The sequence below is a fragment of the Malania oleifera genome, chromosome 3 (assembly GCF_029873635.1).
Source record: "Malania oleifera isolate guangnan ecotype guangnan chromosome 3, ASM2987363v1, whole genome shotgun sequence".
In the NCBI taxonomy this organism is placed as follows: Eukaryota; Viridiplantae; Streptophyta; class Magnoliopsida; order Santalales; family Ximeniaceae; genus Malania; species Malania oleifera.
Genome location: NC_080419.1, coordinates 37,268,810 through 37,340,898, shown reverse-complemented (window position 1 = coordinate 37,340,898; position 72,089 = coordinate 37,268,810). Strand labels below are relative to the sequence as shown.

At 36.0% G+C, this 72,089-nt stretch overlaps 3 protein-coding genes across 4 annotated transcripts in view; 1 reads left to right on the top strand and 2 right to left on the bottom strand.

Annotated features, from left to right (window-relative positions):
• The first annotated feature begins 37,607 nt into the window (after positions 1–37,607).
• On the top strand, positions 37,608–48,649 carry LOC131150258 (eukaryotic translation initiation factor). Its single transcript, XM_058100865.1, has 5 exons — positions 37,608–37,952; positions 38,431–38,599; positions 38,723–38,848; positions 48,283–48,348; positions 48,425–48,649. Exons 1-5 carry the CDS (start codon positions 37,741–37,743, stop codon positions 48,470–48,472), a joined length of 621 nt encoding a protein of 206 aa, XP_057956848.1. The 5' UTR covers positions 37,608–37,740; the 3' UTR covers positions 48,473–48,649.
• Positions 48,650–49,321: 672 nt separating this feature from the next.
• Positions 49,322–50,428, bottom strand: LOC131150257 (protein PROTON GRADIENT REGULATION 5, chloroplastic). Its single transcript, XM_058100864.1, has 2 exons — positions 49,791–50,428; positions 49,322–49,645 (listed from the first exon to the last, which is right to left on the bottom strand). The coding sequence occupies exons 1-2, from the start codon at positions 50,079–50,081 to the stop codon at positions 49,541–49,543; spliced, it is 396 nt and encodes a 131-aa protein (XP_057956847.1). The 5' UTR covers positions 50,082–50,428; the 3' UTR covers positions 49,322–49,540.
• Positions 50,429–70,145: 19,717 nt separating this feature from the next.
• LOC131152345 (uncharacterized) overlaps positions 70,146–72,089 on the bottom strand; it is a 2,526-nt gene continuing 582 nt past the window's right edge. The window contains exons 1-2 of one of the 2 annotated variants that reach the window (XM_058104183.1): positions 70,907–72,089; positions 70,146–70,830 (exon numbers count right to left, since the gene is read on the bottom strand). The exon at positions 70,907–72,089 is cut by the window's right edge and continues 582 nt beyond it. In XM_058104183.1, the coding sequence (XP_057960166.1) occupies positions 70,769–70,830; positions 70,907–71,993 (1,149 nt within the window). In that variant the 5' untranslated portion in view covers positions 71,994–72,089 and the 3' untranslated portion in view covers positions 70,146–70,768. The other variant, XM_058104182.1, reaches the window with a different exon arrangement.

Here is a 72,089-nt window from a genome sequence, read left to right as displayed (position 1 = left end):
ATTCTTTTGATTAGGGTTGCCCCTATTCATTTTGTGAGGTCTATTGTGTTATTTTTCATATTTCTCCTCTTAGGCTTTAATTAAGGGTTTTTAGGAAAAAGACCTTTGGGCAAAGTATTATGTTTAGACGCAATTAAATTTACCTTTGTGGTATTACCGTTATTGATTTTACCATTTTCCTACAGCATTGCATCTTGCCCTCTTGCCTCCTCGGTATCACACTTATTTTGTAAAGCTTTCGAAATTTTCTATGCGGAGGAGTAATTAGTATCATAATAATCATTAAAATGATCAGCTAAACAATTTAAAATACAGTACCGACATTTATACTCATTTTTTCATATTGTTCCAACTTCTCGTGATGATCGACCAACTCATCTTCATTCATTATTTCGGTATCGGATTTATTTTGGATCATTCTCGGTGAGAACATAAGCAACCTTGAGGAGACTAAGGTGAAAAAGTACCTTGCCTTTCCAATTCTTGAAGTAGGTTCCTTAAAACCGAAAAGGCTTGTTAAGATCTCCAACATTTTCACTCGGTTTCTCAATTTTAAAAAAAAAAAAAAAAAAAACACCTTTCTTTGCTTGTCAAACTCTCTAAACTCAAAAAAGAAAAGAAAAGAAAAGATGATGATATGATGAGAATAAAGAGAAGAGATTGATATGTTGTGCTAATGCCTTAAGGGTTTATTTATAGGCACAAAATGACCCTTCATTCTCTATATATGTCATCCTTTTTTTGAGTTTAGAGAGTTTGACAAGCAAAAAAAGGTGTTTTTTTTTTTGTGAAGTTTTGGACTCTTTCGTTTGTGCGGAATTGGAGAAAGTCATACGATTCAAATCGGGTTGTTGTATCCTGGAGGAGAGAAGTCTTTAGGAGTTCTGCTGCACCGGTTCGTGGGTTTAGCCAATAAACCACAAAAGTACTTGAACCTTCTTAAAAAGAACGAGATATCCGCGCCTCGGCCTATTTTTGAATCGTGGCTATATTTTTTTTATTTTATTTGTATCTAAGTTTTATCATTTTATATTATTAGTTTTCTAACACTAAATAGATACACTTCAGAATTAACATCCTCATTTTTATATTTTAGAACCACTTCTTGTGATTAACTTCATGCCTATACTTACAATACATCCCTCTTGATGTATAGGACTAAGTAATTTTCCATCTAATCATCCCAATTTCAATTTTTTGTTTTATATTTTAAAACTTTTATTGTGTAAATTGTAGTTTATGCTTTTTGTAACAACAAATGAGTGATGATTTCACAATTAAATTAATTAACCACTAATAAACCCTTGCATATCAATTCCTATTGAGTTTAAAATTTTATTATTAATGACCTTACTAATAATGTAAGTTATTTGGTAGATTGAGTTAATAAAATTTATAAGTAGAACTTTGCAAAATAAAGAAGTTTTGTTTACTAAGAATAGGGAGAAAGGTATTGACTTTCTAATATTTAACCTTGATCACTAGAACCGTATATAGGTGCAAATTCAAATATTTGTTGAAGACACATTTGCACATATAATATTACGGGCTATTTTTCAGAATTCATGAAATATTTCAATAACTACTTATATTTTTTAAAACAAAGAAATTTTGAGGTCATAGAGAGTATTCATTCTACATGATCTTGACTAATCTCTATTAGTAATTAAGGGAAGAAGAGTACTGTGATGTCTTCATGAAAAGGTATCAGTAAAATATATATTTTTACCTTTATGATTCAAACTTATATTTTAGAGTGATTTTATTATTTAATCAAATGCATAATCGTTATTATTGAATGTGAATTCATGGGCATAAGTGCTTGTGTTCATGTGCCTTGCCAAAATGATGTGTTTTGCACATGATGCCCACGCACAAGCACATGTAGGCACATGCCTAGCTAGGAAGTGCCAAAATGAAATCATTCTATTAAGACTCTTTTTCAATGTTTTTTTAAAAGGTTTTATTGATTTTTTTTTTTTTTAAGAAACCTCAAAGTAGTGTCATTTTCTTAAGGGTTGTTTTGCAATTTCCTATTGTATAAGTTTATTTTACAAATTCTTTTAAGGGAAGGGCAAAATGATGTCGTTTTGGGCCCTTCCCTTGTTTCTTCTTCCTTTTTTCTTCTTTTCCAGGTGCACGCCCCTCCCACTTTTCTAACAGTTGCCTACCGCTATTGCTGGCGAGAGAGCTGTTCCAAGCACCTTTGACCTTGATCCCATTCCTATATCACCCATAAATGAGTATGAACCTCCTCCTCTCATTTTTGAAAAGAAAGGTGTCGGTAGTCATTTTTTGCCCAAAATAATTAGATAACTAAAAATATATGTAAGTTAAGTTAACAAAGAATGAAAGAATTTTGCATGGGATAGTCGACCAGCCTTTTAATGGCACTGACCCCTTCTCCCTCTTAGTTTATGCCAAAAAGGAATTTCGTACCACCCTATAGAGACCAATCCCCATGGTGTGGTCGATTTGTCTAGTGACAATTTGAATTTTTTTAGTTATTTGCATTTGTTTGATCGATGGTGGATCTCGCATGCCAAGTGTCTTGATTATTTCCACATGTCAAGCAATGACCATTGCAGTTGGTAGTTATTGGTCAGTAACTTTTAATTTGAATTTAAAATTTCAAAATTCAAAGGTTGTTTCCCTCTATTTTAATTTGAGTGGTCTAACAATTGATCATGTGGGGGATATTTCTTGGTACGTCCAAGTAAGGGTAAGGGAGAAAATTACAAGAAAATTCTAGCATCCTCAAGCTTAGAAAAAAAAAAAAAGATTTGTGTTTATGAAACCTTTGAAAATAACTTCCTTTTTTCTTTTCTTTTCTTTTCTTACTTTTGGGTTCTTTGGAGTGTGTACATTCTAGAGAGCGCATCCCCACTTGATCTATCTTTGGTCGGTTCTATCATCATGTGCTTAATTTGCATAGAACCATGTACATTATTATGTGAGTTGTCTGTGTTGTTATTTGATCTTGCATGAAATCATGTATCTTGGAAAAATCAAAATTTTCAAGTAAATGCAGATTTTTCAAACAAAAGGCTTAAAGTGTTTTCAAGGGTTTCCAAAATCAAATGTTTTTTGAATCTTTATTTGGAAGTGTTTTGATAAATAAAAAATGACTTGATTCATCTTTAGAGGGTATTTAGGTGATCTATAATGGCAAACTCAGCCATACCAATTTTTTGTTTTTTTAAAAACCTTCTTTTTTCATCTTCTTTTTCTTTTTAAGTTTGTGCATGAATGTACGCTTGTTTTGGAGAGGCACTAAGTAGTAGGTCTCCATGAGGTCAAGTTCTCTCTATGGACTTTATGAAATCCTTTTCAAATGGGGTTTAGGATATGGAATGTTTTCTGTTAAAAAAAAAAAACGGAGAGCTTGTAGCAACAATTGATTGGCCTCTACACATAGTTGACTGACCCATTACTACAATTTATTTTTCATATTTTAAAATGCCTATTTATTATAATATGACTAAAAAAAAGAAAAAAAGGAAGACACACAAACACACACACACACACAAGGTAAGTATGATAACTTTTCATGAAATGAGTGTTATAGGGTGCTAGTTTCTTGAATTTCATCAAAAAGGAATTGAAAAAGCTACCTTCCTTATTCAAAGTTAAACTCCCAAACCTTAATCTCTTTCAAAAAGGATTTCCTTTATTTTACCTTTTCAAAACTAAAATAAAGTGGTGAATCCTTTCTCTAAACTAAAAATGATAAATTAAATAACCAATGGTTTGGTTGTCTACACTTACGTGTTTGTGTGTTTGTTTATGTGCATGTTGTATGATTATATATTGTTTTATGTTTGTGTTATGTATGTATGTCATGCCATGCCTTGTGTGTTTGCCATGTTCATGCATATTGTATCTCATTATGCTCTAATCACACACATTACACTATATTGCATGAGTCCTATACCCAAACTTCTATTCCTTTATATAGGAGAGGGAAGAAGTAGTAAGACCTTGGTAGAGATTTGTCCTTGATATAGGTCTCATAAAAATTTCTTCACTCAATTTGTTCTCTTTGAAGACAATTCGGGAGCCTTTAGATGTGGTATGGCAAATAAAGTCTAACCATACACTAGAGAACTTTTATCCTATACCATTAGGATAAAGCTTTACCCGATGTTTGGAGATGAACAACATGCTAAGACATAAGAAGTTGTAGATACGCTCCTTAGGAACATGTTAGAGAAACATCATACAGATGAAAGAGATGTTATCCTATCAGATTATTAGAGCACTTTAGATAGGATAAAAAATTGGGTAAAGAAATAAGACATTATCGAGGTTTGAATTGTTGGAACTATTGGTTATGGTTACATTATGGACGTGCTTCAAGTTGATGTTGATTGGAGGGTCCTTGATTTCACAATCTAACATTGGGATCTTATATATAAATGCTTTACCTTTGGAATAATTAATATGGTTCCAATTATTGAGGAGTATGAGGAGCTGCTACAAATATAGAAGTCTGCTCATGAATGAGTCTTCACCTTTGATCTAGATGCTAATCCTACTTGAGCCTTGATTAGAGCCATGAGAGGTCATGAGAGGTAGGGCTAAGGAGTTAGCTAGTAGAGTTCAGAAGAAAGGAGTATTGTGCAAATCAATGCGCAGCGGAAAATCGAATCACACAATGCAGCAACAAACGATGAATAATTCAAAAACACAATCGCACATATTATTTGAAAGCAATAAAGCAATAACACAAAAGATTTACGTGGTTCGGCAATGCCTACGTCCACGGGAGCAAATGACCATAACTTTCATTATCTTTTTTCCAAAGAGATAGAGTTCCAACATACAATATTGTATATATAATAACCCTTTTCAACCCCCGGAGTTTTTCCTCCCGAAACCCAACCTATTCAACATCTCATATCAAAATTTAAAAAAAACGGCGCTGAGTAACTGTGCAAAACCTTTGATGGTTTTAGACAAACCGTTGATGGTTTAGTCCCGAGACCAAACCGTCGATAGAACTTTACAAAGTCATCGACTGATTTCTTTGTATATGTGTTTCACTCAAAATATGAGCCACATAATACAACAATCTCTACCTTGGAAAATATATACCCCTTAGGAGAAAACCGAAAACATAATCTACAGCTTCCCCTAGGACAATAGGTTGGAATGCCTCCTGTCTAATACCTGGAGACGTTGAGTAAGTTCAAGCAATGCTTGAACTTCTTCATGGTAACATGCTTTGTCAATACATCTACTGCATTCTCATAAGTGTGAACTTTCTCAAGCAAGGGTTCACCAGAAGAAACCAATTCCTAGATCTTGTGAAACCTCACATGTATATGCTTGGTCCTCACAAGATACACCTGATTTTTTTCCAAATAAATGACACCCTAACTATCACAATGTAACTGAACTTCACCTTGCTGGTGTTGGCTTTTTGAGTCCAATCCTTATTTTTTGATTCTTACAAACTACACACTACAAAAAAACTAGTTTTTAGTGACGAGCGTATTAGTGACTGATTCAATTTTGTCACTAAAAGTGGGTATTAGAAAAATTTTTAAGAACCATCACTAATAATTTCATCACTAAAAACCGATTTTCCCGTTCAAACTATCGCGGGAAACCATATTTCGTTTAGAAATTATCCCAGGAAAATATTAGCAACGATTCTTGGGGTATTAGTGACGAATTGAATCCGTCACTAAAAGTGACTTATTAGTGACAATTGAGTAACCGTTCCTATATTATTGTATTAATATATAAAAATAATTTATTTAACACTATTAGTGACGGTTTTGAAAATTCGTCACTAATAATAGGGTATTAGTGATGGATTAGATTTGTCACTAATAGTCTTTTTATTTAAAATATAAAAAAATAATTTATTTAATACTATTAGTAATGGTTTTGAAAATTCGTCATTAATAATAGGGTATTAGTGACTGTTTAGATTCGTGACTAATAGTCTTTTTATTAAAAATATATATATAAAAATAATTTAATTAACAATATTAGTGATAGTTTGGGAAAATTCGTCACTAATAATAGGGTATTAGTGACGGTTTAGATTCGTCAGTAATAGTCTTTTTATTTTAAACATATAAAAATAATTTAGTTAACAATATTAGTGACGATTTGAGAAAATTTGTCACTAATAATAGGGTATTAGTGACAAGATAGATTCGTCACTAATAGTGTTTTTATTTAAAAAATATAAAAATAATTTAGTTAACAATATTAGTAACGATTTGGGAAAATTCATCACTAATAATAGGGTATTAGTGATAGTTTAGATTCATCACTAATAGTCTTTTTATTTAAAAAAATATAAAATAATTTTGTTAAGAATATTAGTGATGGTTTAGATTCGTCACTAATAATCTTTTTATTTAAAAAATATAAAAATAATTTAGTTAACAATATTAATGACGGTTGGCCTTGGCTCGTACCCACCTAAAAACTAGGAGGCGCCAGCCTCTTCCTATGACTTTGTCCTCTTACACCCCTTTGTCAATTGGCCTCAGCTACGGTGGCTTTATCCACCAACTCAGGAAAATCCCGTATTTGCAACAATTCCACCTGTTCATAAAGCTCCTGCCTCAGCCCTCTCTTAAATCTTTGAGCCTTCCTGAATTCATCTGGTATAATGAAAGGGGCAAAACGTGACAGCTCTACAAATCTAGCAGCGTATTGTGGAACTGTCAAATGACCCTGAATCAGATTCAAGAACTCCTCCATTTTGGCATCTCTAACAGAGGAGGGGAAATAGTGGTCAAAAAAGATCTCTTTAAATCTTTCCCAAGTCAGGGGCTACTGGTACCGACCTCTGCTCCTCCAGGAGCCTCACAGATGACCACCAATGCTCAGCCTCCCCAGTCAGTTTGAAAGTGGCATATAAAATCCTCTGTTCGTCGGTGTAGCACAGTACAGTTAGGATCTTTTCAATCTCTTGTATCCAATTCTCTGCCAATTGGGTCTGTACTCCTTAAAAAGGCCGGAGGATTCATCCTGCTAAACTACTCTATAGTGTAGCCCTGGTCCACTGATGGGCATCCCCACTCCTTAGAATTTCGTGCTATCTCAGACATGACCTACTAAGCAACACTGCGTAGGACTACATCAAAATCACTACCACCCATACTAGAAGGTCCTACTTCATCACCACCTCCAACATGAGCATTGCCATTTCCAAGACTGTTGATGATGCAGCATGGTAGGGTGATAGCATATGCGTCTAGGTAGTTGAAAGAATATGAAAAGAACTACCCTACTCACGATCTAGAATTGGCTGCGGTTGTACACATACTGAAGATCTGGAGGCATTACCTTTATGGTGAGAGGTGTGAGATATTCTCTGATCATAAGAGTCTCAAGTACTTCTTTACACAGAAAGAGTTGAATATGTGACAGAGGAGGTGGTTGGAACTCATTAAGGATTACAACTACACCATCATTTACCTTCCAGGTAAAGCAAATGTGGTAGCTGATGCACTGAGTCGTAAATCAGGAGACACAGCACAGCTAGCAGCGGTAATTCAGCATCCGATTCGTATGGACTTAGAAAGATTCAGTGTGGAATTAGTGGAAGATGATCCTCAGGCGCTTATTGCCAGTTTGGTTGTACAACCCACATTGTATGAAAAGATTAAAGCTGCTCAGAGAGATGATCCAGAGTTAGTGGAGATGATAGCCAGAGCACAGGATGGTCAGGGAGAGGAATTCAGTATTTTTGATTATGGGGCTCTGAGATTTCGCACCAAATTGTGTGTGCCTGCAAATGACAGCATCAGTAGGGTGATTTTAGAGGAGGCACACAGATCTCTATACACTGTTCATCCTGGCAGTACATAAATGTATAGGGATCTACGAGATTATTTACTGGTGGAGTGGTATAAAGAAAGAAATTGTAAAATTTATGCAGCAGTGTTTGACGTGCCAGTAGGTTAAGGTTGAGCACCAGAGATCGGCTAGTCAGTTGCAGCCATTATTCATTCTTGAGTGGAAGTGGGACCACATATCCATGGATTTTGTTACTGGGCTGCCACCAGCATCGCATGGTCAGAATGCCATCTGGGTGATAGTTAATAGGTTGATGAAGACAACGCACTTTCTGCCTATTAAGATTAGCTACCTTATGAACTGGTTAGCAGAGATATATATACAGGAGATTGTTCGACCCCATGGAGTGCCGGTATCCATAGTTTCGAACCATGATCCATGTTTCACATCGTGGTTCTGGAGGAGTTTAGAGGAGGCACTAGGGACTCAACTAGCATTCAACACTGCTTTCTATCCTCAGACTGATGGTCAGACTGAGAGAACAATCCAGGTATTAGAAGATATGCTTCGTGCCTGTGTGTTCAACTTTGGAGGTAACTAGATCCAGTTTTTGCCACTAGTTGAATTTTCTTATAATAACAGTTATCAGACTAGCATCGGCATGGCACCCTACAAGGCATTGTATGGTAGGAGATGTTGATCTCCTATTTTCTGGGATGAAGTAGGCGAAAGGCAAGTTTTGGGTCCAGAGATAATTTAGCAAGCATGTGATAAAGTCTGACTTATTCGAGATAGGATAAGTACAGTGCAGAGTCGGCAGAAAAGCTACGCGGATACTCGCCGCTGAGAACTGGAATTTGAAGTGAGTGATTATGTATTTCTGAGAATAACTCTATTGAAGGGGATATTGAGATTTGGGAAGAAGGGTAAGTTGAGCCCTAGGTTTATTGGCCCTTTTAAGATACTTGAGAAGATTGGGTCAGTAGCTTATCGGCTAGCTTTACCGCCATCTCTATTTTGAGTTCATGATGTATTTCATATTTTTATGTTAAGGAAATACATCCCAGATCCTTCCCATATCATCAGCCATGTAGAATTGGAAGTCAGTGAGGCTCTAACATATGAAGAAACTCCAGTACATATTTTGGATAGAAAGGAACAAGAATTACGCAGCAAAGGGATACCACTAGTGAAAATTCTATGGAGAAACCACGCGATTGAAGAAGCCTCATGGGAGCTTGAAGATGAAATTAGACGGAATTATCCCTATTTATTTGATGAATTATAGTATTAATGTATATGCTAAGATGGTAATTTTATTTTTGTTAAGTTCAGTGTAATTGTACTGTAGTGTATAGGATAAGTAGTATTTTGGTTTTGGGAGAATTTTTTTTTATGGTTGTAATCTTCCAGAACTACCCATGTAACCACTGTATTCCTCCGCCATAAGTAAGGGCAAGTAATAAAATAAGTAGACCATTTTCCTTTAAGGGATGATGAATTATATGAACAGTAAATTTCGAGGGCGAAATTTTATAAGGAGGGGAGAATGTAGTGACCCGAAGAATAAAAGTATTTATATATATTGAGGGAGAGAAATGGAATTAGTAACAGAAGGAGGTAGCGTTCGTCGATGACATTGCATTTTGGAGAATATAAAAATTTCAAGAAATTGCCAGGCTTCGTCGATGAATACAGGGATTCGTCGATGAAGGTCTTCAGGATCTCGTCGATGAGGTCCTGTCTCGTCGACAAGAAAATACTGAGCTAAGGTTTTGGGCTACTCTAAAATTCATCGACGAAGGGTAAGGTTCGTCGACGAATTTAATGAAGGACTCATCGGCGAGGTGATGTGTCTCGTCTACGAATCTAGCCCTATAAATAGGGAAAACTCAGATTTTTATCACAAATTTCAGTGCTCTCTCTCTTCTCTCCTACGGTCCCTCTCCTTTCTCTCTTCGATTTCGGCTCCGCCAGTCGCCGGATCGACGATCCGAAGCCACCATGACGCTCCTGGTGAAATTCTCTACAAGTCTGCCGGAATGGATTGTTAGTGAAACGAAGTTGGATTTCATCCCAAATTTAAGGTAAGACCTTTTAGTTCATTTTTTGCCTTATGAAAGTTATAGGAAATGATGTAGGTGAAGAAATACTGATATTCTGTTCTGGCACATGTTGTTTTTAGGATGGTGCGTAGGAGGCCCTGCGGGTGTTAGGCCAGTATGCCATATGAGCTTTTTAGTAGTCAGGTAAGGGAAATATGCTATGCTAGGAAATTTTGAAATATTATACAGTTTATTAAATTATGAAAATTATGTATTAAAGTATGGTGTGACTTGAGAATAAGAATATAGTACGGAGATATGTTTTATGAATTTCAATATCATGATTTTATGAATTTCAGTACCATGATTATACGAATTCTACTACCATGATTATACGAATCTCAGTACCATGATTATACGAATTATAGTACTATGATTATGCGATTATCAATGTTATGATTATACAATTCTCAGTATTATGACGTATGAATTATAGATACAGTTTATGCAGCATCATGATTATTACATTTATTTCAGAATCATGGTAAATCAGATAGTGGTATATAGAGATATATTATATAATATTAGACCCTGTTGGACTATGCAGTTACAGAGCACGGTACCGTTGCTACAAATATTATGTTATGTTATGAGTGCAACCACCTATTTAAATAGTATGTGGTAGTAGGTCGATCACCCAGGCCCTTGACGTGGACAGGCTCCCCATCAGATATGGGTTGAGGTGGGCAGATCAGACCGATGGAGTATACTGATTTACTCTGGCCAGCCAGTGTAGATCCCGCCTACAGGCCGCACAACCCTGTCATGAGGGGTTAAATCATGACACACAGTTATCCACAGGGAAAGTTTTCAGTTACTATTACGTATATACAGATTTACAGAATAGGGAACATACGCATCTACACTAGAAGTATTTTGGATAGTAACCTACGCTACTGTTATGTTAAGCAACGTGGAAAGGGTGGTGGATTTTATTACTTAAACTATATTTACATATTCAATTATACATGATTATATGAAAACATATTTTCATAATATTGTAACTCATTTGCCACACACTAGTGATAGCATATTTCGTCTTACTGAGCGTTGGCTCATCCCAGCGTTGACTCATTTTTCAGGTGATCTAGGTAGGCGAGCGGACCAAGCTCGTAGATAGAGGGGCTTTAGTAGTGCCCTGTCAGTAGAGAGTGAGTTTATTTTTGGGAATGTTTTTGTATATCCCAGCATAGTTGAGGGTATTTTGGGAAACATGTAGTACTCTGGTATTGTATGGTATTGTATTGTATATATTTTCATATGGTTATGTTAATGTGATTTCTGTTTCTCACTGCTTAGGTTAATGATTGGGTTTACCCCCAGTATGGTATCAGAGCATGTAGATTATCATAGTATAAATATAAAAAAAACCCAATTTATTAAGCAGGTCATTACATCTATAACCATATATTATTCTCAAAATATAATCATGCTCAACAAATATTTCTGTGTACAAAGTAACATATCTATCAAAGTACAATCATATGAGTGTAACGTGTCTATAATAAGGAAATCCATTCATATCATCGTCATGTAATAACCCTACATGACCAGGTTGTGCAGCTCAAAGGCGGGACTCAACCCTGGTAGGCCTACTAGGCTAAGTCAAAATACCTCATCTGTAGTACGATTGGTCCACCACAGCCTGGTCCAAGCCTAGAGGCAGTCAACATCTCTCTGAAGGCTCAATTGAGTTCCATTACCAACATGCTCCCCGAGTTGTGTGGTTGCACTAACTCAATCACTAGCAATGATACCATGCTCTCATATCACTAAACAACCGGGTTCTCATTTCCATTACTTGTTATACATATAAGTTTATTTCCAAAAATTTCAATTTCTCATAATTATGCTCAAGCTCATGAGTATCCATGTGTATATATCACATCTTGTCTGTAACTCATGACTCATTTCTCATAAATATGCACAAGCTCATGAGTATCCATGTGTATGTATCACATCTCATTTGTAACTCATGGTTGTACATCATATCTAATAAAAACATGTCTGTATAAAATCTCATTTCATCATATCGGTGTATAACATATCTATACATATCTCATATCAACATAGCTGTTTGAATCATTTCTGTTTATATCTCAACATAAACCCCATTTCATCATATAAAATATTCACAGATTTATTTCTCAGTAATCGCAATCGTTTCTCATGCCACACATATTTTCAATAATATTTAATCATATAATAATTATCCAGTAAAACATTGGATATTTCCAAAACTACCATTTCATACACACACACACACATACACACACACAGACACACACATATATATATATATATACCTAGGGGTGTACACGGTTCGGTTTTGGGATTTTCAAACCGAAATCGAAACCGAACCGAAATTACGCTTTAATTGAAAACCAAAAATTTGGCTGTTCGGTTGCGGTTTTTCGGTTTTAAATCGATTTTTTTTTACAAAAAAAAAAAAAAAAAACCTTTATTTTTCATAAAGTTGTTGAAAATTTATTGAGCATTTTAATTTTTTATAAGGACTCATAATTTTAACAAAATAAAATATGTTGGATACTTTTAACAAAAATAACCTTTATTTTTCATAAAATTCTTAAAAATTTATTGAGGATTTTTTTTTCTATAGTGGATATATGGCTATGTTGCATGCTATATTTTTACTAGCCATATTATATATATTTTATATAAATCGGTTTTTATTTGGTTTTTTTCGGTTCGGTTTCAACATAAAATAGAAATCGAACCTTTTTATTTTTGAAAACTGCAATCGAAATTGAAGACCAAAAAACCGAACCGTTTATGGTTTCAGTTCGGTTTTGGTCCGATTTTCGGTAATTTTTGTACACCCCTATATATACCTGATAAGTTAGAAAATTCACATATAATATTTTCATATCATAATTCAATTTAATCAGTTAAATTTCCTAAAAGTCCTGATATAATTTATTCTCCTTACATATTTCCCGAGAAAATGCTCACAGGGATCCAAAATCAATGCTTGCAGCGTTCGCACAAAACCCTATATTCCACAAATCCTAATTTAGTCAGCTCAACCCCGGCATGCATACCATTCTAGTATTCCTAAGTCCACACAAATCAAATAACTAATTAAGCTTAAAACAACTCCCACACCCTAGTTTGGAGTGGGGTCTGGGATCCTCAAAACACGAATTTGTCCCAGTTATCTTGACGAGGATCGCCGCTAGGCCTTAAAAACAGTATTTGATTATCAATCTAGGCCTTTTTGGGGTGAGAATGAGAGAGTTTTAAAATTTACAAAGAAAAAAATGACATGCAGCCTTATATAGCTTTCTGTCTCAGAGCAAAACCGTCGACGGTTTTCTTAGGCTCTCTGAAACCGTCAACGGTTTGGTCTTTAACCCAACTGAATTTTAACCATTTTACCTTTACCTGGCTGCGGTAACATGAAATTGTCGACGATTTTCTGAGCTCCCATCAAACTGTCGACGGTTTGGTCTACACCAAACCATTTTCCCTCTTTTCCTTATTTATATTTATTCTTATTATTTTCTGGGTCACTGTTCCACGTGCTATACATGGAAAACCTATGCCATATCCCAATGAGTTGGATAACTATTGTAAGAATTTTTTAGTTAGATAACAATTATATCATCAAGAGTGGAAAGGAAAGGTAACTAGGTTGAAGGATTCAATAAGAAAGCTAGCCAATATGTTGATGAAGGAAGTGCAAGAAGGGTAGAAAATGAGAGTTCGAGTATTTGAGTTAGACATGCTTACTAATAACTTAAAGAAGGATTGGGAAAAGCTGTGGGGATGAAGTTGAAATACAATGCAGCTAAAAGGAGACTTTAGGTTGAGGTGGATGATGCAAACTAGTAGCTAAAGGGGTAAAAGACTAAGTTGGAAGTAGATAGGGCTGAATTGGTAAAGAAGGCATCATTGGTAGAGAATTTGGAGAGACAAGTGTCGCGAATTTTAACTATGAACCAAAAGCTAGGTGTTGGTCCTAAAGTTGTATCTAGAGGAGGGTGAATGGACTCTTTTGCGAATTTTTGTTCTTTTCTAAAAAATAATAAGACTTAACAAGATGCAAGCACTTATATCACAAGTAAGATGAATCATACAATAAATATAAGGAGTGTAAGGAAGAGAAGCTTAACACCGATGTTAACGTGGTTTGGCCTCTTGCCTACGTCCACGCCTTGAGGCACACTCAAGGATTACAAAATCCACCAAACAATCTACTTCAAGGACGGAGAAGCCTTTACATGATAAGGGAACCAATCCTTTCACGCTCACATAGAGCCTTACAGTAAGGTTCACCAAGAACCCCTCAAACTTGGTTCAACAAGAACCCTTTGAACTAGGTTCACCAAGAACCCTTTTACAACAAGAGGAAGTAGTAAGGATGTGGTTGAAATAAGTGATGCTCCTTCTATGAGTTGATTACAACACAAAACAATTCCTCACAGTAATATCTCAAGTAATGAATTTGATGTAGGACGGGTATTGTAACGACCTGCTTTACTTATCATATGATAAAATATATTTATTAATATAGTCAACCCGAATCCGTGGGTAACGGGGACACCTCTGACATTCACAGCGAAAACCTAAATAGCAGTAAATATAAACCACATTATCATAACCATAAAATACATAATAACAGAGTCAACGACATTCCAAAATACTGTGTTTACATATACAATCTCCAAAAATACAAAAATATTTACATATCTAGGAACCCACAACATAAATTTCCTATCCCTTGATCAAAATTTACCTCTTAGTAGGGTAGTATCGCACTAACTCAACGGCGGCCTCGATCCGCCGGTCTTTCTGGGTTTCTTGAAAATTATTTAATGTTGGGGGTGAGACACCTCTCAGTAACGGAAAATAAACTAAATACAGCTGTGTGACAACATGAATATTTGGTGCTATAATACATATACCGTACATTTCATATTCTAGTAAACATTCATCATAACATAACTGAATAAGCATATACTTTTGTAATTTCTAATAAATCATACTGTACATAAAATGTTTAAAATTTACTCAGAAGTATAACTAGCTGATGTCATGAATTACCCCTATAACGGGTTGTGCAGCTCGAAGGCGAGACCCGACAATGGTTAGCCAACCACTGCTGAGTAAAAAATGTCTATAAGTACGATGGGCCGGCCACACCCTGGTCCGAACTACCAGGTGGACGTCTACAACTCTACGTTGAAAGCCACATCGACTATCCATCTCCCACCCGCTCTAATTACAAGGGCGGTTAGCACAAGTCTGAACATAATAATCTGATTTGTATAGCTACGGTACCGTGCGCCTGAAATTGAACTAAACTATCATCCGGGTTCTGATATAATATAATACATGATAATATACTTGTCCAACATAAATAGATTGATAGTATTTCCTGTAATATCATACATACATACATACATACGACCTTGCACTGAATTCTTTCATATCTGCGGCCTTGCACCGAACATTCATAAATACGACCTTGTGCCAAAATCATACATAATACACGACCTTGCGCCGGCTATCAATCACGGCCTTGCGCCGAACATTTCATACTTATCATTCTGAATAAATAATTCATTTATCATGTATTTTGAAATCATAATATACTGCATTATTTCATAATCTCTGAAAACATACCTTATTCTTAAAATTGCCATAACATAATACTTTCCATGTAAAATAATATTCATGTCAGACAATACTGAATAAAACCATACATTCTATTCTAAAATCATATTTTCTGACATTTCATAATATACATTTCAATATAATAACAGTATTTTACCAAATATGCATTTTTACCAATCTACTCATATATATAGTACATACTTCCTGAAAATTAATTTGCTAATAAATAATAATAATTTGCATGAAAAATGACTGTTTTAGTTTATTCCCTTACTTGATTAATGAAAAGAAATCCCCCTAAAATTCACTGGTCCTGCTATCGCAAGGTTCCCCGTCCAATACCCTAAAAACAACAACTCCCAAAACCAAACTTCAATATTTTTTCATGAATAACATTTCTTATAACTATGGGAAGACCAAATTCTGAATAAATAGCCTTACCTTAAATCAGGGATGAATTTCAAACTAACCCCACTAACGATCCACTCCAACAGATATGCAGAGAACTTCCCCAGGAGTGTCGTGGTGGCTTCATATCGTCGAACCAGCATAAATCCAACCCAGAAACTTAGAAAGAAGGGATGAAAACCGAAGAGGAGAGAGAAGAGAGAATCTGCGCAAGAAATTTTGGCCAAAAATGAAGTTTTTTCCTATTTATACACTGGCCTTCGTCAACTAGCCACGTAATCTCATCGACAAGGTCAAGAGGGATGTTCATTGACGAACATTTGCTTCTTGTTGATGAAATTCAGAGATAGGCAGATAGTCTCTCGGTATTTTCTCGTCGACGAAGCATACCCTCGTCGACGAGCCCAAAATGCCACGTCGTCGACGAACGTGGAGTATGCTGCCGCCCTCTTATCTATTTCCATTTTCCTCTCTCTCTTTATTAGTTAAATACCATTATTCTTCGGGTCATTACATTCTCCCCTCCTTATAAAATTTCATCCTCGAAATTTACTATTCATATAACTCATCATCCCTTAAAGGCAAGACGGTCTACTTATTTTATTACTTACCGTCACTTATGGCGGAGGAATACTGTGATTACATTCCAAGTCCTCGGAGATTACATAAGTAAAATAAAAATTCCCCCAAAACTAAAATATTATTTACTAACTAAATTATTACATGTAGCTGCAAAAGAAACATTATACAATCACTTACATTTCCTAGTTATATCTGAACTTCTTGGAATAATTGTGGGTATTTCTATCTGATCTGTTCCTCGAGCTCCCAAGAAACCTCTTCTACTGCATGATTCCTCCCTAGAACCTTTACCAGAGGAATCTTCTTATTACGTAGTTCCTGTTCTCTTTTATCCAGAATCTACACTTGTACCTCCTCATAGGGTAGCGAATCACTGAGCTCTAATTCACTATAACTAATTATATGAGAAGGGTCATATTTCCTCAGCATGGAAACATGGAATATGTCATGCATCTTGGATAACGCAGGTGGGAAAGCCAACCTGTAGGCAACCGACCACACTTTCTCTAGAATCTCAAATGGACCGATAAACCTAGGGCTAAGTTTGCCCCTCCTTCTAAACCTCCTAACCCCTTTTAACAGAGCTATCTTCAAAAATATTTGATCACCAATATCAAATTCTAATTTCCTAAAGCGATTATCAGCATAACTCTTCTGTTGGCTTTGAGCTGCACTGATTCTATCTTTAATGAGTCGAACCTTATCGTATGCCTGTTGCACAAGCTCTAGTCCCAACTTGCCGCTCACCCATCTCGTCCCAATATAGAGGAGAACAAAATCTCCTACCGTATAGTGCCTCAAACGGTGCCATACCATTGCTGGCCTGATAGCTGTTATTATATGCAAATTCTACCAATGGCATGAACTGAGTCCAACTACGCCCAAAATCTAATACGCACGTTCGGAGCATATCTTCCAGTATTTATATCGTTCTCTCAATCTGCTAGTCTGACTGAGGATGGAATGTCGTGCTAAACGATAACTAAGACCCTAAAGCTTCCTCTAAGCTTTTCTAGAAACTTGATGTGAAACGCGGGTCTCGATCTGAAATTATAGATACTGGCACCCCGTGAGAACGAACTATCTCCTGAATGTAAATCTCCGTCAAATAGTTGAGGGAGTAGCTGATCTTGATAGGGAGGAAATGGGCGGTCTTAGTTAATCGATCTACAATCACCCAAATCACATTCTGACCATGTGAAGCCAATGGCAGCCCTAAAACAAAGTCCATGGATATATGATCTCACTTCCACTCTGGGATAAATAATGGCTGCAACTGACCTACTGGCCTCTGGTGTTCAGCTTTTACTTGCTGACAAACACTAGGCTACATACTCGGCGATCTCCTTCTTCATACCACTCCACCAGAAAAACTCTCACAGATCCCTATACATTTTCGTACTTCCGGAATGAACTGTATACAAAGATATATGAGCCTCCTCTAAAACAATCTTCCTTATGTCAGCATCAGTAGGAACACATAACCTGGAACGGAACCGCAAAGCTTCATCAAGTGACAAATAGAATTCCTCCCCGACCATTATGCACTCTGACTAATACCTCTACTAATTCTCTATCTTCCTTCTGAGCAACTTTAATTCTTTCCTATAGAATAGGTTGCACTACTAAACTGGCGATACATACCAGAGGGTCACTCTCAACCAACTCTATGCCGAGTCTCTCTAGATCCATCATGATCGGATACTGGATCTCCATAGCTGCTACCATTGGTTTCGCAGACTTTATACTCAACGCATCAGCTACCACATTTGCTTTTCTTGGGTGATAACTGATGGTAAAAACAAAATCTTTAATAAGCTCCAACCACCTTCTCTATCTCATATTCAATTCCTTCTGAGTGAAAAAATACTTAAAACTCTTATGGTCGGAAAAAATTTCACACAGCTTACCGTACAGATAATGCCTCCAAATCTTCAATGCATGTACCACTGTAGCTAATTCAAGATCATGGGTAGGGTAGTTCCTTTCATATTCCTTTAACTACTTGGAAGCATACGCTACCACTCTACCATGCTGCATCAATACACAACCAAGTCCCTTCAAGGGCGCATCATTGTAGATAGTATAACCCTCACCCCCTGACGCAATGATCAACACTGGTGTGGTGACAAGTCTCTGTTTCAATTCTTGAAAACCCTGCTCATAGCTGTCGTCCCATTCAAATCTGACGTTCTTCCCAGTCAGTCGTGTCAGAGGCCCTAATAAAGCTGAGAATTCCTTAATGAAATGACGGTAATAACCAGCTAACCCCAATAAACTCCTAATCTCCTGGACGTTCCTCGGTCTAAACCAATTCACTACCACGTCAATTTTACTGAGATCCATAGAAATACCATCTCCTTAAATAACATGCCCAAAAAACATGACCTTCTCGAGTCAGAATTCACATTTACTAAACTTGGCATACAGTTTCTTTTCTCTGAGGGTCTGCAAAACTTGCCTCAAATGTATCTCATGCTCCTCATAGCTCCTCAAATAGACCAGTACATCATAAAAAAAAAACAACAACAAATTGGTCTAAAAATGGATGGAAGATCCTATTCATTAAATCCATGAATATCATAGGAGCATTTGTCAGACCAAATGACATAACAAGGACCTTGTAATGTCTATACCTGGTCCTAAAGGCCGTCTTCGATACATTTTCTACTCTTACCTTTACTTGATGATAGCCTGATTTGAGGTCAATCTTGGAATATACCCTTGTACCTTGGAGTTGGTCAAACAAGTCATCTATACAGGGTAGAGGATACTTGTTCTTGATGGTTACTTTATTAATCTCCTTATAATCTATGCGCATCCCCATAGACCCGCCCTTCTTCTTCATAAATAGTATTGGAGCTTCCCATGGGGATACACTAAGTCTTATGAAACCCTTATCAAGTAAATCATGCAATTGATCTTTCAATTCTACCAACTCTGCCAACGCCATTCGATATGGTGCTTTAGAAATCGGCATTATACCTGGAAGTAGATCAATGAGAAAATCTACCTCACGATCAGGTGGCAGACCTGGTAATTCATCTGGAAATACATCTGTAAATTCTTTCACTACTAGCGTATTAATAAGCTTCATTTCATTCTCTGACATTTCCTTCACAAAAGCCATAAATCCCTGACAGCCACTCTGAAGTAGTTTCCTCGCCTGAATAGCCGAAACTAACTGAGGTAGATATTGCACTCGTGACCCTGTAAATCTGAATTCTGGTCTTCTTAGAGGTCTGAATATCACTTCTCTCACACGACAATCTATAATGGTAGAGTTAGCTGCTAGCCAATCCATGTCGAAAACGATATCAAACCCATGCATGTCCAGCACCACCAAATAGTAGATAAAATTCTCCCCTGAACATCAACTAGACAGCCACGGAGTACCCTACTACACCTCACTGCTGACCCAGTCAGTGTAGCCACTAATAATTCAACATCTAGTGTTTGCATTTCAGCCCCTCACAATTTAACACACCCCATAGATACAAACGAGTGTGTGGCCCCTGAGTCAAATAACGCAATAACTTTAGACATAAACATATTAACCGTACCTATCACCACGTCGCCGGCTGCCTCAGCATCACCCGGCGTCAGAGCAAAAACCCTGGCTAGAGCCATGTTCCTCTGCTGGCCTCCACGTGGTGCCTGATAACCTCCTCGAGCAGGTCTAGGAGAAGGAGCAACACCAATCTGAGCCTGACAATCCCTCATCACATGCCTTGGCTCCCCACACCGATAGCAGATACCTAGCCCAGCACGACACTCCCACGAGTGTCTCTTCCCATAAGTCGTGCAAGCTGGAAGAGGCTGCATCCCCTGAAAGCCACAATTCCCTGTCTCTTGCCTCTGATCTCTATAGTAGCCACCTCTCTTCCACGAACCATGATAGACTCCCTGCTGGGAACCAGAAGGTGTGGACCTCTTCTTCTGTCTCTTCTCTTTAGCCTCTAATCACTCTCCAACCTATGCTATAGTGGCCCTATCAGTTTGGAAAAATCCTACAACTTCAATATCGACACCTACTTATATATTTCTCTCCTCAGACCTCTTTTAAACTGCCGTACCTTTTTCACCTCATCTAGAATAATGTACGGGGCGAAGTGATATAGTTCAATGAACCTCGCCGCGTACTACTGCACTGTCTGCTGTCCCTGCATCAGATGCAGGAACTTCTCTATCTTAGCTTCCTTAGACGAAGCCAAAAAATAACCGTCAAAGAATATCTCCTTAAACTTATTTCACATCATCTCCACAGGTACTGTCCTCTGCTGCTCTAGGAGTTTCAACACCATCCACTATCTTTTGGCCTCTCCAGTCAATCTATATATAGCAAACAGCTCTCTCTGCTCCTTTGTACACTGCAACACTGCAAACACTTTTTCAATCTCTTGCACCTAATTTTCAGCGATAGCAGGATCAGTTCCTCCTGAGAAAGCCGGAGGATTCATCTTAATGAATTTCTCAATCGAGCTACTATGGCCTGTCGACGGACCACTCTGTTCCCTCTAGCTCCTGGAAATTTCAATCATGACTTGCTGTGCCATGCTACGCAAAACTGTATCTGAATTACCATCCGCAGAGCCTGAGGGTCCAGCACTCTCATTCCCACTGGCATGGGCACTACTCCCACCAGGGTCCATCTTGAAAAACAAATAACTTAACTTAGAACCCTTTCACTATACATATCATCTAACCAATATAGTATATTCCTAATTAATTCATCTCTTCTGATCTTAATTGAAGGTTCAATCCTGCAACTTAGATACCTAAGCCGGCGATAGTTTACCATGATTTTCTTGAAATTGTCACCCTAGGAAAATCACACAAACCACCACGGAAGCCTTACATCTAGACTACAAAATTAGACCTCAAATTCCCTTATCCTATACTCTGGTATTATTACTGCTGCATTCAAGAGTCTACAGAATCTAACATCTTTGGCTCTGATACCAAACTGTAACAACCTACTTAACTTATCATATAATAAAATATATTTATTAATATAGTCAACCCGAACCCATGGGTAATGGGGACACCTCTGACATTCACAGCGGAAACCTAAACAGCAGTAAATATAAATCACATTATCATAACCATAAAATACATAATACCAGAGTCAATTATATTCCAAAATACTTTGTTTACATATACAATCTCCAAAAATACAAAAATATTTACATATCTAGGAACCCACAACATAAATTTCCTGTCCCTAGATCAAAACTTACCCTCCTAGCAGCATAGTATTGCACTAACTCAATGGCGGCCTCGATCCACCGGTCTTTCTGGGTTTCCTGAAAAATTTTAATGTTGGGGGTGAGACACCTCTCAGTAAGGGAAAATAAACTAAATACAATTGTATGACAATATGAATATTTGATGCTATAATACATATACCGTACATTTCATATTCTAGTAAACATTCATCATAACATAACTGAATAAACGTATACTTTCATAATTTATAATAAATCATATTGTACATAAAATGTTTGATATAACTGATAATACTGAAATTTACCCAGGATGTATAACTAACTGATGTCATGTATTACCCCTGTTGACCTTATAGGTCACGCTCGGTTTTGATAATGACAAATACTCTTGTATTTGATGAATATTTAGTTTTTGTGCAGGTCTACATTAGCAGATACATTGACGGCACGAAGAGAAAGTGAAGTTGAAGACCAAATCTCCTTTTGTAATGCATTTCATATCTATTTGGTCTGTAATAGTAATTAGGACATTTGGTTTGTAATAAGCTTACACACATCACATGTATGGTTTATTTTGTAAGCTCAAACCAGACGCGAACTAAAAGTAACCTTAGAAAGACCTTAGGGTTCACCCTTCGGTCGACCTTCGGTCGACCAACACCAGACTTTTTCGGTGTCTTCATTTTGGACCCCAAGTGACCCTAAGACACTCACACTTGCACATATGTATGTTAGACACTTGAATAGGGTTTGCATGTTTCAAAATGGGACTGAAAGGCACACTTTGTGCACTTTTGGTCGACCGAACCAGGCAGTTCATTCTGCCCTGGTCGACCGAATCAGGCCTGGGTCAACAGTTGACCAAGGCCCTGGTCGACCGAACCAGGTAGTTCAAAAAGCCCCGGTCGACCAAAACCCTCTTTGGTCAACATTTTGACCATCTGGTCGATCGAACCATTTTTGTACACCAACTACCTGGTCGACCGAGGGTCTTCGGAAAAATTCCCAGTGGTCTGGTCGACCGAACCAGCCAGTTCAAAATGGTCCGATCGACCGAACCTCGAAAAATTGAGAAATCGCCCTTTGCTGGTCGACCGAGCCTTCAGTTCAAAAGTCCCCTAGTTGACTGAACCATATGAGACTTGGTCGACCAAACCTATTCCGGTCGACCGAACCTCTCAGGTTGCACCTAATTTTTTACCACAGTTAAAATTTTTAAACAGGGTTAAAATGGGTTAAAAGTCATTAAACTTTTCTAACAATCTCTAATAGGTCCCCAACGGTCAAAAATTCTGGTATGTCTATATATACTCTTTCATTTGGGAGAATTAAGCATCGATTACCAAAAATAGAAAATCAAATTCTCTCTCAAGCAAAATATTTCTCATTGCTCATACTCTTCCAAATACACTCTAGCTTACCTTCAAAAGTTGTTAAATCATCTGTAAGTGTTCTTGAGTGTTTAGTTTGAAAGGTTTGCTCTCTCTTTGCTGTGAGATTGTTTCATTTTGTTGAGAGCCAAACCCAAAAGGATTCTTAGGAGACTTTACTGATAAGTTCATCCTAAGAAGACTTTACTAAATCTTCTAAGATTGCATATTTGTTGCAACATCTTGAGAAGTTCACATTTGCTTTTGGTTGCAAAATATTTTCAAAATCATTTACAAATATCTATTGCTCCTTATTTTGAAAACCATTTGAGGAGATATTTGTTTTTGAGGTGAAACATCTTTGTTGCAATATTTATTCACTCATATATTTTTTGCTGAAAACAAAGATCATATATATTTTGTAAATCCAAGCATATATATATATATATATATATATTTATGTGATTGAGATATTCTGCTGATCGATACTCTTGAGGCTTACTTGATATTCCATGTGAGCACATTTGATTGAATATCTTGATATACACAGATTGTCGTTGACACTCTCACGTACGCATCACACTGATAGAAAATATATTTGAGAGTTGAACTATTTAGACGACACTGAGCTTACATTTAAATCATCTGTGGTGTTTGTGATTGTGCGCATGTTGGGTACAAATCTGCTTTACGTGAAAGCACACTTATACTGTACCTTTTGTTTGTATATCTGAGAGATTTTAGGCGTGACCTGAGGGGGTGGTAATCCAGCTCGGTAAGGATTGGTATAAAGGTTGAGATCAGCCCTCTGCTAATTGACCTAGTTAAGGTTGATGTCAGCCCTGTGTTAATTTGACCTGGTTTGTATAGGTGCCGCTCCACCCGTTTAAGTGAGCAAGTTATTGTGATAATCCTTGTATTGGTTAGCCAAGGTGGGGACGTAGGCAATTGGCCGAACCTCGATAACATATCTGTGTGTCACCCTTCTCTTTACTACTTTTTGGTGCTTGTGTAATTGATTAAATAGTTTTATTTAATTTCTGATATTACTTGCACTAGATTGACCATAGGATTGTGAACATACTACTGTTAGGAGGAATACCTAGGGGATAAATTTTAAAAATACCAATTCACCCCCCCTCTTGGGATCACAGTAAAGCTAACAACCCCCCATGACGGGTTGTAAGGGTTGAAGGCGAGACCCGACAATGGCTGGCCGACCACTGCCGAGTCAAAAATGTCTATAAGTACGATGGGCCCACCACACCCTGGTCCGAACTTCTAGGTGGACGTCTACAAATCTACACTGAAAGGCACATCGACTATCGATCTCCCACCCCCTTTACTTGGAGGGGAGGTTAGCACAAGCCTGAACATAATAATCTGATTTGTATAGCTACGGTACCGTGCTCTTGAAACTGAAATGAACTATCATCTGGATTCTAATATCATATAATACATGATAATATACTTGTCTAACATAAATAGATTGATTGCATTTCCTGTAATATCATACATACATACATACGATCTTGCGCTGAATTCTTTCATATCCGTGACCTTGCGCCGAACATTCATAAATACGTTCAAGCGCCGAAATCATACATAATACATGTGTAATGACCCAAGAATTTCTTACAAAACTCATCGACGAACGCAGTGGTCTCATCGACGAGGGTTGTAACGACCCGATGAATAATGGTATTTAAATAATAAAGAGGGAGGGAAATGGAAACGGGAACAGAAAGAGGCAGCAGGCTATAATAATTCGAAAAACTTTACATAGGGCCTCGTTGACGAACATAGGGAGTTCGTCAACGAGTGCATAAGTAAGCCTCGTCGACGAAGCTACGCCTCGTCAATGAGAAGATACCGAGAGGGGGTTTTTGGGCAGTCTGAATTTCGTTGACAAGGAGGTAGGGTTTGTCCACGAAATTACTTTAGGACTCGTCAACGAGGTGACGAGTCTCGTTGATGAATCCAGCTCTATAAATAATGAAAACTCGGATTTTTATCATATTTTTAGCTCAAATTACCCCCCTCTCTCTCTAAAACACACCCCTCTCCTTCTCTTCAATTCTGGGCCCGTTTCACGCCGGATCTATGATCTGAAGCCACCACGACGCTCCTGGCGAAGTTCTCTACAAGTCTGCGGGAGCTGATCATTGGTGGAGTTGGTTTGGATTACGTCCCAATCTCAGGGTAAGACATTTTATTCAGTATTTGTCTTTTCATCAGTTATAAGAAATACAACACATGAAGAAATACTGATGTTTTGTTAGGGGGGATGTGGTTTTCAGGGTGTTGAGTGGAGAACCTGTGCAGGTATAGGGCTAGAGTATAGTAGGGACTTTTTAGAGATAAGGTGAGAGAAATATGCTATGCTAGGAAATTTGAATATGTTAATAGAAATTTTACCAACATGTATGTATACCAGTTATTATGTAGTTTTCAGAATATGTGTTCTTAAAGTATGTGTGGCCTAAGTAGATAATATTTGATGTAGAACTTTATACAATTTTTCCAGTATATGAAGTTATATAGAACATATAGATATAGCCATATATTCACAGAGATTATACCGAAAGATATACGTACATATACAACTTTTATGCAAATAGTTTCACAAAACAAATATATATATATATATATGTATACAAATGTTTACTCAGATCAGTATGTTATAATTTTATATAGATCACTATATTACAGATGTTTATCCAGAATAATATATTACAGTTTTACTCAGATCAGTATATATAGCATTTACATTATGTCATGTTTCCTATTACCATAACATTTAGAGTATATAGACAGAGTATATAAATATATATTTCATAGACAGATATACAGAGATAGCATCAAGATGCTACAGATACAGAGTATAAAGATTACAGAATTTACAGTACAGAAAGATAGCATTATGGTAATTTTGGAAACATGATGAAAACAGTAAAAGAGTATATATGTATATATATATATATATATATATATATATATATATATATAGTATCAGATCCCTGAGGAATGATTACAGACAGATACAGATAAAGAATACAAAGCACGGTACTGTTGCTATATACAGAATAGAGTGCAACCACATATCTCAGATAGTGTGTGGGTACCGTCAAACTATGCTCAGAGAGGATGCAGCTCCCCAGTTCATTAGGTTGAGGGGGCCAGTTTGACGAGGTAGCAGCCAGTCCCGCACCTAGGAGAGTATGCAGTTTGGCCGGGCTAAGGTAGTGTAGAGTATATTGACTTATCCGGAGTGCCGACCAAATTAAGTCCAGCCTACCGCACGACCTTGTCATGAGGGGTCAAATCATGACATACAGAGTTCCAAGGATAAAGCACAGTTATGTATATGTATACAGTGTTACAGTATTTGATGAGTATAGTATGATATTAGTAGTATGAAAAGTAGAAAATATAGGTGATACAGTTATATTTTAAATTGTGAAAGTGAATGATGCTTTACAGATTTACTATTTTATTACAGTTTAGTTGTTATTTTAACAGTATGCAACTTAGTTGCCACACACTAGTAATAACATATTTCCCCTTACTGAACGTCGACTCACCCCATGACTTTAACATTTTTCAGGTGAGTTAGCTGGGCAAGCAAATTAGGCTCGCAGATAGAGAGTATATTGATTACCATGGTTTAGAGGGTAAGTTTGTGCAAGGTTTTGTATTTTTGGACATATATTTTTGGAGAGAGATGTATTATATAGTTATGGTTTAGAAATATAGATTCCTGGTATTGTATGATGTATATGGATGTATGGATTACGTTTCTGCTGCATAGGTATGATTTTATATTCAGATTTACCCCAATGCCTTCCAAGGCTCGAGTTTCATATTAGGGGGTATCAGAGTAGTTCATATATATATATATATATATATATATATATATATATATATATATATATAAAGAAAAGAGAGGTCGTTACAAGGGTTCTTCATTATCTCGTCGACGAAGTCCCGTCTCGTCAATAAGAAGATACCGAGAGAGGATTTAAGGCTGACTAAAACTCATCGATAAGGGTGCAGGTTTGTCGACAAATTTTCTATAGGACTCGTCGACGAGGTGACATGTCTCGTTGACGAATCCAGCCCTATAAATAGCTGAAACTCGAATTTTTAATCAAATCTTCAGTGCAAACCCTCTTCTCTCTCTCCTATGACCCCCTCCCCTTCTCTTTGATCCTGGCCCCATTTCTTGACGGATTGAAAGTCTGAGGCCGCCATGACGCTCCTGACGAAATTCTCTGCAAGTTTGTTGGAGCAGATTATGGGAAAAATTGGTTTGAAATTCATCCCAAATCCAGGGTAAGGTATTTTATTCAGATTATGCCTTCCTTGTAGTTATAACAAATGTTGTAGGTAAGAAAATAATGATGTTTTTTTCTGGGGGATATTGTTTTCAAGATGTTGAGCTAGGAACCTTGCGGGTATAGAGTTAGAATTTTATAGGGGCTTTTCAGAGTTAAGGTAAGGGAAATATGCTATGCTAGCAATTTTTAATATATATATACAAAAGATTATGGAAGTGTATTTACAAGCATGTATTTAGATTATTTTTTAGAGAATTATGAATATTATTTTTATAGCAGAATTACAGAAATTGAGCATGAGACTGCGTTTATTCAAATGTGTGGCATGAGTTTATTACAGTACAATATATATAGATTTTAGAGTATTATAGATATACAGATATTCAGATATTTCAGAATATTAGAAATGAATGACACTTACAGTATTTCTCAGAAAAACATGATTTCTAAACCATAACACTCAGACAGTTTATTTAGACAGATTATATAGTGATAGCATCAAGATGCTACAACAGATATATAAAATATATAGATATTATATACAGAGCACACATATATTATATACAGAACATACAAATATTATATACAGAGCATACAAATATCATATACAGAGTTTGCAGATGTCATATACAGATATTATAGATAGTATAGACAGAAAGCACAGATGACACAGATAGATAATATATATATTTCAGTCAGATATATCAGATAAAATAGCTCAGAAATATAGTGTTATGGTTGTTTTTGAAATCATGTTAAAAGTAGCATAATGATTAAATATTTATATATGTATACAGTATTATGCGATATCAGATCCCTATGGAAATTACAGGCATATATATTTACAGTAGAGCACGGTACCATTGCTAGTTTCAGACACGTGCAACCACATGACTCAGATAGCATGTGGATTCCGTATAACCGTGCTAAGAGAGATTGTAGTCTCCCCAGCATGCTAGGTTGAGGTAGTCAGTTAGATGATGACAGAGGTTTGATACAAGCCAGAGAGATTGCAGTGGGCTAGGATCTTCATAGATCATTACAGATTGGCAGATGTACAAATATAGATTGACTTGCCTGGTAGGCCAACCAGTGTAAGTCTAGCCTACGAGCCACACAACCCTATCATGAGGGGATATATCATGATATACAGATCCCAGGATATAGTAGAAGTTCCTATGTACAGATATATCACACATCAACAATTTATATTATTATACTAGCAGTACCTTCAGATAGCAAACTTAGATACACAGTTATATTTTAAAGATTACATGATAGATAGATATATTGTGTACAATTTATCAATTTTCTCAATTTACAGTATTATTTTAGTATTTTAAATATTTAACTCAGCCGCCACACACTAGTAATAACATATTTCCACTTACTGAGCGCTGTCTCATCCTAGTGACTTATCATTTTTCAGGAGATCCAGTTAGATGAGCATATTAGCTCGCGGGTAGAGGTTGACTTGTGCTACCCTTATAGAAAAGGGTAGGTTTTTGAGATACCAAAGTTTTGGGATAGTTTTCAGATTATAGTGACATAACTGGGCATTTTGTGTTGTAAATATATTTCAGAGTTTTATAGTTTTCTAGTATTGTATTGTATTTAGCATTTCCCAATTTTATGTACCGTTGCTTAGTTATGTATGACAGACAGAGTTTCCTCAGTGCTCTTTGAGCTTGAGATGTTATTATCAGTATTCATACAGATGACATTTATTATATTCAGGAAAAAAAATGCTTAATAAGTAGCAGGTCGTCACAACATAGCTTTGCGCCGGCTATCAATCACGGCCTTGCGTCAAACATTTCATACTTATCATTCTGAATAAATAATTCATTTATCATGTATTTTGAAATCATAATATACTGCATTATTTCATAATCTCTAAAAACATACCTTATTCGTAAAATTGCCATAACATAATACTTTCCATATAAATTAATATCCATGCCACACAATGCTAAATAAAACCATATATTCTATTCTAAAATCATATTTTCTGACATTTCATAATATATATATATATATATATATATATATATATATACATTTCAATATAATAGCAGTATTTTCCAAAATTTGCATTTTTACCAATCTAGTCATATATATAGTACATGCTTCTTGAAAATTAATTTGCTAATAAATAATAATAATTTGCATAGAAAACGACTATTTTACTTTATTCCCTTACCTAATTACTGAAAAGAAATTCTCCTAAAATTCATTGCTCCTGCTCCCGTAGGGTTTCTCGTTCAACACCCTTAAAACGACAACTTGCACAACCAAACTTCAATATTTTTCCGTGAATAACATTTCTTATAATTTTGGGAAGACCAAATTATGAATAAATAGTCTTACCTTGAATCAGGGATGAATTTCAAACTAACCCCACTGACGATCCACTCCAGCAGATATGCATAGAACTTCCCCAAGAGTATCATGGTGGCTTTAAATCATCGAACCGGCGTAAATTCGGCCCAAAAACTTAGAGAGAAGGGATGGAAACTGAAGAGGAGAGAGAAAAGAGAATCTGCACAATAAATTTTGGCCAAAAATAAAGTTTTTGCCTATTTATATACTGGCCTTCGTCAACGAGCCACGTCACCTCATCGACGAGGTCAAGAAGGACGTTCGTCAGCGACCATTTGCTTCTCGTCGACGAAATTCAGAGATAGGCATATAGTCTTTCTGTATTTTCTCATCGACGAAGTACACCCTCGTTGACGAGCCCAAAATGCCACGTCGTTAATGAACGCAAAATCTGCTGCCACCCTCTTATCTATTTCCATTTTCCTCTCTCTTTATTATTTAAATATCATTATTCTTCGGGTCATTACAGGTATGGTTAGCCTAGTCCTACGGTCAACCCTCAAGCAAGCACGTACACGTGAACATTTTGATTCAATAATTCAATCAACCAAATACAAAGATTATAAATTATGCGACGATTCACATGTTGTGAGAGTTTGAAAAAGTGTATGATTTTATCCAGAAATTAAGTCCCAAGTGTTCCTTTATCAAGGAATCAAGTTTTTATGTGGAAAGATGCTAATTTAAAAATTCAAGAATGCAAGTTTTAATTTAACAACTTAATATTCTTACGATTGAAATTAGCAAGTGACAATATTGAAAACTAAGGATTCAAGTGGGCTCCTCTAATATGAGATTTTAGGCTTCAAGCAAAGGCTCACACAATCAAGCAAGGATTCAAGAAAAGTAACTTGTTTACCCTAGAGAATCGTTGGATGATTTGATGTTGTTCAACATGAGCTTAGACCACGCCAGAAGTCCTTCAATCTAACTTTGAAATACAAAGATGAAAGTGGGTATGGATGTGTAAAGAGAGAAGGCCGTGTGGGTGTTTAGAGGGGAAGGCCGTGTGGGTGAGAGAGGGAGGTGGGGTGGTGGTGATGTTGTATTGAGTGGTCTCTCACCACTTGATCTTCGGCAAGAACGGTGTAGCCTCACACTACGCAATTACAAGATTGGACAAAGCTTCAAGCTTCAACAATGGAGTTTTTCTTTAATATTCAAAACATAGACTAATTAGAATTCTTACAATGAGAAAGGATATAAAGACTAGCATGAGAGACAAAGCATTAAACACTCTCACAACTCTCACACAAGCATGGGAGACAAAGTATTAAACACTCTCACACTAAAGACAACCTAACATAATTAATACTTACTAAAAAAATAAGAAATTCCAACTAATAAGCACAACACTCAAATTTAGTTGTCTTACACTATTACAATTCAAATTTGAGACTCAAACATGTGCCAAAAGGATGCCAAAACCATGTGGCCTATGGAACATAAAATCATGTGGGCCCCACAGACAGTGTGGGGCCCACATGGGTATTGGGGCTTGATCTTACTTCAACATCTTCACTTAGGTCTTCATGCACCAAATAGTCTTTAAGAATAATTATTTAAGTCTTCAAATCCTCAATCCATCAGTCCAAAACGTCTTGAAATAAAATGTCAAAGTCCAAATTAAAGTATCCATGCAAAATATAAAATCCAACATAAAGTATCATCTTCAAGAATGCATCCACAAATAATGTAAAGTCTTCAAAAGTCTTCCATCAACAGGTAGATGATCTTCAAGTAGTTCCATGTGCACCTACAAAATAATTATGAGTAATAGTGGACATTGGGAGGTCGTCTACGTGTTACCATATTGGCAAAGGAGATAGTCAAAGTATGTTGATACCCATCAGAATCATACACAAGTATAAAGAGCAAGAGAGATTATGAGCAATAAATGATGCACTAAATGCAAGACACTTGTGATTGATATTTACTAATTGTCAAAGGTATGTATTTATTGCTAGTACCTTGTATTTATAGGCAAATTGAAGTACTAGCTGTTTTATGACCGCTTGGGCTTAAAATTTTTTTTAATACTTTGAGAACTAATCGTTTATAGTAGTTGGATTTTGGATCTAGACGCAAACCGTGGACAGTTTCATCCAGACCAATTTCTAATTAATTCTCTGCTTGAAACTGTCAATGCATCTCATAAGTTTGATATTTAGGTGCACAATCGTGGTTTATATCCAACCAGGACCAAGTATGTTAGCTTTACTGTGATCCCAAGACGGGAGGTGAATTGGTATTTTTGAAATCTATCCCCTAGGTATTCCTTATAACAGCAGTATGTTCACAATCTTATGGTCAATCTAGTGTAGGTAATATTAGAAGTTAAATAAAGCAGATTAATTAATTTACACAAACACTAGAAAGCGGTAAAGAGAAGGGTGACACACAGATATGTTATCAAGGTTCGACCAACTGCCTACGTCCCCGCCTTGGCTAACCACCACAAGGATTATCACAATAACTTGCTCACTTAAACGGGTGGAGCGGCACCTATACAAACCAGGTCAAATTATCACAGGGCTGACCTCAACCTTAACCAATCCTTACCGGGCTAAATTACCGCCCCTTCAGGCCACGCCTAGAATCTCTCAGATATACAATCAAAAGGTACAAAGTAAGAGTGCTTTCACGTAAAGCAAATTTGTACCACAAATGCGCACAATCACAAACACCACAGACGATTTAAAATGTAAGCTCAGTGTGGTCTAAGTAGTTCAACTCTCAAATAGATTTTCTATCAGTGTGGTACGCATGTGAGAGTGTCAATAATAATTTGTGTATTTCAAAGTATTCAATCAAACGAGTTCACACAAAATATCAAACAAGCCTCTAGAATGTCAATCAGTAGAGTATCTCAATCACACAATTATGTATATGCTTGGACTTGCAAAATATATATGATCTTTGTTTTCAGCAAAAATATATGAGTGAATAAATATTACAACAAAGATGTTTCACCTCAAACACAAATATCTCCTTAAATGGTTTTCAAAATAAAAAGCAATAGATATTTGTAAATGATTTTGAAAATATTTCGCAACCAAAAGCAAATATGAGCTTCTCAAGATATTACAACGAATATGCAATCTCAGAAGACCTAGTAAAGTCTTCTTAAGAAGAACTTATTGGCTAAGTCCCCTAAGAATCTTTTTGGTTCAGCTCTCAATAAAAATAGATCAATCTCACAATCCAGAGAGAGCAAACCTTCCTATCTAAACACTCAAGAACACTTACAGATGATTTAATGAGTTTTGAATGTAAGCTAGAGTGTATTTGGAAGAGTATGAGCAAATGAGAATCAAGTGAGAGTACTTTTGCTTGAGAGAAATTTTCTTAATCCTTTTGTTAATCATCTACTTAATTTTCCCAAATGAAGGGATATATATAGACATACTAAAATATTTGACCATTGGGGACCTATTGGGGATTATTAGAAAGTTTCATGATGTTTAAAATATTTTAACCCTATTTAAAAGTTTTAACTGTGGTAAAAAATAGGTGCAACCCGAGAGGTCCGATCGACCAAAACAAGTTCGGTCTACTAGGACTCATATGGTTCGATCGACCAGGGGAATTTTGAACTAAGTGGTTGGTCGACCGCAAGGCCTCTTCCAAAGGTGATTTTTCATTTCTTCGAGGTTCGGTCGACCAGCCCTTTTTGAACTGGCTGGTTCGGTCAACCAGACCTCTGGAATTTCTCCCGAGGACCCTCCGGTCGATCACGTAGTTGGAGAACAAAAGTGCTCGGTCGACCAGATGGTCAAAATGTTAACCAGGGAGGGTTTCGATCGACCGGGGCTTTTTGAACTGAGTTGGTTCGATCGAGCGGGACCTTGGTCAACAGTTGACCCAAGTCTGGTTCGGTCGACCAGGCCATAATGAATTGAGTTGGCCGGTCGACCGAAAGTGCACCAAGTGTGCATTTCGGTCCCATCTTGACACAATCAAACCCTATTCGAGTGCCTAAAAAACATATATGCAAATTTGTGTGTCTTAGGGTCATTTATGTCCAAAATTAAGACACTGAAAAAGTCCGGTGTCGGTCGACCTTCGGTTGATCGAAGGGAAAATCCTAAGGTCACTCTAAGGTCATTTTGCATCATAATTGGTTTGAGCTCACAAAATAAACCATACATGTGATGTGTGTGCTTATTACAAACCGAATACCCTAATTACTATTACTGACAAATTTCACTACAAAAATATTACAATTAAGAGCATGAATTAGTCTTCAAGTTTTGAGCTTTCACGTGTCATTAATGATATGCTAATATGAACTTACACATGAACTAAATATTTATTAAATACAGGAGTATTTGTCATTATCAAAACCGGGCGTGACCTATAAGGTCAACAAAGTATATAAAGGTTTACAACACTAAGATCATTTAAGACTTGTCCCATATAAAAATACATTGGATTATAGGATATTTTCATGAAATGCATTTGAAAACTCATAAGTATTGATCCTTATGATTCAGTGATATCCTATATACTGGTATGCATATACAATTGCTCAAACTTTTGCTCAATAAATATGCGTGAAACAATACTGCAAAAGTTACGACAGTTCCTACCTCAAACACTCCCTATTACTTTATGACTTTACATTTGTTTTATTGGATTGTGCTTGAGTTCTCTTGAGTGAGTGTCCACTTTGATCTTTCCTACTTGAATGCTCACTTGATCTTTGAATTTATATTATATATGTATGATTTTGCCACTTATACTTGTCACAACTTGATATGCAAAGATTAGTTTAACCTTGAATCACTAATATGTTGTTATCATCAAAATACAATAATTAGGATAATGTGGCCACTAAGGTTAACACTAAGGGTTAAGCTTTGTGATTCTAAAGTACAAGTAAATTAACAATAGGAAGAGGTGACAACTTAGCAAATATGTGTACTAGAGTTAAAGTGGATTATAATGCACAAAGAGAAACAGTTTTTAGAGTTGGCATATAAGGAAAAGTCTTGGGATGAGCTGCAGGTTATCATACGTGTCTTTCATGCTATGAAGGAAAGACTCTTAGCCTTAGAACCTATCCTTTAACAAGTAAGTAGATCAACTCAGACATTGTATTCCATGGTTTAAGATGTCGTTAGCCACATGTTTCCAACACTGTCTACTGATTTGTATGATTTGGTGTCTTATGTTTTAACCTATTTCATGATGTATATGAGGAGAAGAATGCAAGATCTCTTACCTCTAATTGGTAGACTTTGTACTTGTATCTATTTGTGGGAATGGAATAAAATAAATGTTATTTGCCTCTCTCTAAATTTTTAGTTATGTAATTCTAATTACATGAAATTAAAAAGCATGTTCCTCGTGAGATTTACATATCCTCGTATGGATTGTGAAAAGTAAGGATTCACTTGGCATGGTGAGTTAATTTGCAATTTTATTCTATATGTTTAGTGTGCTTGCCTTTTGTAATATTTCTTTGCTCTTTGTGTATGCTTAATTTATGTTATATATTCACAAGGTTATCAAAATTCCACAATGAAAGAAAACTAATCAAACAAACCATGTTCCAATCATTATTAAAGCTCGATTACAGATTATGGAATTACCAGAATCTAGCTAGAATAAAGAGTCTTTATTCAACAAAAGAATTGAGGCTTTAGAAAAATTTGTAGTGGATTTAGTCTAGCTCATAAAGGGAAAAGCTGCATTATTTGATGAAACTCAACCATTAGTTGTACCACTAGTTTCTTAAGAGCCAGGATTCATCAACATAACTAGAAAAGGAGTCATTTCTGAACCAGCTAAGTCAACCAAATCAAATGAGGAAGAAGGAAAATCAATTGATGATAAGAATCACACAACATATATTAAGGAATAGCTAAGGTCAATCTAATGCATACAAGATGGAGGTTTAGAAAACTTTGAACATGTTTGCTTTTTCATTAATGTGGATTATCAGAAAGTTCAAAGTCCCAGATTTTGATAAGTATAATGGTGCAAGATGTCCAGAGATTCATATTCAAATGCATGCAAGGAAGTTGACACCTTATGCTAAGAATCAAAAATTGCTTATGCATGTGTTCCATGAAAGTTTTACTAACTAGACACTTAATAGTATTAGACTAGAGCAACGTTTATAAATAGAGAGATTTGTCAAATTTTTTTTTTTAAAGCAATATCATTTCAATGCTGATATTGTCACAAATAGAATGAGTTTTTAGAATATGGAGAAAAAAAGTTAAAAAACTTTCAAGAACTATGCACAAATATGGAGAGAAGTTGTTGTTAAAGTTAATCCGTATGATATAGAAATGATGAGCACCTTCGTAGGTACATTGAAAAGGTTGTACTATAACAAGTTGATTCTACAAAGCCTATCTAACTTTGAAATAGCTGTAGCTATTGGTGAAAGGATTCAAAGTAACCTCAAATTGGGCAACACACTGATTATACTGCTATAAGGATAGTTTAGCAGGTCATGACAAAGAAAACCTTTGTTAAGAAGGAGAGAAAAAATGAAGAAGGAGAAGTGTCGTATCTCAAGGAAACGCCACAAAAAATCAAACCACTACTCAAGTCGTAAGTCTTGTGAAGCAATGCTAGTAGAAAATAGAGTAAAAATTAAAAGGTTCCAAAAAAAAAAAAAAAAGAAGAAAAAAAAAAAGAAATAAGAAAGGAGAATAAATGAAGAAGAAAGTAAAATCGTTCTAATAGGAATCGAATTCTCGTCCTTTGGAGGAGCTTTAAAAACTCTAATGCAAAAAGAATGCACCATTTCGACTAAAGCACTTTTTGTTAACTAAATATTGTTTAATATTAAAATTTTAATTTTAATTTTAATTTTCTAATTAATATTTATGTTAATTCGCATTTTAATTGACTTTTTAAATATTGTATATTTAAAAAATTAATTGCAATTTAAAATTAACATTTTAAACATAGTTTAATTACCAAATTAATTAAAGTTTATAATTAATATATTTAATTAGAATTAATTTATATTTTAAAATTAAAAATAGTTAATATTTATCTTTATTTAACATTTTTAATTCCCACTTTTAATGTTTCCTATTTTTTATAAACAAGAAATATATGGCTATTATTTTATAATTAAATAATAATATTATTAATTTATGTTTATAAAATTTTTATTCATATTTTTATAATTCATTATCTAATTTTTGATTTATAAGGTGATGATTATGCTCACAAATTATTTAAAATTTTGAGTTTATGAGCAATAACTAATTATAAGTAGGACAAAAGACACTTACCTTCTATGAGGTTTGACAAAAATAGAAAAACTTTCCTTAAGATTTCAAAAATCCCATTTTCCCTCGAAGTTTCAAAAAATGCCACAGATCTCTCCTATTCAAAAAGACAAAACCCTCCTCTCAAAAGACTTGTCTTTTTTACAAAATATAAGAGGAGATTTGTGTTTTTTGATAAATCTTAAAGAAGATGCTTAGAATTCTTGAAATGTTCCTGAAATTTTTGAAATCTTTAGAAATGTCCCTAGTTTTTAAATTTAAGGAGAGATTAGTGTCTTTTACCCTTATAAGTACTTGAGGTAATCTCTAATTACTTCTGAAATAGTATTTATTTTCATCACAAAAAAGTAATTTTGAATTAGTAATTTTTATAATAATTTCTTGTTCAATATAAACTAAACAATATTTTTTACTATAAATTTTACTTTGAATATCGTTTTTTTTTTTAAGTTTTTAAGGTACTTCCAAACGGGCGAAGCCTACAAATTCATCCAGACCCCATAACGAAGCAACCCATGGGCCATAAGCCCACAAATTCACGGCCCATTAATCAAGCCTGTCAAGACCACAGTCGTCAATGTCCATAGCTCAGCCCACCAATACGAGCATCGAAATCGAGAGAGAGAGACCGAAAGGGATCGAAAGGAAGAGGAATGGCGAGTGAGGCGGCGGTGGAGGGCACAGGCACAGCGGCGGCGACGGAGACGACGACGGAGACAGCGAAGCCGCAGTCGCAGCAGCCCCACAGGTTGGAGAGGAAGTGGTCGTTTTGGTTCGATAACCAGTCTAAGCCCAAGCAGGGTGCTGCTTGGGGCACCTCCCTTCGCAAGGTCTACTCTTTCGACACCGTCGAAGAGTTCTGGTGGTATCGTCCTCTTTTCTCTCTCTAGATTTCCTTCTTTTTTCTGTAGTTCACGTGATTGGACGGTGTTGGATCTGTTTTAGCTTCTGCCAGAGCTTTTTCCTGCTATTATGCTACTTGTTGATTATTTTTGTGAGTTTTCTGATGCGTAACCTGTGTTGTTGCAATTGATTTTTTCTTCTTTTTCGTGATCTGTTTGGTTGCTGGGAATGAAATATAAGAAGAGGAATATCCGTTGCCCCGGGTTAAAATCTGACCTATGTAAATCAATTTAATAGTTGCTATTCTTTACTCTATTTTCCTTTAAAATAGTTCTTTAGGTTCATGATTTTCTTTCAATAAATGAAATTTTTTAGGCTTATTTTTTTTTTCCCTCCATGCACTATGTTGAACTTTTTCTGGAGGTTTAATATCAATAAAACCGAACTTTGAAGGCAAACATAATTTGCATTTTATTTAAATTTCCAAATTTTTCATGCAGTTTGTATGATCAGATATTTAGGCCCAGTAAGTTGCTTGCAAATGCTGATTTTCACTTGTTCAAGGCTGGAATTGAGCCTAAGTGGGAAGATCCAGAGTGTGCTAATGGGGGCAAGTGGTCCCTTCCCAGCAACAGGAAGACTAATCTTGACACCATGTGGCTTGAAACAGTAAAAATCTCAGCTTTCTGAGGCATTTTCTTTTCTGTAGATGTTTGTTATTTTTTTGTTAGTTTGATAATGATTAATACATTTTTGGCATGTTTTGTTGACTAATGTTTTTTCATCAACTAGTTGATGGCTTTGATTGGAGAGCAATTTGATGAGGCTGATGAGATATGTGGTGTGGTTGCTAGTGTGCGCCAAAGGCAGGACAAGCTTGCATTGTGGACTAAGACCGCAACTAATGAGGCTGCCCAGGTTCTAATATTCTAACCAAACCTCATATTGGATAAAATTCTTCTATGATCAGTCCTGTCATTTGATAGTATTTCCATTTTACAGTTCTTTTCAAGTTAATTGTCATTTGACTTCTTTGAAATGCTATCTGCTGGCTATGGCATATGCATCTAGGATACAAAATGTCTAATGCTATGATACTGTTATAGTAATTTTTGTGGTTCATCATTTCATACCAGCAATGTTTCTAAAATTCATTTCAGTTAAGATCTAAGACGTTACAATTATAATGGAAGTCTTGTTTCTAGCAGTGATTATGTTGCAAGCGTGCACACAGATATAATTGCACATTATGTATGTGTATAAATATGTGTATGTGGATGCATGGGTGTGTTATATGTGCACGTGCGTGTGTGTGCACCCATGGTTGTATGTGTATCTAAATGTACATATATGTGTATATATATGCATTTGGGTGCGTACATGCATGCATTTATATATACATAACACATAATACATAGTTAAAAGATAGACAAACACACAAACCCACACAGTGCTTGCGCACACACACTATTTTATATGCACTCTTTAAAATAATTTAAATCTAAATATTGATTACTTTCACTTTTTGATTGTGTACCTAATTTAGTTAAGTGGTTTAGGGATGAAGAATTGTAAAGATGGCGGTTTGGTTGAAGGTTTGAAAAAAAAGGGATATGAGTTCAAGGAGGACAGATGAATATGAGCTTGTGAATGATGTCCAAAGCTGAAGAATACATCTTGAGGAGAGTATCCATTTCTGACAAGCTGGTACGGAAAATTGGGATCATATGTGAGGTGGAGGGATGATTTAGAGCACCCCACTCCAGAAATGGTTGAGTATTTTGTTGTGCTGTAAAAGATTATCGTATGAAGAGCTTGAGAATTGTTATTTGACAAAGAATGGTTTATTTCGCAGCAAAGATCATGGGCAATTTTGGCATGTAAAAGGAGCGTATCTTATAAAAATCTGAATTTTTTCTAATAAAGTTTCTTTTTCTAACAAAAAAAAAAACCTAAATGTTAGTTTTGGATGGGTCGGAAGCTTTTGTTAAAACAAAAATAAGTACCTATAATTTATGCAATCATGTGCATATTTGTGATTTGAGGTGCGTTCTTCCCGATAAAGGGTCTGATCTGACAGGAGTTATAGTTGTCAAATCCCAAAGGTGAGGAAGAGCCCTTTTAAGCCTTACTAGAGTGTTGGGAGGTTTTAAATGATTCCTATTGGGAATTACTGTGCCTTAATTCACTTTCTATTGACTTAGCTGACTAATCTTTAAGTTATTAGAATAGCTCATTTATCTAGGGTTCTGCCATATTCCACTTTTTGCCTTTAGGCTTGGACCATGGGGAATAGTTTGAAGGCCGGATACAAGATTTTGAGCAGAATTAGGAAGAGATGAAGAGGGATGCCCGCAAAATGATGTAGTAGTTAGAAAAATTAATAAATTGTTGACACTTGACATACCTAAATAGAGAAAACAGATGTTTAAAGCAACAATCATTCTTGGGATTGTGGTTCTGCTAAAGAGACTCCTACATACCATCTGAGTTTCATGACATTATGGGCCCATCCATCTTAGGTGACATGTGCACCTCACCACGTTGGTTAATTAATTATCCTGATCTGTTGTGATTTGGAAAACGTGGCTCATTTGGGTTAGCGGTGATTTTAGATTCATGGGGCCTAGCATGTGACCCTGTAAATGTTCCTTACCTACACGACGTGAGAAAAGCACGCTTAAATTGAGAAAATGGTGGCATAATTGGCTGAAGGGTTGGATGGATGTGAGAATTACAAAATGTTAGAAGAGAGATTGGCATGCCTTTGAAACTGTGAGCATGTCCGGATCAATTTGCATTGTAGACTCATGCTTGGCTACGACGTTGTTATTCCACAGAATTTCAAAGTCTTGGATTTTGGCAAGCACGGCGGAGTGAAAAGGCAAATGACTCTTCTCACTAGTATTGTACAATGATGGTTGCCGTAGGACTGATTGGCATAAGAAAAAGCAACATGAAAACAAGAGAAAACAATCAAAAAATGAAAGTAAATTAAAAGGAAAGAAAAAAAGTTAAAGGAAATCTCAATTAGGTTTCAATGATCAATAATTCAAGCCAATCTCCATGGTCACATCAATCCTTTTTGTAGACTTTTCTCCTAAAGCTAAATAACACAATTTAGGAAACAATGTGAAATCCTTAAAATCTGAAAATTACATAACTTATCCCATAAACAAAATCTTAAATTGTACCTACACTTGTGGTAACATGAAGATCTCATCCAGTGTGATTCCATCCATTTCCCCTAGGGTGGGGAAAACTTGCCATTTGCAAGGAGTAAGGACAGACAGATGCACTGCACCAAGATGCAATGGAGTTCATCCTGGGTAATTTATATGGAGTTGGAACTAGGACAGTTAGTCCATTTCACGAGGTATTGTCTATATCCTTCCTGTTCATGGTCTTCATGTTCATTCTCTAAATGCTTTCAGCATATCTACAATGTTTGAAGAGACAAAAGTGGTAGTTCAAGCACAGAAGCATAATGCGAAAAGACTAGATGCATATTCATGTAGTTTCTTAAAATAATATTTGGAATAATGTTCAAGATGGATGTGTACCATCACATTGTCACCCTTATTAAATTTGACATGCCTACAATGGGCGTCAGTAGCTAGCTTATATTGTATGATATTCATAGCAGTCTTTCACCTAATGTTAGCATGAAAGTCATGGATGTCTTGGGCAAAATATTTGGCTGAAACAATCATTTTGTAATTTGCTTCTGTTTTTGATTTACTAGATTCTTGTAATTTCTGTTTTTGATTTGCTTACCCCTTGTACACTCCTTCTGTAATTGGTGTTCATTTTTGTTATCAATAAACTTATTACTTATCAAAAAAAAAAAGGGTGACCCTCAGGTAGCAATGGAATAAGGTCAACAGGCTTCAATTTGGCCATTAGTTTGAAGATTGAAAGCTGCAGAAAACTTTTGCAGGGTGCCACAAATTCCTCAAGGTTTTCTAGAAATAGCTAACAAACTTAACATCCCTATCAGGCTCTATTGAAGTGCGCAGCACATGGATCCTAAAAATATCGTAAAAGAAGTTTGCCCATGTGTGACACATCACAATTTTTATTGCATGGAACAAAATGGCCCATTTTTGGATACCTATCAGCCACAACAAGGGTGTAATTGTGGCTCCTAATTGTCATATGCAACCGTAAAATGAAGTCCATTCTTAGATCCTTCCAAAGTATATGTGGAAGCAAAGTGGAAGTAGAGTATACAAACCTGATTCTTAGCCTTGGCCAATTGGCTGGTGTGACGTGGAGAGACAATTTAAGCAACATATTTCTTTAATGGGGATCATGCTCAGTAGGAACTTCATGTTTACCAAAAACTTGGGGCTTGATTTAAGATTTTGGCATCAAATTTAATTATGTAATTTTCAACTTCTGGGGACTTTTGACATTGTTTCCTAAATTGTGTTCCCTTATTTAGTTCTACGTAAAAAGCCTATATAAAGGCTTGATGTGTAAATGAGGAGATTAGCTTGCATTATTGATCATTGGAACCATATTTGAGTTTTGCCTTAAATTTTCTTGTTGTTTTAATTTTCTTTTATTTTTCTATTGCTTTCTCTTTATTTTCCCTTGCTTTGATGTTGCTTTCTCTTGTGCTAATCATTCCTGCATCCGTGGTGCATGCCTGTTGATGCAGTCGGCATGGATGATTTTATTTCTTTTTTTGGTTTTTTCATTTATGATTTTTTATTAGGATTATATCTTCAAGATTCTAGGTCATTATCATTAGGAAACTAGTATTTTGGCTTAATTATGTATCTTAAGTATTTTCCACATCTTCAAAGCAAGCCTATACAGGCCCCTTGGTATTAGGGAAATGGGAATTGAAAATTAAAGTTGTTGGAAGTTGGTTCTGCTTCATTATTAGAATAAACTCGATTTTCAGATCTTGATAGTGCAGTCTGGTAACTACAAGATTCATTGGGGGATCCTTTCATCACCGAATTGAACTCTTGCTATAGCCTACCCAACCTTTCCTAAATTGAAGACTTCCCATCTTCTTTGATTAATAGAAATTGTGTCAACCTGCGTGTCAAAGTCTCACATCGGATGTGTATTAGGGAGACCTTGGGCTTATAAGGATGATTTCAACTCTGATTATGTGAGGCACCTTTTACAAAATAAACTTGTGAGGCCAGTGGATCAAAACAAACAATACCTCATTGGAGTTGGGTTCAAGATTGTTACATTTGGTATCAAAACCACCCTGGGGATACTACCATGTAGATGGATTCTACATAGAAGTGTAAGCCACTTTGACAAGGGCGTCAGAGATCAAACGGGAGAGCATGTCAGGGTCCTACATCGGATGTGTACTATAGAAATCTTGGGCTTATAAGGATTGTTTGGGCTCCAACTATGTGAGGTGTGTTTTATAGGACAAACCCGCGAGACCAGTGGGCCAAAGCGGATAATACCTCACTGGAGTTGGGCCCAAGATTGTTAAACCACGCCACGCCCTCTCCGGATAATCCTTCTCAAGGCTGGTACATCGCACTGGTCAGTTCATCATCAATATGTCACTACTCACTGAAACTACAACCCAAAATCATTGTTGGAAGTGCACATTCTGACTTCTGTCCATTGCAAGCTGCTTCCTGACTAGTCGTTCATCAATAATCGTTATGTCCTTTCCTAAATTGAATACCTCCCATCTTCTTCGATTAATAGAGGTCTGTGTCAATCCACGCCACCGCCCTCTTTGGAGAATCCTTCTCTAGGCTGGTGCATCTCACAGGTCAGTTCATCATCAATACTTCACTACTCACTGAACTAAAACACAAAATCATTATTGGAAAGTGCACATTCTGTCCACTTTTGCAAGCTGCTTCCTCACTAGTAGTTCATCCATCATCATTACGTCGTTGCTGCTTGTCAAAGCTGCTGCAGTCATGGCTTGTCAAAACACTAGCAGCTATTCATCCAAATGCTATTTCAGTTTCAAGAAGAAAACCAATTGTGGTAACGCTGGCTCTCCCTTAAAGAAGAAAACCTCTTGTACGAAGAAAAGGGGTTAAATCTTTAAGTTTCATGTCAACTGGTTGACTTCTACTGAATTGAATCAGTTCAGTGATGCCCAACTTGAACTGGTTCAGTCAACTGTACTGGATGAAATCTGCCAGACAGAAGATTTATTTTTTTTTCTTTTCTAAGAAAGGAAAAAGGAACATGAGCTTTAACTTGGCCTTGGAAATGTTTGATTTTAGGATGTTCTAGTCGGACTATGCTTAGCCATTGTGAATTAGGAGACATGCCTTCCTTTCATCCCATTCACAAAGTAGTAGTCCAGAAAGAAGAGGTTGTTGAGGATGCTAATAACGAGTTGATTTTGTCATCTTAGATAAATTTGTCACTTGTGAGTCCATGGATTTGCTCATACTATCCTATTTGGATCTAATGCTGGCATATAACATTGGTCTGCTTCAAGTGTGGCCATGATATGAATTCTGCCTCCTTCAGTTGTTTAATATTTGAGGTCAAATTCTTTCTAACTATGACAGATTGATGCAGCATGCATGGAGGATTTTATTTTTTATTTTCATTTTTGGTCTTTTTATTGCGATTGTCTTTAAGATCAGGTTATTATTATTTAGGAAACTAGTATTTTGGCTTAATTAGGTTTCTTAATTAGCTACTTTATCTTCCAAGCATGGTAAGCTTATAAAAGCCCCCTGCTATTAGTTTTCAGGGAGATGGGGGTTAATAATTGTTAGAAGAGAATATGTTATTTTAGTTATTAAACAGTGTGTGAGCGGCGGGTATTTTTGCCCTTCATGTATCTATATTTTTTAATATTTGTTAATATAAAAGACAGCTCTCCTGGACGTGTATGTATCCTCCAGGATAATGCTGGGTTTTTTCCGTTTTTTCTCTTCATCTCTTCTCATTTCTAAGCTTAAGTGTTTTATTTTCTTTCATTGAATCTTCAATTTATTACAAATTTACAACATGATATCAGAGCAAAGCTATTGGGAGGTCCTGGGTTCTATTCTCGTTGTCCGCATTTTTCGTCATTCTATTCTTGTTGCCAGCATTTATCGTCGTTTTATTCTCCTTGCCTATGTTCATCATCGTTCTATTCTCATTGCTTGCTGCATTTATCATCGTTTTATTCTTGTTACTCGTGTTTATCATCATTCTATTCTCTTTACTTGCATTTATCATCTGTTTGCAAGAAAAAAAAAAATTATGTTGTTTTGCATGGTGGGTATTGATTTTTTGGTTTTTTCTCCACATGCAACAGAGCTGCACATTGGGGGGAGGTTGGTGGGGAGGGAATTTTAAAGGCTTGTATGCATTGTTTGCTCACAGCCTAACATCTTAAGCTTTTAGGTAAAGTGGTTGCTCGACATGGTATAAGAGCAATGCCTTCTTGTATATGAAGAATGCTTTATTGGATTGAGATTTGTAGGAAGAGGTCTACGTGCAGCGACTGGTTAGGGCTTGTTGCTTGGAGGGAAGGATGCTATGGTATATAGTTTGCATAAGGTCATTCATGGTTTTGAGGAATTTCCTCCTAGTTTCACAAATTTAGTATTTTGATATCTGCATTCAGTTTTATCCAGTGCTATGGTCATTTGGTCCTTCCGCGAAAAGGAGTGGCAAGAGTGGGATTGCAGATGTCATGCAGTGGTTTGGAGCAAAATTTCAAATTAAGGACTTAGTAATCCACATTACTCTCTTAGTATTGAGATTGTACAAGGGTTGAATGCATCTGAGTGAAAATATGCCTCCAACTGGTATGTTAGGAGGTAAACTAGTTGATGCTCCTATAGATCCCAACATAAAGTTGTCTAAGGATGTTGGACTGGATTTTGAAGAGAAACATCAATATAGGTAGTTGGTCTACTTGAATGTCACTAGACCTGACAATCTGACATATCCTTTATTCTGCAATGGTGAATCAATTTATGGAAAATGCCAAACTGCCACATGTCAGTATTGCTTGTAAGATTCTGTGGTATCTCATCACTCTTTTTGTGGAGTTTTGATAGAAGTGTAATAGAAATTGTGAGATCATTGGGTACTTTGATGTGGATTGGCTGGTTCTTTTGATGATTGAAGGTCTACCTGGATATTGTACATTTGTCGGAGGTAATATACTAGTATTGTTAGCTGGTGTAGCAAGAAATATAGATTAGAGCTGTGTCTCATACTGCGACTGAGCTTGTTTGATTGAAGTCTCTCATGTAGATATGGGATTCTTGTCAATGGAGTCCATGTTTTTTGATAATCAAGCTGCCATTTATATTGCTAGCAACCTATTGTTTCATGAGAGGACAAAGCACATTGAAGTTGACTCATTTTGTGAGGGATGCTTTGTTGAGGAAGTTTGTGATTCCATTGGATAGGTTAGGCAATATGTTCACAAAGCTTTTATTTAAGCCTGCCCTGTCTAATTCTAACAAGCTGGGATTCAGTGATGTTTATCCACCTCCAGCTTGGGGGAGAGTGTTAGGAGAGAGTATGGTATATTAGTCGTTAGGCAGTGTGATTGGGGGTATTTTTGCCCTTACTATTTTTTATTATTATTAATATATAAGAAGGTAGACTTCGAACTTCATGTTGCTCCAGGAAACTGCGGAATGGGCTTTCTCCTTTTCTCCATCTGTAACCCTAAGTGCTGCATTTTCTTCATTGAATCTTCAATTTATTTAAGATTTTTGTAAAAAGTTGGATTTATTTGAATGCTAGTTATTAAAAAAATACATATAAAATGTCAAAGAAAATAAACCCAAAAATAAAATTTTTAATAAAAACTGCTAGCTAATATGAACCAATTTGAAATTGAATTCTAAGTTTCAATAAAGGGAAAAGAGAAGAAAAAAATGCAAAAAAAGACTCAAAAGCCTATTTTGCATTGACAGCTAATCTAACACTGCAACAGCCTTTAATGTCCCATAACTGCTGTAATGGTTGTCAAGATATTGCCCTATGATAGTCTCAGAAGCCACTGATACTGATATGTAACAGCAACTATGCACCGGTTTTAAAACTTTGCTTCATTCATCATGCTCTCCCTATAGTCCTGACATACTGCCAGAGCTTTGTGCATTGGATGTTTTGTTTTATTATGGCCTTATTGCATAAAATTCCCTTGTGCTTTTGCAAATAACAAGTCATTCTACAACCACCAGTGATTAGTCAGGCAAGTAGATAAATTATTGATGTCAATTTTATTAGAAATTATTGTTATTCAGATGAAATAACAATGAAAAAAAACCTCATTTGCAGTATGCAACATGCTTAATTGTGGTTCTGTAGGTCCCTAAACTGTAGCAACAAATTGTTATTGGAGCAAGTATTTAAATTACAAATTTCAATTTTAGATAATACATGTAATCACTAGCCTGTCAAATTACTGTGCAAGTCCTTGAATATTGATTATTGAATATATGCTTGAGGTGTAAGACGGCAGCAATGACTCTGGTGAAACTTTGCACATAACCTGCTTCTGGGCCAGCTATGAGTTAAGAGATAGGATACTCAGGTTTAAGATAGATAAAAAAACACTTTGTCCATGACTGAAATTATTTACATCAACTCAGTGAGCAGTAATTTTCCTGACCAGCATTGTTTTAGCTGGAGCATTTGCGCAGGGAAACTTCTATGAAATGGGTGTCTTCAAAATTTATTCTGCTTTGAAGTGATTTTGTTTTGTTACATATAGAATTCCAAGAGATGACATTTCAGGTATAATTTTCATTTTTCCAAGATGACTTCTAATTGTCCATTTTCTGTGTGTATTCAGCTGGTGGCTGGGTGGGGAATGTGGGTCTTGTGTGGCTGATAGGTTCAACGGAGGCTCAGAATTGTGCTTTTGAGTCAGTAGGCTTAAATTTGTGCCTTCAAATACAATGGACAGGAATTAATGCTGGATGTGGCATTTGTGCCTTTTTGGGTTGAAGTACGTGCTATGTTAAAAGTTTATACACAATGAGAGTAGGGTAGACTGTAGGAGTTAGTACTGGGTGCATCCCTCTGGAGCCACTTTATTGAGATGAAAAAATTTAGGAATATATGCCTTTTGGCAGCAGCCTCTGCTGTCACGTGACTGATGATTTTATTGCATACTCTTTTATTAAAAATCCTTTGCCATAAACTCTATAATTATGATATTTGTATTTAGGTTTTAATACATAGCAATGGCCTCCTTGGTTCATCGAGTTCCAAGCATGAAATGTTTTAGATGAATTTTCCTCCTGTTTGAAGTTAGTGACTGTCATTTTAATGTTTTTTTTTTTCTTTTATCTGTAAATCACATTATATATGAGGACATGAGAGGCGATCTTAAGTAATAGTACTTGATTCGTGTTATGTAGATGAGCATTGGAAGGAAATGGAAGGAGATCATTGATGTCACTGATAAGATCACTTACAGCTTCCATGTAAATTTTATTTTGTATTTGTTCTGATTTTGAGCTCATACACTAGTTCTGTCCCTCACTGCTGTGATTGATGCAGGATGATTCTCGAAGGGAAAGATCAGCGAAAGTCCGTTATAATGTGTAAATGTTGATTGATCATCATGATGTGCCGATTTCTGCTCTCTCAATTCCCAATTCTGAAGAGTACTAATAGAGTTGCCATCATTTAGAGTACTCTTTTTAAATAGTAATAGCATATTGTGTGTTTTGATATTCAGCACTCTTCAATTTATGATTTTATACAAGCTGCCCATTTATATCCTATTTTACTCAAACTTGCAATGGAGCAATCAGAAACTTCACATTCCTGCTGCATCATCTTCTTTGAACCTTAGACAAGGGGAAGCTTTCTCTCTCTCTCTCTCTCTCTCTCTCTCTCTCTCTCTCTCTGTTGGAAGCCTGATGATGTGAATATAGATAAAAATAACATAAAATTGTATTGAGCTTTTACAAAATCCACTTAAATTCAAATTCAATGCTTGAAATCAATGCTTCTTTCAAGTACTACTTCGGAGTATTTCTCATGGAGTTGACACTTTTATGGATGCAGAAATTTGTTGTATTTCTTTGTATTTTTTGTTTTGTTTGTTTGTTTGGTTTTTTGATTTTTTTTGGGGTCTTTGAGCTAGTGTTTGAGCATTTGGTCTCGAGGTCATGTCAATTTGAACAAAATTTTTTGTGATGTTTTTCTTGTAATTAATAGAATATTTTTAACATAAACATGATAAAAATACAAAAAATTTAATTCAACTTGCAAGCAATATTGTAAAATTTAACTCATCAACTTGAAATCGAGTATGATAGAATTAAATTGGGCTCAAAATTGTTCTTGTACCATATGATTTTTAAAATTATAAAAATATAAAATTAGAAGTGGTGTGGTAGCTTAGGATTTATTAAAATTTATTTTTAAGAAAAAGTTAACTAATCTCAATAAGCGAGGGAATGCATTCATTTATTTTTTTTTGTCTCATGATGAGTAAGTTAATAACAGGACTAAAAAGGAGCTTTGGTGCCGCTGTCCTACCGAATGTCATGAGAATATTACATATATAAATAAACTGAGAATGAAAAACTACATATATGGAAGTGGCAATTACATCATAGCTGTTGCATATCTGGAATAAGTACTATTCGAACCTAATAAACAGAGTCAGGCAAGAAATCCGAGTCTCTCCCCGTTCTTCTTCGCCAGCCGAATCAGTCCTTGCCTCTGTTTCGCATCTGCTCCTATCGATTTGCAGAATTCAGTGATCACCTGCAGATCAATCAAAACTCAAAATTTTAATTTACACAAAGAAGAACAGAAACCTGCCGCAAGAACATTAATATTTAACCCCAAACAAGCCGCCAACAGAATTAATTAAAGGAGACGAAGAAATGGTAATTAGTCAGTTAATTACCTGAGAGTGCAAGGCAATGGCCTTGCCCCTGATCTGATTAAAGCGCTTCCTGCCGATGACGTTGCGAGTGAGGACGACCACCGGAGCGAACACACCCTTCCCCTCATTCACGTTCTTCATCATCGGTTGCAGTAGCCGCCCCGGCGGCGGCCGCTTTCCCACTCGAACCACCTTCGGCACCGATTGGGCTAGCATGGCGTAATCTTCGCCCTTAATGGCGGATCCCCAGCTGCCGTGGAAGGCAGAACACAACCCTCCCGTAAACCCTGTTGTCGAAACCGACGCTGCCATCGTCAGGGGCTGGATCCAGAACAACGGCGCAAACAGAGCTGCTACCTAGCTGCTCTTCTGAGTTCCCCCGCTTCTGGAATTTGTGAGAAATAATGTGTTAATTTGATGACGGCTTGATATACATATATAAATTTTTTAAAGTGTAAATTTTGAGAGCCTCTGGTTAATAGCATACGGCAGCGTGAGAGATTGGTCAAGAAGCATTGGGAGCCACACATACTGGTGGCTGCTTAGCATTTTTATTTTTCTTAGGGGGTGGAAGGGAAGATCTGTATCTGGCAGTCTAATGGCTCCTCGTTTTGGGCTGGGTCCTACCTCTCTCTCGTTGGTTTTTCACACAGCCGTCCAATTCTCCTAGCCTTTTGGAAGCTTGGCTAACTGCTTCATGTGTAGCATTGTTACATACTAATTTTTCAGAAAAGAAAAGTTCAAACAATTGACTCTGCAAATCAAGCATTAATTTGATTTTTTTGGGGAGAGAGGAAGTAGGCAGGTAGAGGTGGAGAGAATGCACATGCACAGCTTGTCTGCTTGTGTAACCGTGTTCCATCCTATTTGGCTACCGCCTTGGTTAATTTCATGAGAGCCATAAGTAGAAGTAGAATTAGGATACTGGCGGCTGGTGTCCACAGTGGACTCATGAATTCTCAAACCTTCGCTGTTCTTGGTGGTCGGCACTTGGAACATTCCAAGAGACAATGCACAAATTAATTTTATAGCTTGAAACTGTGCTAGAGTGCAAAACTAAAATAATTATTTACTGTGACAAGCAAGGGTTCATTATTATTATTTTTTAAAAAAGAAATATTATTAATAGAAGAGTTTATCTCTGCCAAGAACACAGAAATTATTATTACATTGAAAAAGTCCAAAAATAGGGTACTCAATAAAATGGTTAGGGGATACAAGGGCAGGTAGGTGCTACATAATAAGCAAAGGGAATTATAATCCCTACTGCTAAACTTAAAACAACATAAAGAGAATTGATATAACAAAATGTCATTAAATACTGCAATAGAATCCTAAGAGGAGCATCTTTCTTTAGAAATATCATCATTGACTCCTTTCGCATCAAACGAAATTTGTGTAGATCTCCAATTTCTTTTATTAGTAGCGAGAATAGGATCCCTAATGGCAAAATATTTAGTTTGATAAGTTGAAGAAGTAGAGAATTTAAAGCCCTTAAGAAATCAAAATTTCTGCAAATCTTTTTTGAAAATCAATCCTGCAGCAACTGAAGAATTTGATAAAAGTGCAACATCACAACAAATAATAGAATCATAAGAATTAAACACTAGAAAACAAGGTGAAGTTTGCTGCAAGGTAAATGTCTGATATAAGTAACCATTATCCTCATTTAGAGATTAGTATAGCACCTCCTTTGTTAAATTTGGAGAAATGCATTTTTCTATTATTCAACATTCAACATTCAACATTACAAGGGTGTATTTATATACATAAGTCAAGAAACAAGATCCCAAATTACTCCTAAATATATGCTTTATAATAATTACACAATAATTGGAAAATGAAAAGTATAGATATTTCTCTAATACCCCCCTCAAGTTGGAGCATGGAGATTCGTAATGCTCAAGTTGTGTGATAAGTCTTGCAAATGTTCACGACCCAAACCTTTGGTGAAGATATTAACAAACTAACTGTGGGTAGGAATATGCTTAGTGAAAAAGAGACCAACCCGTTACTTTTCATTAACAATATGACAATCGATTCCTATATATTTTGTACTTTCGTGGAAAACAGGATTCTGGACAATGTGAAGAGCCGCTTGGTTGTCACAATATAAGAGCATAGACTGGGAATGCAGTACACCAAGATCATTTAAAAGAGTTTTAAGCAATGTAAGTTCACAAGTAGTGGAAGCAAGTTCCCGGTACTCAGTTTCGGCAGAGGAGCGAGACACTTTAGTTTGTTTCTTAGTGCGCTAGGAAATTGGACTAGTGCCCAGTTGAATGAAAAAATCAGCGGTGGAGCAGCGAGTAAGGGGACAATTAGCCCAATCCAAATCAGAATGACTGAGACTTGAAGAGTGTTAGCAGTAGGAAAAAATAAGTCTTGACCTGGAGATGTCTTAATGTATCGAAGAACACGTACAATAGCATCATAATGTGGTTGTTTGGGCTGGTACATAAATTGACTGAGAATATTAAGTGGAAATAAAATGTCGGGATGAGTGATGGCAAGATATATCAAAAGTTTAACAAGTCACTGAAACGAGCTTGAATCGGAGAGAAGATCACCATCAGTATTATTGAGCTTAAGATTGTGTTCCATGGGAAAGTTGGCAGGACGAGCACCAAGATGGCCGCTATCATTGAGGATGTCAAGAGCATATTTTGGTTGATTAAGAAATTTGCCAATGGGAGAGTGAGCAACTTTGAGGTCAAGAAAATATTTCAGTTTTGCCAAGATCCTTTAGTTTGAATTTCTAAGCAAACATGATTTTGAAAGTGCTAATATCGGAGAGATCATTGTCTGCCATGATAATATCATCAACATAAACAAGTATGAGAGTAAAAGACTGACCCCAAAAGTGGGTGAAAAGAGAGTGATCGACCTGAGATTGGGTGAACCCCTCAACAATTAAAACATAAGATAATTTAGAGAACTAATTGCGAGAGGCTTGCTTAAGTCCATAAAAGGGTTTATGAAGATGACAAACAAGAGTCTCCCCATGTTTGCAATAACCCGGTGGAGGGGTCATATAAACCTCTTCATCGAGGTCACTATGGAGAAAAGTGTTGTTGACGTCCAATTGAAGGAGATTCCAATTCTGAGCTGCAGCCACTGCAAGAACACACCTAATAGTAACGAGTTTAGCAATAGGAGCAAAAGTGTCATGATAATCCGGAAACCTTCTACCTGAGTGTAGCCCTTGGCCACCAAGTGAGCTTTGGGTCGCTCTATGGATCCATTGGCCCGAATTTTTGTTTTGAACACCCATTTATAGCCAATTGGTTTTTTTTTTTTTCCCTCTCAAGTGGAAGGTATTGAAGAACCCATGTATGATTGACTTCTAAGGCTTGGATTTCAGAAGCCATGGCATCACACTGATGTGGGTGCAGCACAACTTGAGAATATGAGGTGGGTTTGGGATGTTGAGACATAATAGAAAGAAAAACCAAATGTTGATTAGAAAAATGATGATAATTAAGATAAAAAAGAGGAGAGACAATGAACCGTACCTAAGAAAGATCTTGAAACTTGTGAAGTCGTGGAGGACTTTGGTAAAATAGGGCAAATATAATCATCCAAGTAAGAGGGATGTGTGACAGCTCATTTGGGCCCTGAAGAGATGGGTGGAGAGGGTGGTAGGGAAGGGGGTGAGGGTGAGGGTGTCAGTGAGGATACCAAGGGAGAAGAAGGGACAGGTGAGGGGCTAGTGGTAGGTGTGGTTGACTGGGTAGGTAAAGTGTTGGAAGGGTTTATATCAGGAATAGGAAGGGGAAGGACGGGAGAAGATGTAGGAGTTGGAGGTATGAGATGATAGGGAAAAACATTTTCTTCAAAAGTGACATCACGGGAGATGAAATTTTTTTTTGTTTTCAAGATCAAATACACGATAAACTTTATGATGAATAGGATAACCCAAGAAAACACATCGAAAAGTATGAGGAGAGAATTTATCGTTATGTTGGCGAGCGATTTGGGCATAGCACAAGCACCCAAACACTCGTAAGTGTGTATACGATGGTGGATTCTGAAAAAGAAGTTCATAAGGGGACTTATGATTGAGGCCGGGTGAAGTAGTGCAGTTAATTAAATAGGTGGCTGTGAGAATGCATTCGCCCCAAATAAAGATGGGAAGATTAGCTTGAAAACATAAACACCGAACCACATTAAGAAGATTACGATGTTTATGCTCAGCAACACCATTATGTTAAGGTGTATCCACACATGTGCGCTCGTGAAAAATGCCTTGATCATGGAAAAAAGTTTGAAGCAGAGTGGATAGAAATTTTCTACTATTATCAGTGTGTACATGCTTAATAGTGCAATTGAAATGATTTTGAATCATGGCGCCAAAATTTTTAAGGCGAGTGAAAGTATCAGATTTCATGCGCATAAGATAGACCCATGTAGCACACGAGTAGTCATCCACGATGGATAAAAAATAATGTGCACCAGAAAGTGAAGCTGTACGATAACCACCCCATATATCACAATAAATTCGATTAAAACAAAATGTACTCTTAGTTGTAGTCAAAGAAAAAGGTAAACGAGTGTGTTTTACTCTAACACAAACATCATAAGGCAAATGAGAATAAGAAATATTTAATGTTTTCGGAATACATGAAATAGAAAGGTGACCAAGACATTGATGCCAAAAAGTAGTGTCAAAAACACGCTGAAAGTGGAAAACTGAGGCGGAGGGAGGTGTATAATGGTAAAGTCCATCCTGTACTTCACACGTTCCAATCAGCCTCCTCGTTGATAAGTCCTCAAAAACACAAAAGGTAGAAAAAAATATAACAACACAATTGAGATCAATGGTAAGTTTGCTGATGGATAATAAATTAAATTTAAATGAAGGCACATAAAGAACATTAGAAAGAGAGAAAATAGGAGAAAAACACATAGTGTCGGTGTGAGTTATAGGAATAATGTCATCATTTGGAAGCTTAATGGGGCATGACGGATTAAGAAGTTTAATATTATCAAGAGAAAAAAAAATTAGAAGTCATATGATCGGAGGAATCAACAATTCATTCAGTATTAAAAAAAGAAGTAGAATTATAAGAGGCAAGGTTACCAGTAAAATTGGTAAAGTTGATATTCAATGGCGATAAAAGATCCAAGAGTTGACGGTATTGTTCATTGGTGAGATCAAGGATAGCAATCCCAAGATAAGTTGAAGAACCCGTGACAATATTTGGAGTCATTGAAGAACCATATGTGATGTTGGTCATAATGTCAAATCAGTTCAGATGAATCAAACCGCTGAATCGGGTTAGATCCGATATACAACGGCCAAAAAAAATATAAATCTTCAAGTTGATAATCTCACCATAAAAACTGAAAGGCAAATTCAGTGATTTGTTTAATCAGAGAAGTCAAGTTGCTGTCAGAGTGCCGCGTGGGAGCCTTGTCTGGTGGAGATGTGGAGAAACAGAGAGGCTGTGAGCTTGAGGATTTACTGCAGAAAAAACTATCCGAAGACAAGAATGATGCCGGAGTCGGAGCAACAAGCAGAGATGCCGCCGGAGAAGGCAACCTGAGATTGGTGCGAGCGCCGAAGATGACGACGGCTGAAACCTTGCCGGAAAAAGACAAGTAACATAGAACTGTGATGGCTGGATCGCCGAAAAAAACCAAAGCACGAACAGAGAGGATCGGAGGCGATGGGATGAGCCGGAGATACTGGAGAGATGTTGAAGAGAGAGGAATGAGAGAACTGCTGCTGCTGCTCTTCGCCGGAGAAGACGATCAGGGACGGAGGAACGCCGGAGAACCTGTAACTGAGAGATGAGAGAGAGCCAGAGGTCGAAAAGATGGAAGGAGAGCAGAGAGCAGTTCGCGAGACTGAGATATTCCCGGATGAAGAATACGATGCCAACGCACACCGGAGCAGAGACGTCAGAGAAGAGAGAAGCACCGGAGAGATAGGGTGAACAACGATGAGCGCCGATGAAGATGACTGCTGCTGAGAAACTGCAAGATGGCCAGGGAAAAAAATAGAGAGCTAAGAGAACAACGCCGAAACGGAGAACGAACTATAGGGGATGCCGGAGAAACCCATCAGAATCAGGACGTTTTCTTCAAGTTTGTGTTGTAACATGCCGGAAGCCAGGGATGTGTTGGCGAGATCGGTGGATGCGGCGGCGGTGTTTGGTCGCGCGGCGCAGGAGGACTAGACGACAAATAGGACTCCGATGCGGACGATTGCTACGCGAGCACGAATGGGTTCTCGAGGGGCTAGCTGTGGCAGTAGGTTGGGATGGGGAAGACGATGACAGAACCAGTGGTCGAGCGGAGGGAAGACGGTGATAGAACCAGCGCCAATCGGCGGAAGCCTATTGCATGTGCCATTCAGAAACAGTAGGCGGCGGCAACAAGGAAGGTTAGGGAAAAAAAACTACGTAATATGCTCTAATAGCATGTTAAATTTGGAGAAAAGACATTTTTCTATTATTCAACATTCAATATTACAAAGGTATACATGAGTCAAGGAATAACATCTCAAATTACTTCTAAATATCTGCTTTATAAGAATTACATAATAACTGAAAAATGAAAAGTATAGATATTTCTCTAATATCTTTCATTAATAATCTATTGTGAATTACAATCCTTTTGATTAAAAAGTGGATCATTTATGTATTTCCAAATAATCTAAGAAATAATCTCTAATGTACAAAGAATGTTTTTTCTTTTGACAAGCTCCAATCAAGAGAATAAGTACAGTTGAAAAAAAAAAAAACTCCACCAATCAAAAAATTCTCCAACTTTATTTGTACTGGCGAACTAAACCATATTGGTTGAAGACAAAAACAATGAAGAAAGAGAAGATCAATATCTTCAAGATGTGAACACTCTTCAACATTATGGATAATGTTGTGCTTTAGAAGATTCATTTTTGTTGGAATGATGAACATTAAAAGTTTCCAAAAAAAAAAAAAAAAAGAGCTTGAATTTTGGTTACCATCTTAAAATTTAAAAATCTTTTTAGCCATTTCTTTTTGAAGATATTGAGGATCCAAGCTCAAAGGCCTAAAAAGTTTGTCTTTCGTTGTTGTTGTTGTTGTTGTTGTTGTTATTGTTGTTGTAGTCCAAATCCATTTGACCTTAGATGACAATATTAGAATAGGACTTTATCTAGGAGCATGCATGCATTAGCGAGAAAATAAGTGAAATGAAATGTTTATCCTAAGCCAAAGGATTATTATTCCGTAAATCCTTCACTAAGATTTGATTATTTCTTGAAGGTTGGAGAAGGTTTCTAGGGTATATGCTAGGAATCCAAGGTTCCTCCTAAGAGGAAAAAGTTACGACCTCCTACAATTCCAGTACAAAATCTTTCCATATATAAGATGTAGACGAATTAACTAGAGAAAATGTTGCAGAACAGAAAATGCTTCAAGACACATTATAATGTCATTTTCCTTAAAACGTTATTTGCCCCCACTAGATCGGTGTGTATTGAGTCAACAAATACGTTTTTGGGATACAATGAAGCCTATAATATAATCTGATATCAATTTGCGTTATACACAAATGAAAACTGATCACAAACACCCTTGGAAGAATCTAAAATAAATTTTTGGAATTATATTCTTGCAGAAAACATAACCCAGATTTAATGAAGATATAAATTGTGAAAACTTTAGATGAGAAAGAGATGAGAGAATGATAAGTTTTTCTGTATTATTCTGGGAGTTGATTATGTCTTTAAATATACAAAATTATACCTTTCTTGAAAGGTTACATCTGCTCATTCATGAAGCAAATTTCTTAAATCGCACCAGGCGTCGACTTGGTCGAACCAGACGACGACCTGGTTGAACCAGGCGTAGATTTGGTCGCTTCCTAGTCAAGCCTTGGTCAACACATTTTGGAAAACCAATTATTTGTTCATGTTCAGAAGACCTGATTGAACTTCCAAGGTCTCTTGGTCGCGCCCTAGTCGAGACATTCTAGAAAGTCAGTTATTATGACCGTTAGATTATTTATACTATTCAAATCGCACCCACTTGATCTTATAAAAAATATAAGATTAATTTTAAGTCATCTGATCATGATCAACGGTCACGATCTCGCAATGATACAAGCGTACAAAGTGATAAGTTCTTGTGCGCCAACTATGTGACACCCCAAACCCAAAACTAGGGTCCAAAGTGTTATTTTAAATAAATCTATGATATCACAAAAATACATAGTGGAAGATCTTCATAACAATTACCAAAGTAACTAAAATATCCCAATATAACAATAAATTCATCCTAGTATCACAATGAAGTTCTGAACTTATCAAAAACATAAATAAAATATCAACAATATCTCCAATATCAATTTAATACATCCGTAGGAATTTCAAGATAAACCAGAATAACAAGATTAACAATTAATCTAAACCTCTCTATCTAGTTTCATCCACGCTTCCACTACGCTACTCTGATTGCTGTCATACTCCATAGGGCATCTGAAAAATATTAAGTAATGATGGGGTGAGACACCTTTCAGTAAGATGGAATGAATTATTATCAGTGTCTGGCATATGAGTTTTAATGCAGAAAAAATACATCCATTAACTAATTATCTTTAACTAAGAAATCATTTAATATTGTACTCACACCTATATATGTTTGAAAATACATATTTCCTTTTTCGAATGTATTTTAGCTCAATAAATACTTTGTTCTCATAAATCTACATACATGCTTTTATAATTGTAACTCACACCCATATAATTGAAAAATACTTATTTTCTACTCAAATAGATTATAAATCAATAATTAATTTTGTAAATCCGCTTTGTCGACCCCATGTTGGCCCGTATATCGAGAGAGTACTCTACTCTATTCTACCTCATGCTGGCCTGTATACGAGGAGGATACAACCTCATGCTAGCCCGTATACAAGGAGGGTACTCTACTTTACTCTACTCTACTCATGCTGACCTGTATACAAGGAGGATACAACCTCATGTTGGTCTGTATATAGGGAGGGAACTGTGCTCTACTCTACCTCATGCTGGCTTGTATACGAGGAAGATACAACCTCATGTTGGTCTGTATACAGGGAGGGAACTATACTTATACATAATATGGTCAATTTACTCCTTTCGTGGCCCTACACACATAACATGATATAGTAATAATTTCATCATTTTATATTTCTAAATAATTATATGCTCTGTAAATCACGAAGTATTTCATAACACCAAATCATACCAGTATAACACCGTCTTTTCATAAATCACATTATTCCCAACATTTCACGATTTCAGTATAAATTCACAACTCAATATGAAACCACAACCCAGTTTAAATTCACAACTCATTATAAAACTATCATATCAAAACTCTGTATAAATATGTCATTTCATAACTATATAAAAACCATCACGTTTAATTATACAATAATAATTATTCTCATGCCACACGATTTGACTGATAAATTATAATATAGTAATTGCCCGGGAAAAATATATTTTTTGTTGAAAACAAGTGTATGATCAATTTCACTTATTTAATTTAATTCCATTGTATTTCAAGAATTCAATATAATCAAATCCTTGTAGTTTGATTAATTCCAAAAAATTCCCAAAAATATGATATAATCAAATCCCTGCAGTTTATCTTAATTCCAAAATATTCCTAAAAATCTAATTTAATCAAATCCCTACAGTTTAACTTAGTTCAAAAATATTCCCAAAAATCTAATTTAATCAAATCCCCACAGTTTAACTTAATTCCAAAATATTCACAAAAATCTAATTTAATCAAATACTACAATTTAATAATCAAATACTATAATTTAATCGATAAATTTTTTTTGAAAATAACTGACATAATCTATTCCCCTTACCTTAACCTTGGTGTAGTGCCTAGGATCCTCAAATGACGATTCCACTCCAGTTAACTTGTTAAGGATTGTCGCTAGGACCCTCTAGTGGTGTTCATTTTTCAATTCGACCGAGGAATGAAGAGAAAGAAAGAGAGACGGTGAAGAGAGAGAAAGAATGAATTCGATTGGGGGGGTTGAATTACAATCTCAAATTAAATTTTGATTCTCAAGATGTAACGCCCTAATTTTTTTTTTCATACCATTTTTTTCCACAATAAACAATAATAAACAAGCATCTGCCACATCACAAACTCTAAGACCATATTAACATAACCCGACCTGAAGTGGGGTGTCGGGTATTCAGTCTATTTCATACAACCATACCTAACAACGGAAGTTAATATTAACATACCATTCCGAATACAAATACCAGAGTACTATATATCTGTTATACACATGTACATATCTACAACTCCACAAAATATCCGAGTAGATTTCACAAAACTCATTTCCCAATTCAAACACTTACCCTGTCTATCAGGGTATGAGCTCCCCTTCTATCTCGGAGCTCTATCTACTGGTCTATCATGATTCCCTGGAAAATTTAGATATTTGGGTGAGACACCTCTTAGTAAGTCGGAATAAATTATTTACAGTGTGTGGCACATGAGTTCAATTATATCATATTACATTCCAATTTAATAAATATACTACTTGGGATATATATATACAGATATGTACTCATAATGATATACTTATGTAAAACATAGTTTCATAAACTTTCATATCATTTTCATAATCATATACATATACTTTCATTTCTCATTTCTTATTTGTATACTTTCACATCTCATGTCATATACATACTCTTTCTTTCTCATATTATATACGTACTTATTCATTCTCATACTATTTACGTACTTTCTCATTCCTCATAATCATATTCATACTTATATTCTTTCATTTCCCATATTCATTTTCACATTTCCTAGTCTGTGGGTGTCCACTAGCATATAGCACGTCATGTCTGTAACCCACAATTGTACATTTCTCATATTCATATTCACAATTTCCAGCCCATGGTTGTCCACCAGCATATAGCACGTTATGTCTGTAACCCATGGTTGTTCAGTCCAGTTTTCACTTTCATAACATTCCCTATCTCATGAGCATCCACCAATATATTTTACACGTAATGTCTATAGCTCATGGCTGCCCTGAGGATATTCACATCGTTATGTATTCACCCTATATGACCGGTTTGTGTGGCCCGAAGGTTGGATCTAATTGCGGTTGGCCTACCTGGTTATATCAAATAGCAAACATATCTGTAGTACGATTGGCCTGTCCACACCTGATTCGGATTCTAGGGGACAACACTACCATTCTCACTGGCCCAATCGACTACCACGCCACGCACTATATAAGTTGTGTGGTCGCACTAACACAATGCTAGCAACGGTACCATGCTCTCAGAATTACTCTGGTCCATCAGGGTTCTCATTTCCACATTTCAGTATTCACATTTCATTATATCAATATATCTCAACATGTCAGTATAGTTCACATCATTTCTGTATCATTTTATCATTCCTGTATAATTTCATTATTTCTACACAATTCTCATTTTTCATTTCGCAAATCTGTATAACCCATATCTCATCATTTCATTTAAACATATCTATATATATATAGCCCCCACAGGCATGACGCGGTGAAAAGGCATCAGCACGTAAGAAGGAGCATCCGGGGTTCAATTCCAAGTAGATACACTCACGGAGCCAATGGTACCTGTGAATTATGCAATAACCACAGCCAATTCCAGATCATGGGTAGGGTAATTCTTTTCATACTCCTTAAGTTGTCAAAAAGCGTATGCAATAACCCTCCCATGCTGCATCAACACACATCCGAGTCCCTTCTGGGACGCATCACTATATATAACAAATTCATCTTCTCCTAATGGAATAGATAACACTGGTGTAGTGACAAACCGCTGTTTCAACTCCTAGAAACTCTTCTCACACTCATCGGTCTATTCAAACTTCATATTTTTTCTTGTGAGCCGTGTTAGTGGATCTAATAATCTGGAAAAACCATCCACAAAACGTTGGTAGTACCCCGCCAGACCTAGAAAACTTCTGATCTCCTAAATATTTTCTGGTCTCACCTATTTCACCACCACTTCTATCTTGCTTGGATCCACTAATATACCATCTCTAGAAGTCTCATGTCCAAGGAAAGTAACCTGTCTCAGCCAAAACTCACATTTCTTGAACTTAGCATATAGATTCTTTTCTCCTAATACCTGTAGTACCAGTCTCAGATGATCTTCGTGCTTTTTATAACTCTTTGAGTAGACCAATATATCATCAATAAAGACAACAACAAACTGATCTAAGTACTGATGGAATACCCGATTCATCAAGTCCATAAATGTTGCGTGTGCATTAGTTAGACCAAATGGCATAACTAAAAACTCGTAATGGCCATATATGGTCCTGAATGTTGTCTTCGGAATATCCTCGGCTTTAACTTTCACCTAATGGTATTCTGACCAAAAATCAATCTTGGAGTAGACTTGGGTTCCCATAATTGATCAAATAAATCATCAATTCTATTACTTATTCTTGATCTTCACTTTATTTATTTCCCTATAATCAATGCACATCCTTAGCATTCTATCTTTCTTCTTTACAAATAGCACTAGCGCTCTCCAGGGCAATATGTTGGGTCTAATAAATCCTTTATCTAACAACTCCTACAACTGATCTTTCAATTCCTTTAACTTGGTTGGGGCAATCCTGTAGGGTGTCTTAGATATCGGTGCTATTCCTGAAAGTAAATCCATGGCAAACTCAATCTCCCAATCTAGTGGTAAACCAAGTAACTCTTCTAGAAATACATCTAGAAATTCTCGGACTACTGGAATATCAGTAAGCTTTAATTCTTCCCCTGGCATCTCTTTTATATAAGCTATATACCCCTGGCAACCATCCTGAAGTAGCCTCCTAGCCTGAATAGCTGACACTAATTGTGGCGAGGCATGTACACCCGATCCCACAAATCTAAATTCCTTCTCTTCCGGGGGTCTGAATTTTACCTCTTTTTGATGGCAATCAATGCTGGCGTAGTTAGCTGCTAGCCAATCCATATCCAATATCATATCGAATCCCTGCATGTCATATACTATAAGATCGGCTAGTAAAATTTTCTCCTGAATGCTCACTGCATAGTTTTTAAGTATTATTTCCCATCTCACTACTAATCTTGTTGGCATGACTACTGACAAATCAGTATCTAACAAATGTGTTTCAACTCCAAGAAACTTGCAAGAATACTAAGAAGGAAGAATAAATACAAAAGAAAAATCCAGAACTCAAATTCAGATGAGGAAGAAACTAATAAGAAAGAAACAAAACCTGCGTACAATGACACTCTCACATAGAGCAGATTAGTATAATTTCAAACAATACGCACTTAAATATTCAAATATCAATATGAAATACAATTGAAACTCAAGTATAGATTTCACCAATATCCTTCTTAGATAAAGATCAGCAGTAGAAATTAGATTTTAGATAATCAGCACTTCAGTTTCTGGGCAAAAAAGTATTGCAAGATAGAGAGCAAGACATTGCTTTTAGAAGAGTTTGAAAGTAGAGTGTTTGAATGCTGATTGTTTGCTTGGTGATTTAATTCATTGGGTTAAAAGAGTATTTATAGAGTTTTTAGAGTGAGTTTCCTTATTTCCCAAGTTTCTTGGAGTGTCCTCCAAGTTTTTATAACGTTTAGATTTGAAAAACTAATTTTTGGAATTTTCTCATTAAAGTTCAAAAATTAAAATCCGTAGGTCAATTGGCTGGATAGTTGGCTGAGTCCATTCTGTCTATCTAGAAATTAAAACATTTAATTGTCAGTCGGCTGAGAAAACCCAGTTCATTCTAGTCAGTCGGTTGGACAGTCCAATTAAAGGTTTTAATTGTCAGTCGGCTGAGAAAACCCAGTTCATTCTTGGTCAGTCGGCTAGACAGTCCATTTTTCCAAAAATTTCAATTTTTAAGTCTTTAAACCCTTTATTTGAAAACTCAAATGTGACTTTTAAAATCATTTTCTAGGGTTTTCAAAAATTGGTTTCTAAGTTTATATTGCATCCTAAAGAGCTTCAACATATTTCAAGAGATATTCAAATATGAAGTACTTACATAAAGATTTCTTAAGACTTTGATATTCTAAACACTTAAGTCTTCATGCTTGCTTTGGCTCCATCTTGTCTTCAAGTTTTAATATACTTTGAGCTTTCTTTTTAATATCCATGCTCTCATAATCTTCAAGTTTTAATAGATCATCTTGGAATTCATGCCTTTAAGCTTCTTTTGATTATATATATATATATATATATATATATATATATATATATATATATATATATATTTTATTTTAAGACTTCAATGGATCCTTGTGAACACTTGACCTTGTTTTCTCATAGTTGAGTCCTAAAATGTCATCATTTAACCAAATATGTTAAGTTCCTCTTGTTTGTTATCATCAAAACAAGATTTTAAGTCTTGTAAGGTCAACAATCTCCCCCTTTTTGATGATGACAAATAAAGAGCAAAAATTTGAGTGAGCCTTAAAAAGACTTCCCCTTACAATAAGCATTATCTTAACAAACTTATATTGATGATTTATGGCTCACTATATATTGAAAATTTGAGCATGAAGTTATTGAGTATAATTTTGAAGCATGAATTTTGATATGATATTGATATATGAATATGAAATTAATTCTTGACCATACATGCTGATGATGGATCACATGGATAAACTTATTTGTCTTGCGTTGCTCCTTGTAGTAGACTACATATGCTTATTGATAATCTTCTTTATGTTACTAATATCAAAAAAGAGAGGAAGTTAAATTGAAAAATTGGCATCTAAATAATTTGGTATCCATGAGCAGTGCATGATGTGACATTGGCATTGGTATCTATATTGGTATCTTTGAATATATCAATTGGTATTTGAGCATGACAGCATAATTATATCCATGAACATGTTATGATATTGATGATATGACATGATATTGGTATTATTTTTTATATTAGTATCCATGAGCACATACATGATATAAATCAATATGTGAAGCATGGGATGACAAATTTAAAAAGCACATTTGGTATTTTCATGAATACAAAGTTCATTTCATGAATGAACATCTGAATGTATAAAATTTAGGGGGAGTGTTATGACTTATTGCTTGTATTATGTTTTTTTTTTTTTTCTAACTTTCAATTGGTATCATGAATTAATGTCAAAAAGGAAGAGATTGTTGTAAGCAACGATAAATTAATATGCATGATGAATTTTGAGCTAATACGAACCTTCACTAAGATTTATACTTTTGCTTATAGTTGCTCATAGTCTTATTATTTATACGTTTTTCTTGATATCTTACTTTTTTTTATTGATGTCAAAAGGGGGAAAAGTTTTGGGCAAAAATTGAGCATAAGCATGATATTGAATATGAGAGTATTTGATCTTGAACTTAAATGATGTAATGAGCATGATAGTAAAAGAGTTTTTAAAAGAGATTTCAACTTGAAGGCTTACATAAAGACTTCTTAAGTCTTTGACATTCTAAACACTTAAGTCTTCATGCTTGCTTTGGCTCCATCTTGTCTTCGAGCTTTAATATACTTTGAGCTTTCTCTTTAATATCCATGCTCTCATAATCTTCAAGTTTAAATAGATCATCTTGGAATCCATGCCTTTAAGCTTCTTTTGATTATATATATATATATATATATTAATTTTAAGACTTCAATGGATCCTTGAACACTTGACCTTGTTTTCTCATAGTTGGGTCCTGAAATGTCATCACTTAACCAAATATGTTAAGTTCCTCCTGTTTGTTATCATCAAAATAAGATTTTAAACCTTATAAGGCCAACACCACCCATCCTGGCCTACCTATCCTACTTTCCGTCAAACCTCTAATGGGTCAGTACACAGAGGGTATCCTACACACCGCCTACACTTCAAGGCTTATCGGCCTCCAATCCACACTTCCTGAATAGTGTGGTTGCACTAACAGTTATACACCAATCTGGTCTGCCCATCCTACTCTCCGTCAAACCTCTAACGGGTCGGTACACAGTGGGTATCCTCTCTTCGATCTGGCTAGCTAGCAATGGTACCATGCTTTTAACATACGTAATCATCTGGGTTTTGTTACTATTTAATACACTTCACATAATATATTTCTCTTCATAAATAACATTTTCATATTTCTGAAATAAAATCTGACTTTTACATATTTCTGAATAAAAGCTGACATTTCATAATTTCTGAATAAATTGTCATATTAAAACTGAACTCGGCATCTGTGTTGGCTGTCTTATCACGGCATCTACGCTGGCTATCATTTACACGACATCAGCGCCAGTTGAATTCTCACAGCATCTACGTCGGTTGTATTATCATAATATACTAAAAAATATCTTAATTTATGTATTGATCATCATCTTTCTAAAATTATTGTCAAATCATGATTTTCTGTGAAAACATAAAATATTCTAATCATGTTATAAGTCTGTAGTAAAATCATTTATATTCACGCCAGATAAGTGAGTACTACTATATCATTTTATCTGACGTGGAAAACATATTTTACTGATAAAATAATATTAAAATTGAAATCAAGGTTTCCTCAGTTCAACATTAGTATTCTCAAAACTAATTATTTCATTCTTATAATTTTGAAACAAATACTGTATAATATATGTTATATTTTTTGAAAAAAAATACTTGACTTAATCTATTCTCTTACCTATTTCCTGTTGAGGCTGTTGAAACTCTAAATCTGTGCCCCCACGACGTTCGATGTTCAAAACCCTGAAATTATATTTTTCTCAAATTAATCAACTCAATCTCCAGAATATTATCATTTAATATTCCATAGGCACCAAATGCTCCAATTTTACAATTGAAACTAGTATTTAACACCCTCACCTCAATTTTGGAGTGGAACTTCGGAACCTTAAACTTAAAATCTGCTCCTGTAAACTTGTAGAGAATCGACCTCTGATCGTCGTGGTGGTTTTTGATAATCGATTCGGGCTTAAATCGGAGTATAAATGTAGAGAGAAGGGGAACGTTGCTCGTGGGTTTAGAGAGAGAGAGGGAGAAGAAATTTTGTTTAATAAAAATGAAGTTGACGGGTTTTCTTTATAGTCAGCATTGCAGAGAAAACCGTCGACGATTTTTCTGGGTGTCACAAAAATCGTTGACGATTTGGTCTTTAACCAAACCTTTTTAACCATTTACCCTGTTACCCTGCCGCTGTAAACAGAAAATTATCGATGATTTTTCTACCTCCCCACCAAACCGTCGATGATTTGGGCTGTCCCCAAACTTTCTTTCTCTTTTCCATATTTATTTTAATTATCTTTTTTTTTTGGGCCTCTACACTCATAATACCAGGTTTTTTTTGTTTTGTATTTTCCAAGTACACATTTAATAAATATATCATAATTTTCATACCCATAAAATTATTCAAAAAACCATATACAGTATTCTAGGAATCACATATTATAATTTAACCGGTTGAATTTCTAAAATAACTGATATAATTTATTCCCCTTACCGTGGCCCTAAAGTGGTGCGTAGGAAGCCCAAACCTAAAATCTGTCCCGATTAACTTGTTAAGGATCGAAGCAAGGACCTCGTGGTGGTGTCTGATCGTTGATTTGGCTGAATATTGGGAAGAAATCGAAGAGAAAGAGTGAGGTGGTCGAAGGAGAGAGAGAGAGAGAGAGTTGGCGAGAATGGGGGGTCTTCTTTGTAATTGGAAATCTTCAGGAGAGTTCTTTTTAGGAAAGCTTAAATCTTAAGCTTACATATATATATTACATTTCCGTGCATATTATTTTCTGGGACGTTACAAAAGATACACTATTTTTTCAAAGCACACTCAAAAAATGATTTCTTTTTTTAGAAGAAATGAAGCTATCTTATATGCATGATACGTATATTAAAAAGGATACATTTTGTATATGTAAAGAAAAACTTAAACTCCGATGCTAATCGAAAGACATAAGAGTGGATGAAGATATACTTACCAAAATGTGCCGGAGAGATAGCTTAACAGAGGATAGGAGAAACCTCAAACGAGGGTGTAGGGAGAGATACCATGAGAGAGTTAGTGAGGGAGAAAGAGGGATTTTATAAGGGGGGGGGATAGGGAGAGGGAGAGAGTTAGTGAGGGAGAGAGGGTCGATGAGGGGGAGATAAGGAGAGGGAGAGAGAGATTGGGAGAGAGTTAGTGAAAATCTGGGAGAGCCCTCCCCAATCGTAGAGCCACTAGAAGCCTTTACAGAAGATGGAAGATATGGGAAATTGAAAAAGAAAAAAGGGGAGAAAATGTGGGAAGTAGGGAGTTAGGATATTTTGTTTTAAAAATTTTTGTATAGGATTTTTAGGAATTTTAGGAGAGTTTGAGTTAGTTGGGTGGTCCAAATAAAAAGTGGGGAGATTGGAAGGTTGAAAAAGATTTTTTATAGGATTTTTTTGTTGAAACAAAATAAAGAAAAATCTGGCAAAAATGGATTTGGGAGGTTGAAGAAACCTCCTAAGTAAAACAGTGTCGTTTTTACGATTTTATGTATTTTTAAAATTTTGTTGGGCTTAAAAGCATATGGGTGGCATGCGTGGGTCCATGCGTGCATGCACGCATGTGCGCCTCCGCCTATCTTTTTTTTAACAGCAAAAGAAAAGAGAAAAAAAACAGCATCGTTTTTCCTTGCGCCTGGCACATGCGACAATGCATAAAACTCTTCCCTTCTTTATATATATATATATATATATGTTTCTGCTTTTAAAAAAATAAAACAAAATAAAATAAAAATCTGAATTGTAAAAAAAATACTAAATAAAATGTTATGGAATAGAAAATGTTTCAAGGCACGTTACAATATCGTTTTCCTTAAAACATTATTTTTCCCTATCAAATCGATGTATATTAAGTCAGCAAATACGTTTTTAGGATACAATGAAGCCCAGAATATAATCTATTATCAATTTGTGTTATACACAAACGAAAAACTGATTACAAACACCTTTACAAGAATCTAAACAAATTTCTAGAATTCTGTTTCTATAGAAAACAAAACCCAAAATTGAAGAAGATATAATTTGTGAAAGCGTTTTGAGAGAAAGAGAATGAGAAAATGATTAAATATTTCTATAGGATTCTTGGAGTTAATTATGTCTTTAAATAGACATAACTATGTCTATTTCCAGTAGTTACCAAGGTGGTTATTTGAATAAACAGTTACATCTGTTTAAATTTAAACAATTAGTTAAATAACTGTTTTATTAACTGTCACTGTCCAGATTAAAGTCTGACCATTAGATTATTTATACGGTTCAGATCCCACCACTTGATCTTATAAAAAATATAAGATTAATTTTAAATCATCCGATCATGATCAACGATCACAATCTCACAAAGATGCTAAGTGCTAAGTTCTTGTGTGCCAACTAAATACGCTACTAAAGCCCTACAACCCACGTCAAGTACATGCGCCCCAAGGTGCCCTATAGTACACACTAGCACTTTCTCTTAACCAACTTTAAGAGAATATTTCACCTTATCATTTATTAATAACTTTTTCTTTTTCATTCTTTCCAATGTGGGACAAACTGACATAACATTAAATGCTCCTCATAAATACTTTAGAGAATATAGAAATAGAAGACTTTGAAAACTCATAAAATCAATTATTTTATAAAATATTTCAACATTCCCCCACAATTTTCAAAATATAGATGAAAAATAATTTATTCAGATAAGAGAAAATTAATGCTTAAATGAAGGTGTTTTTAAAATTTGAATTGAACCTTCACTTAATGAATACATATCAAAGTTAATCAGGATTACATAAAAAACAAACTTTGAACTAGCAATCCTCTTTTGATTAACCGGATACGTACACATATCACACACAAATTATCATATTGGGTGTTACCAAAAGTCGACATGGGAATTGGTCTTGCGTCTATATCCCATTTTAATAAGTGCTCTAGATATAAATTCATTTCTCATAAGAAGCGGTACCACTTCCGGCACTCATATAGGTAGGTTTATTAAAGGTACCACTGTAATTAAAGTACCTCACAAAACCTGTTATAATCTTATTAAGAGTATAAGCTCAACCTTCACCTTTTTCACATTACAGGTACAAAACACTATTTTCCTTGAGATGGATTATGTGACACATACATTTTAGTGCTTCGAGTAGCTACATATGATGTACTTTACTCATTGAACTCAAAAGATTAAAAATTTCAAGTGTTAAGAGTCAAGTTTTCATCATTGGTGACTATGAGTAATGGATTTAAGTCTCATCCACTTTGATGTTTTCAAACCATGTCTCTTGCAAGTCCTCTTGTTAATGGATCAACTAAATTTTGGCTTAATCTCACAAAATCTATGGCAATTACACCATCAATAATTAACTGTCTCACATAACTATGTCTTAGACCAATATGTCTAGATTTACCATTATATATATTACTATATGCCCATGACAAAGTTGCCTTGCTATCACAATGCAAAGATATAAGTGGCATAGGCTTTGGCTAAAATGTAATTTCTAATAGCAAATTCCTAAGTCATTTTGCCTCTTTGCTCCAAGAAGTTAAAGCTACAAATTCTGATGTCATTGTAAAATCTGTTATAAGGCTTTACTTCTTCGAACCTCCATAGTCCGAGATTGGTTGCCCTCATGAGCATCAAGAATATATTGCCAATAACCGAAAAGGCAAGAACACATCGAACCCAAACAGAGGATGCATTCTCATTCTCAACCATAAAACATCATTTAATATAGAGTACTGCCTACTCAATATGACATATACATGTACCTCAAAACGATCTCGAGCACAAACTCCAGCTGCCGCATGAAAAGACAACAGTTTGACACCAATTCTTCAGAAATCAGCTATCTCCCCTTCCTCTAGTTCCTCCATGGGGTAGCTCCCAAAAGCCAAGGAACCTCCGCTTTTCTCTGCTCCTCCCACTTCCCTATCAACCCCACCTTCCAAATTAAGAAAGTCGTCAGGATTAACTTCAGAAATGAGATCCGAGTATGTATCTATCAAGCTTTGCTCAAATACAAAGTCCATGTCTTGAAAAACTCGAGGTTCCGTGAGCTTGGAACTGTATGTATCTATCAAGCTTTGCTCAAATACAAAGTCCATGTCTTGAAAAACTCGAGGTTCCGTGAGCTTGGAACTGGAATGTGTCTTGATGTCTTTAGATGCATAAATCCTTGTATTGTCAAAAACCATGGATTTTCTATCCGGAGCCTCTCCAGCCAAAAAATGCCTATCAGACTGTAATAAGTGGTTTGTTTCCTCCTCAGTTCCCTCATCTCGATCCCGTATTTGGAATATTGAATCCAGTTGTACACATTTCCTCAGATCAAAAACCTGTAGATCTACTGAGCTGCCCAGTTCCTCTATTTCCTCTTCCACGAACAAAATGCCTTCTGAACTTGGTTGATGATTGGCAGCAGACACCTTCCGCTCTGGTTTATCAAGAGGGGGTTTGGTCCCTTGAAGAATTTCAAAATCATGGGTTTGCGAAGGAAGAAGCACATGAATAACTGGGTACTCCAATATAACAGCATCAGCTAATTGTTGGCTTAATGGGGCCATTATGTTCAATTCATGAAATGGTGATCTGGGACCCTTTGGATATTTACGAATGAAAAACTTGAGAGAGTCCAGCTTCTCCTCACAGAATTGCCTAAGCCGATGATTCCATGGGACTGGTTTTAGATGATTCTGAATTACAGAAAAGAGGCTTGTGTACTCGTTTACTCCATGGTCAAGCAAAACAACATCTGTTGAATGAAAATGCCACTCAACTGTCCAAGAGATGAATTTCTTGCTTTGGTTGTAGTGAGATTGATTTTTCTCTCTCTTTGACATCCCCCTCGGGAGAAAGAGCAGCTTCGTCCTTCGACTTGCAGCAGCAGACCGAAGGCTTCTGAGATGGAATGGTGGCTTAAAATAAGTTCCACACAATTTGACTCTCCATCTCTGAGCAGATTCGGCGATCCTCTTCACATCCTCAAGTAAATTATAATCAGAAAAGAGGACATTATCATCAAATTGAGATAGGGGAACGAACTGGGTCTGCTGTCTCTTGCCCGTACAACCACTGCGTTGTTTGTGAGCTTTAACACAAGCAAGACTACAAGTCCGTAAGGAGCAACCTGGGCATTTGTACTTGGATGGATTCGTTTTGCATTGTTCGCAGACGGTTGATTCTGTAGGGTTCTGATTTACATCCATTTTTTCTTCTTGTTCATCCATGAGAGAGAGAGAGAGAGAGAGAGAGAGAGAGAGAGAGAGAGAGGTCACTGGGCACTTGGGGTTTCGGCCCTCAGGAGGCAGGAGTGGAGCTACAAG

Bases quoted from the DNA above. Each gene is read 5' to 3' on its own strand.
- LOC131150257 (XM_058100864.1), bottom strand. From the start codon at position 50,081: ATGGCAGCGTCGGTTTCGACAACAGGGTTTACGGGAGGGTTGTGTTCT. The intron at 49,646-49,790 runs GTAATTAACTGA...ATTGATCTGCAG, and splicing joins CCATTGCCTTGCACTCTCAG to GTGATCACTGAATTCTGCAA.
- LOC131150258 (XM_058100865.1), top strand. From the start codon at position 37,741: ATGGCGAGTGAGGCGGCGGTGGAGGGCACAGGCACAGCGGCGGCGACG. The intron at 37,953-38,430 runs GTATCGTCCTCT...TTTTTCATGCAG, and splicing joins ACCGTCGAAGAGTTCTGGTG to TTTGTATGATCAGATATTTA. The intron at 38,849-48,282 runs GTTCTAATATTC...CGTGTTATGTAG, and splicing joins CAACTAATGAGGCTGCCCAG to ATGAGCATTGGAAGGAAATG.